This window comes from Pocillopora verrucosa, chromosome 7 (genome assembly GCF_036669915.1).
Source record: "Pocillopora verrucosa isolate sample1 chromosome 7, ASM3666991v2, whole genome shotgun sequence".
Classification (NCBI taxonomy): domain Eukaryota; kingdom Metazoa; phylum Cnidaria; class Anthozoa; order Scleractinia; family Pocilloporidae; genus Pocillopora; species Pocillopora verrucosa.
In genome coordinates, this window is record NC_089318.1 from 7,479,283 (window position 1) to 7,551,371 (window position 72,089).

Here is a 72,089-nt window from a genome sequence, read left to right on the forward strand (position 1 = left end):
TTATTGTGAAGTTTAATTGTATTCAGTGATAAAAAGGTGAAAGTCTTCACCGCGTATCGAGGAGCAAAGCCAAAATTGGAAAAGGCAGAGGAGGCCGGAAAGAGGAGGTAAGTTGAGATAATTCCTATTTGGACAGCCAACTCAACAAGATAAAATCTGTTTTTAATCTTGATAAAAACGTTCACATAACTGTTTGCGTTTAAGCATCCAATGCCAGCCGAATGACCAGTTACGTAGGAAAATTTTCGCAGGACTTCAACAACGGCGGAGTAGAAAGCTTCAGGTCGCCAATTCAAATAAAGTACACTCAAGGTACATTATAAAAGGGATAAATCTTAAGATGAAATAATATCACGGTTTATCTATTAAATTAGTAGAGTGATTTTACAGAAAATTCTCGGTGCAAGCATCATTTTCTTACCCATAATTCTTCTTAAGGAAAACCGTGAGATGCTATGTAAAGTGCGGAAAGAGATTTAAAGCTGAATTTACTCAAGTCACTCCCTAAACACGAAGTGCACTCTAACTCTTAACTATAATTATTATGAATTTTCTGTTGGAAGTTGTAGACTGAAGAAATCATATCAACAAGAAATAGTTTTGGAAAGAAACAGTATCTAATCAATTCATGTTTACATCTAGGTTTAAGTGTGATTCATCAGACATCGTTCACGAAACATATGCCGGCTTGAAAACTTTCTTACATCACATGACTGCCTATCTCAAAAAGCGATATATTTTACGCAACTTTTCGCGACAAAATGGGTGGAAAACATTTGGTCAGAAAACTTTAGTGTTTTTGTTACATGTCATCTATGTGAGAGTTTTCGCGCACATCTGAAGCATCTGGTATTTGCAAAAAGGTTGTGTTTGTTTATCGCATGTTACATACATTATGGCGAAAGATCACAGTGCTCTAAACAGTAGTCCAGTATTGAATGTCTAATGCAATGTCATTAAGTTACTTTTGGTAAGTAGTTTTTATAAATGTTGTCAGCTGTCTTAGGACTCCAACTTTTGTTAAATTTTTTAAGACACATGTTTCCAAAATAGTGTAGTTGTTCTCCGATTCTCTTTTTTTTGCGTAGCCACAAGCCAAAAAATGATTTTTGGCTAGATCAGCGATCGAAAGTGTGAATTTCACAGATTTTGTCTAGGGCACAGCGACTGCAATAATGTGGCTCACGGAATTCCATCTTGCTACAAGTTACAAGATGTATTCAGTTAGTACACTGTGAAAACAGGGTTTTGCCTTCACAAATGAACGGACGGACGGGGACAACTCTTAAAAACTCTTGTGGGTAAAGGCTTTCCTTGGGGGCACTCGCTGGCTGCGGGAAGGTAACCGGAATCTATTACGGCTGCTGACTATCCTTGAGAGAAAGACTAACGACAACAGGGTTGGCTCCAACGTAGATTTATTCTTCAAGCTCTACTACAATTTTGACCAGAACGGACCTGGCCAGGGCTGGTTCAACCCCGTTCTCTTCCTAACTTTCTCACCCAACTCCTAAGCTTTACAGAACAGTCCTATTTAAGCCTAACGTACATGGATAACGTAATGTCATGAATAATCTAAAGGATCATGTAATCTATTACACTATTGGCTAAGTAGGAATTTCGTCTTTTACAACATTAATTACTTTAAAAGAGTTCCGGTGGATAACAGTTACACAAAAGGACATGACAGGTGGCTGTTACAGTTTAACACTAATAACAACTGCTTACGGGTGACTAAAGGAGAACTGGTAGCGTTTACGCTTTGCTGATCTAAGCTTTCTACGTTGAATATATTGTATTTTTTTAAGCGCAAGCATGAAAGAACTCGATAACTAAAAATCCTATCGAAACTTCACCTGAAATATTTTTCATGCCAGCGTGATCAGAGGAGACCCTTCTCTTAGACCTTAATTTGAATATCGACCTTAATTTGAGTATCAAAAACTCACCTATTTGTTCAAAAGAATTCTCAAAATACAGGCGTAAATCGGGCTAAAAAGGCATGTAAATGAATAGCTTATACACCAACGATGTTACCGATTGCCTCAAACCCGCGGTTACATCTCTAATTTTCATCCACCAACATCTTAAAACAACGCAAATCCATGTGTTTAATTTTCTCAATTGCGCTCGTGTCAAAGATTATTTGCATAATTCTGAAAATTTACTAAGATCTCCTTTTGACCGTTCAAACTGCGTTTGTTTATCTTTTACACTAAGGATTTTAGGTTTTCATAACAACTGAATGGAGATTAGATGCCGAGTTGTCCTAAAGCGTTGCGTAAACGTGATCGATCGTGACGCTAAAGCGCTTGCGTGACTTACAAATTAAATAAATGTGATCATAAGGGAACGTTTACGGACCTTTTGTGGAGTATTCCCTACAGAAACCATCGAGGAGCAATTTCGTTTGGGCTCGAATGTTTGCCTAATCTTTTTTTCGAAATTCTGCAAATAAGACGAATACACTCTTAACTGTCTTTCAAAACGTTTACTTACTCAGAAGAAAGTCTCAATATGGTGATAACTCTTACGGCTAACGACTAAAATTTTGGCAGTGTTACTGCTAACGATTATTTTCTTTCCGTTGCAATTTAAAAAAAATGTTATGGTTAATGCTTTAAGGGAAACAATTTCCCAGTTAATTAGAAAAATGCATCCATGCATTTTCCACAAATAAGCAAACAGTTTGATATCATGAAGTTTTATCAATGGAGGTCGCTTTTAAGCAAGAGACCCAAATATCTATTCATTTCGTTCCGGATTACCCCATGCTTGTCAGATGTAATAATCATCTACCCTTTTTTTCCTTCATATTAATAGTGCCATTGCTATGGGCATCGTACAATATCTCCAAGTCATGCTGTTCGTATTCAATTTGACACTCTCCTCTCTGGCAAAGAAAGCGGTAAATTGTCAAAACTTCAAGTTTGCTATCCATGAAGATGTCGTCCATAATCACATTCTTAAGGGTCACGTGTTTCAAAGATTGACAGTCCCCAATGCCATCCAGTGTCACTTGAAGTGCAAAGATGACTGCCTGTGTGTATCCATGAACTATTTCCCTCGCTCCAAAGAAAATAACTGTGAGCTTAACGTTGCTAATAAAGACACGGAGCCAGCGGCGATGAAATGGAGGCAAGGAGGAAATTATTATGATTTGGTGAGAAGCTACACGGTGAAGGTGAGATAACATTGTTCATCTAATTCCTTATTCATTTATTTATCAACTTTCGTAAATAAAATAAATATTCCCACATGATCAAGTTTTGCGGTACTCCTTAAAAAAGAGGTGGGTCATATGTCAGTCCGGACCAAAGACAATTTTGTGCACACTTTTTTGTCTGCGATATGACTGGTCTCGACAAAACAAAAACAAACTGATTTGGCTGAGAAAGGATTGGGTCCATTCTCTTTCTCGCAAACTTTTTTCTAAACGGCCATGTTGTAATGCGAGGGGGACGGCAGAACAGAAGTGACTACGAATTTAACAAAGACATAATTGATTTGACCATTGCTGTATTACTGGATTTCAATTCTAATTTGTGATGGACATTTCATCTCCATTCTGGCACCCCACTACGTGTTGCACTGTTTGTTATCAATTCGATGCGTTTCCGGTGAGATTTGTCGATGGTTGCTAAAAGTATATGCCAACCCAATTCGATGAGCATGCTGAGCTAAAACATTCTTTGAATGTTGCTGTAGGGTGGAGACAGATACGCACCAAAGAAGCACCATTGCACTAACAGATGCTGCCGCACCAATCCTTGTCTCAATAGAGGGGTATGTCGGGAGATTTGTGACACCCACAGCACCAGGTTTAACTGCACCTGTCCTGACACATACTCTGGTCAGCGGTGTGAGAAGAAGATGAAACATCCGAGAAGCTGCAAAGACATAGCTAAGAACAATGCCTCGACATCAGGAAAATACGACATCTACGATTCAAACAGTGATCGGTTTTCTGTTTACTGTGACTTGCAGTCTGAACCTGGCTTTGTATGGACGTTAATACAATCGTTTTCCTTGTCCAAGAGGAATGCCTTCAATTATACAGGGTTTGGAAAAAACTTTGAGATTGATATTGAAGAGGGGGGAGTGAATTGGAATGAGTTCCGACTATCCTTATCACAGATGCAGTATCTTGCTAATCACTCCACGCATCTGAGAGCAACTTGTAACTTTTCTACGGATGGTCTGCAGTATACGGACTACGCACGCGCTAAGCTGGCAGGTCATAACATTTTTGGTACTTGGGAAACCTGCCAGATGTACGAATATGTTAATATCCGGGGAAACTTCTGTTCTAATTGCACTGCCCTGACAAAACAGAAGGAATATGCGTCCTGGCACATAAAGAGTTACAAAAGTATAAAATTCGGATGTGAATTTGATGGAAAACCAGGTGGAACCCCCAGTGAAAAAAACTTCGGACAATTTCACAACCTGTATATAAATCCGGATCACCGCTGCTCGTTTTCTCCTGCTTCTACAACGCAGCATTGGTTTGGAGCTAAATGTGACGTGTAACTTTTTGCGAATTCATTTCCTTTCCCAGGAAAGGAAACACAGCCAACTGAAAGCAAGAAAACATCGGAGCAAGGCTAAGAACTAACAATGACATCAAGTGCCTCCAAGTTTGGTCCAATTAGGAATTGAACTTGAACTAAACGTTTAATATTTCAGATAGTTACATTGACTGTTTATCACAGAGGAATATAGACATGCACAAGAGCGACGTCATAAGCAACCTTAGAGACATAGCATCCATATTTTAATAGTTGAAGGATGTAGGCAGTCTCTCTACAAACACTTTTTACCTGCACTTTCATCTTTTCTTTTAATGTTCAATAGATAATACACTTACATCTTAAAAGTGAAAGGTCGATAAAATATTCGTCTTTGAAAACGCATTCAGAGCTCACTATTAGTTGATTTATGCAAATTATTTTCAAGTAAGTGACTAATCGTAAGTTGAAATGCTTGTGTTTAGATCCAGAGATGTTTAAATAACTCTATACGCTATTAATCCAATTATATTGTTTTGTCGTCGTAAGGCGACATTTTCCTGACTCGGTCAATCAACCATTTTCTCTTAACTGATAATTGAAAATTAGCTTCGGCTTCGTTAGTTTGTGCATTAGTAAAATCAAGCTTTAAGTTTAGGTTTCTTACTTTCGCTTTAAAAAATCTGCACAATGAGGAGAAATGGTATTTACTTAGTGGCAGGGAGATGTTAGTAATTTCTCCTAAGTGATAAATATGTACAGCTTTGCTTGATTTTAATATTAGGGACTCGATACATAACTGTGCCTCTCTTTCATAAGGACTAAGGTACTTAAGTGCTTCGTTAGGATCACTGCTTACTTTATAACATTTCACATTTGTTCATAAAACAATTTTTGAAATGTTCAAAATGTAGGAGATGAAGTAGGTATAGTAGTTGGAGCAGGTGTTTGTCAAAAGAAGCACCAGTGAAGTGTAAAGGTCATTCAGGATTGTTGTACATAATGTAAGACATCATCTTATTATATTGTAAGTGCCCCTATAGCACGAGTTTCTGTTCATTGTTTGATTTGGTGAATAATCTTTAAAGTCACACTAGGTGGCTTGTCACGCGCTCTTAAGTGTAATTCAATATATTTGATAAAAGGCCTTTTGATCAGTTTTTGGTAAGCACTCGTGCTCGTAAGGAAAGGAATTAGTAAAGGAAAGGAAGGAAAGGTTCGATCGATATCAAGTCTCGCCAGATCCGGCAATAATGTAAGTTTGATTTACCTGAAGCATTTCTTAATCTATTTGCGTGTCTCTAATTTCTTAAATCAATCTTTAGTTTCACGGTATAATACAATAATAAAGAAGAAGGCGTTCCCAAAGAAGTTTGGTGCGGTACTTTGTATTGATCAGTGGATTTTGTGCGGTCCAGCTAGCGGTGGACAAGCGCCGCTCTATATATTATCATATTAGTTGTGGACGATCGTCACTCATCGTAATGTTACGAACTTGTGTTCGTCAATTTCAAAGTCGCATTCCAGACTTTTACTTTAAGCTTGTGGATTTACAGCGACTTTACACTGTTGGACACGCAGTTGATACATTATTTAAAAAAAACCAAGTGACCATGAAGCAAAATTTGTTTTTCTTGAGTTGCGAAGTTTACCATTTAAAATCTACGTTTCCGAAGTTTGAAACGTTCGATAATAAAATTGAAAATTTTGGAAGCTTTTAAAGTTATGCCATTTTCCACTCAAAAATGATATTCGAAATGCGCGGCCAAAGCACCATTTAACAAAAAACCAATGACGTCACTTTGGTAACATAAAATCAAATTCAGTATGGCGAATAGTATGAAAGATACGCGGCAACGAGGGCGATATTATGTTGCTGGTAACCCGGCTCTGACCAGCAAAGCTGTTATTATAGATCGTTCCAGCACCGGGCATAGAATGTTTCAGTTCTCGAACGATCCTCATTGTGATATGAAACTGGGTGAAATTTGTCTGCAGACAAAGACACGATCTTAACGATCCAAACTGGCCGTAAACGTCGCATTGTTGGGCAAATTTTGAAGAATTATGCTATGAGCAAAACTTGTTTTTATAAAATAATTAAAATAGTACGCGCGCTCTGATTGGCCATAAAACCATTTTACATGAGCGTATGTAAACACGGTTTTAGTTCCTCTTTCATTAGTTATTTCATAAAAGAAATGTAAAATGTTTTCCGTGTTTACATAGCCTGATGTAAACACGCGGGAGGTTGGGAGAATACGAGATAAGCGTAGGAAACCACAACGCGAAGCGGAGTGGTTTCCAGCTTATCGAGTGTTATATTTCTTCAATATTAAACAGCGTGATGGAGGCCCAAGGGATGAAGATGAAGCGCTTTTTGAGAAACGACATAGTACCAACCAGGGACACTAGTTTTGTGCGTGGTGTTAATTAAATTTGAGTGTTTCTGTACCGTTTCCTTAAATTGTTTTTCTATTTTTTCTCTTTGCATACTAATACTGCTTAAAAAAAGTCGTTCCAAACATTCAGCTTCTTTAATATACAAATAACCTAAAAGAAACTCAGTTGAATATCATCAAAGGTGGCGGATACAGAAGTAAGGAGGTTGAGTGACGTAATTTCCAATTGGTCTGTTTCTCAGTTTTTGAACCTTTGCATTTGTGAACTCCTTTATAGAGAGTTCAGCCAAAAATAAAGAGCTGGAGCCGGATCGACCATCATTCATAATTCGTGTTCAACTGCCTCTTTTAACTGTAACAAAGTCAATTCCTCTATGGAAACGAAGGAAAATTTTCAATAGCGAGAGAATGAGTTTTGTCAGCTAGCTGTAAGTATTTATATTTCTGAATGAAAGACAATTTAAAGATTAAAAGACTATTGGCGATCTCCTTTGTCTGTCTCTGGTCTCTACCGCTTCTTGTTGTGAAATTACTTGTTTTTTTTTTTATCATTATTCTAAAGATAATCAAAAGACACATTGCGACGTATATCCTTCCACGAATTTAAAAAAAGAAACAAAAGAAAAAAAAGGTGAAACTCCTATTACGACACTTCTGAGGAGGACTATACGAAAAAAAGGGCTATTCAACTGAATCACTCAACTCTCCTTGGAAACATACGGAAATACCGTGGTCAATTTTTTCCTTCTAATTGTGGAGACAACAAGCTTTGACATCCAACTGTAAGTGTCGATCTTTCTCGATGATAAACACCTCATGGCCAGCTCTTTTCATTGTTTCTGGTCTTTTCTAGTTTAATTGTTTTGAGTGATAGAAAGGTGGAAGTATTTGCCTCATATTGAAGAGCAAAGCAAAAATTGTCAGAGGAGGCAGCCTGGCAAATAAGGGTTTGTAATAGCACTGAGAGGGGATGTGAATTTGATGGAGGAGCAGGAGGACTCATCGACAAGGAAGACAATTTCGGGGAGTATGGCTGCAACGATAGAAATCAGGATCACCGTTGCTCGTCTTCGCCTGCTTCCACAACCCAGCACAGGTTTTGAGCTAAATATGATTTGTGACTTTTGGTGGATTCATTCAACTCAGCCAACAAAATATCACTCTGAGAAACCATTAGAGCAAGGCTAAGAACAAACAATAGTCTCTCTACTATTCAAGTAATGTTCCATAGATAACACTATTACATTTTAAAAGTCAAAAGCTCGATAAAATCGTCTTCTTTCACATTCGTCGTTGAAAAGTCGTTTACTTTCAATCTTTGAAATTTTTTGTTCAATGAGAAAAAATCTAAGTATGAATGAAATAAAAACTTCATATCATGGAAAGTGCGATGCATCACAAATGCTTATTCATTCGCTGCGCTCACTTGTTCATTTTTTGTGGTTCATCGCAACCCGTGAATAAAAATCGTTCGTACGCACTTTCCATGGAATAATCTCTATGTATTCGAGATAGTTGGGGGTGAACATGCAAAATCATAATCCTATTCTGACTCGTATTGTTCTCTATTGAACAAGAGCTGCCAGATTTCGGTCCAAAAACACGGTAACTCCATACTCTGAATGGCTACATTGTACATGTGTGGGTGGCCGATTAAAATGCCCAGCATTGTCTAGTATCCAGTTCAAACGCACGCAACATTGACGTGTTACTCATCAATAATGGCGAAATAGTGGATGAAAGCCTCTGAATTGGCTGAAAACCTTAATAAATGTAGGGTCCGACAGATTGACGTAAACGGATCCGCAAATAGGGACGACGGCGGATGTCTACGACGGCGAGCGGAAGTTTAAAATATTTGCTCGCGCATTTCCGGTAGCCGGCGCGCGAAGTTTCCCACCGTAGCTGTGTTGTCTGCGACGTCAAATCGAAGTGTTTGTCTTTTGTCCAAAACGTAAGTAAGTTTCTTTTACTTTAAGGTCATTTCAAATGAACTTATCGTATATTTTCAATATATAATGAACTGTCAACATTTTTCCTAACTTGTGACAAGTGTAAATGGTTGTAGAACTCATTTAAAGACGAAAACTGACCGAAGTTTCTTTCTCCTTCTAAACAGCTTCAAAAGTTCGAGACTTAAAAAGGCTTAAATGGAGGCGAGTTCAAATAAGACAGTACTACGAGTGTTCTCAAGGTTCTTTTAAGGTTATTTTTCGCGCCTTACGACGGCGACTTCTCCCCATTCCCCCAAGTTCACGACCTCGCCGTCGTCGGATCTTGAGGCCCTTTTTAAAAACAGCCACGACGGCGACGAAAGCGAGAACGTAGCGAAACAAAAGATCTAATGAGCCAGACAATAGCGAAACCCGTGCGTTTTAAAACTTTGTACATTTCTTAGCCGTCCGTCCCATACTGAACAAAGACGTGAAATCACCAACTAATACGTTCTCTCAACAAGGTTACTTCCACAGCAATTTAGTCACCTTTTTTACTTTGAACTTGTCACCACACTCCCATGTTATGCCGAAGTTAAGATGTCGTACCATCAGAAACGCTTAACGCATCGAGCTATTGGTGAGAAACTTAGAGGAAAATAAATAACGTTTTTTCAGCATCGTTTTACCACACGTTGCCGTTGTGAAATCTTAAACTCCCGAATAGCCTTTCACCATGCAGTCGCATGATTCTGCCACATTTTCCAAGAACATTACTTCTAACGTTGGAATTGGGAAAACAAAACAGAAATAATGAAAGAAGTCGCTTTTTTAATGAATTGTAAGACTCCAATAAATAAAGTCATAGATTTTCCTGTATAATTTTTTTTGTCGTGGTCTTGCCGGTCAAATGATGAAGTACATATTGACGCATGGAGCCTGATGGGGTCGTATGAAAAAATATAATTTGGATGGAAACAAACTCGAAATCGAAGAAAGATTGCTTTGGTTATGGATACCCTGCGAAGAATAAATTTGTAACGGAGAAAAATGATCGCGATTTTAAACAAACACAGTTTAGCTTTTTTCGTTAAGTATGCAAACCAGCTGTGCGATGGTGTGACGGTAGTTTTAGTTTCAGCTATGTCTTTCTGAACTTACGCCATTACTGCCGTCTTAGTTATTTTTGTCGGTATCAGTTAGTGTTCTCGCGGTGTGTTTAAGCTCAGGAGGTCACTGGTAGTTTAAATTGTTTCTATAATGTTGGAGAGTTCTCATTTCTACTTAATTAGGAAACGGTGGACCAGATGGCAACAAACAACCTTTGTTCCACCGACCTTTTTTTCACGGCTAGCTGTAGTGGTCCTGGTCCGTGGTTAATGACTTCGGAAAAATAAACATTGTTAATATGAGCCAAAAGAAAGCTAATGGTGAGAGGGACACTTTGTTAACTGTCCCAGAAAAGTTGAGGACTTTTGACATGAAATGTTAAAAGTTCCCGACATTTAAAAAGGTTAATCAAATTTTGATCACCGCTGTAAATGTGACGGATTTCAGTAATTTAATGCAAATTTTTAGTTGTGAAATACTCTCCGTTGAATTCTGTGTCAACAGTATTGCAACATCTTATCCATTGTTTATTTCGGATGACTTCAAGGTAACGTCTTAAACAGAGCCAATGATCTTAATTGATTCATTATCGTTTTTTCTATTATTTTTCAAGTATAAAGGTGCATCGATATTATCGGATATACATATAGTTTCAACAACATCTGTTCGCCCGCAAATCTTTCTCGAAGGATTTTACTGAAGCCATAAAACAATGGACATGTTAAGGTTAGTGCAGTGAGATGGTACTCAGTTAAAAGCAAAACTTTGTTACTGAACTACTGAAGGGAGGCAACATGCAATTTGTTTCTACTTCGTTGATTGAATAAAATTAAACATGCGGCATGACCTTTTCGATAAGTTTAAAGTTACTTTTTTCTACTATCGACACGGCAAAATATATCTAGCGCGCCATGCACACTGTACCTCAGATTCTCTTTTCAATCTCGGCTAATTTTCAATATTAGTTATTTAATCAGTCACCGAGATATTCGATCCCGTAGAACGATGGTCCCTTTCTCAATAAGCATTACGTAATCACTTCGCGTCAAAAGAAGAGCAAACTGTAAGGCGCTTGTTAAGATCTTGATCATAACCTGAGGTCGAGTCGCGTTTACACCATAGTACGATCACGTACCTATTCACGATTTTTTGCCTACTAACTAAACTTCAAATGCCTCGGTATAATTATGGAATGAAGATATCCATCTCATTTGTACGTTTTTAAGGTCCACCATGAGTGGTCTTCGCTATCTGAATGCGATGTTGTTGGTATCTCAGCTCACTCACACCAAACAGGCGCAGCCAACAGTAAATTGTCAAAACTTCAAGTTTGTTATCGATGAGAATGTCGTCTATAATCACATTCTTGAGGGTCACGTGTTTCAAAAATTGACAATGCACAGAGCCACCCATTGTCACATGAAGTGCAAAGATTACTGCCTGTGTGTATCCATGAATTATTTCCCTCTGTCCAAAGAAAATAACTGCGAGCTCAACGATGCTAACAAAGACATGAAGCCAGCGGCGATGAAATGGAGTGAAGGAGGAAATTACTATGATTTGGTGAGAAGCTACTCGGTGAAGGTGAGAGATAGAATCGTTTGTTGTTGATAGAATTGTCTTAGTTTTTCTTCTCACTTACATTTTTATCACAACATAGCGCGCGTGCAAGGCCTACCTATATCGTAAGGGAAGTACCGTAATAAAAATCCTTGTTATATACCTAGACTTTCACTCAACAAACGAGGATTGTATTTGGCTAATTCTTAGTCACATGCCCCCAATAAAATTCAAATGTATCCCGACCAGGATACAATTGCGCAGTTGTTGCCCGCGCGCCGAATACAACAGCATGTTTTTGCCATATGATTGTCTGAGGGAAAGTCTAAATATATAACAAAATACTTAATTTATATTTAGTGCTCGTCATTGCATCCATAGTGTGCAGTTTCACTTCAGCTAAAAGTCCCGTCTAGTTTAGCCCCGAGAATTCAAAACTATCACTGAAGATTGTTTTTTTGTTTTGTAGCTCAAAAGGAAAACAAAATATGCTGAATAAGACTCGTTTCGAAAAAAACAATGAGCAAGTAGCTCTTCGAGCGACGTAATTAGTTTCGGAGTTGAAAATATTTTATTTACAAACGCGATGAGAATTATGGCTGGAAACAGAACTGAGTTCTGACTTCAACTGAGGCTTTGCGACGCTGGGGACTCATCTTTAGAGCGGAAAATATTATTGTGAAGCAGTGACATGTACCAAAGTTTTGTTCAATAGAATATTTTGTTTTAAAAATCGTACGATTTTCAGAATTTTTAGTTCAAAGCTAAGCAATTTTCGGGTAGTAAACTTTAGTAAACAGCGGCATTTCAAGCAGCGTAAATCTACCACACGTGTCTCGTAAATGCGAGAAATTTATAGGCTTTTGCTTCGTGTTTTGAACGGTTCATATCAGTTTTAAGTGTTGATATATCCTAAAAGTATTGTTAAATAGCAGATTTTAATTTTAAAACCGTACAATTTCAGAATTTTCAAAATCTCTAACAGAAACATGCGCAAATTTCTGGCGTTGAATTCTAGTAAACAACGATTGAAGCATGTTGAATGCAAGAAATTCGTTCGTTTCTGCTTTTGAGCAGAAAATTTACAATTCTTTGAATAAAGATTTGGTCTCAAAATATTTCTTGGTCATTTTTACCTTGTCATTAATTCATAGTTTTCGGGTAGAACACTATTACCTGGTAAATCCGACAAAGTCGTAATGAACTCTTTTTTTTCGAGCACAACTTGCATGCTATGTTATAGCGAAATTTTTTCACGCTTTACCTATACCTCGAGTTTTGGATGCACTTGGGAGTTTGAAGAGCACTCAAGCAACCCTTACGCTTCTCTCGTGCTCTTCAAAACTTAGCTCCCGCGTGCATCCATAATTTGATATACGCAAGCTAAGACCAATTATTTTTTGTACGTCCCCCCTCCCCCCTATAAATTTATTTCCGAATATCTGCACCGCTTGACTTAACCTTAAGCAAGGAATAGTTTAAGGGAAAAAAGGTTCATTTTCAATTAGGGTGGAGGAAGCTACATTCCAGGGATACATCGCTGCGTTAATAGATGCTGCAACCAGAATCCCTGCCTCAACGGGGGGGGGGGGGGGGGTATGTCAGGAGATTTGTGACAATCGCAGCCCCAGGTTAAACTGCACCTGTTCTTACAAATACACTGGTAAGCCTTGTAGTCAGACTACACATCAAAGAAACTGCAAAGATATCGCTGACAACGGAGCCTCACAATCAGGAAAATACGATATTTTTGATTCAGCCAATAAACCGTTTTCTGTTTACTGTGACTTGCAGTCAGAACCTGGCTTTGTATGGGGATCGATACAGTCGTTCTCCATCGCCAATAAGGCCACATATAAGGATAAGGGGTTTGGCACGAATTTTCCTGTGAATGGGTTAGGTTAATGGGTTAATGGGTTAATGAACCGGACTGGAACTCTTACCGCCTTTCCTTATCACAAATGCAGTCTCTCTCAAATCACGTCACACATATGAGAGTAACATGCAACTTACCTGCAGATGGCCTGCAGTATACGGACTACGCACGCGCAGTTCTGGCAGGTCATGACATATTCGGTGACTGGGGTGGAGATTGCAAACTGTTTGAGTATATTAACATCCGTGGAATTAACTGCTCTGATTGCACCGCCTACACGAGAATGGATCTTAATGGTGCTTGGTTCGTGAACAGTTTCAAAAGCAAGGAAAACGAATGCGATTTTGATGGGTCACCAGAGGCAGTTGACAACGAAAATAATTTTGGACGGTATCGTTCCGGAGCGATAAATACGAATCACCGCTGCTCCTCTTTGGATCCTTCTACAACGCAATACTGGTTTGGGGTTAAACATGAATAGGTTATTCTAAGTTCCAATAATCTACTAAAACTAGAATGAGTTGTGAGTATTAGATAAGGGTTTTTTTTTTCTTTAAGGATTCTGTCTTTTATTGGTTGTGGCTGCTTTTTGATTTTTTTTATTTTTATCAACATAGGCCTTTGGTTTCTCGGAAATCTTTTTTTGAAATCGAATTTGATTTTATGACGTTGATAGAACGATTTTTCAACGATTATTGTCAAACCGAAACAGTATAGACAGCTAGTCAGAACAAAATACGATATTACAGGAACCATTAGGAATTCAAAGAGAAACAAGCAAATCGTTGTAATCTGAGATTGTTTTTAGCTGTGCATTGCTTAGGTAGGAGATTAGCCCTAATTCTCTATACCAAAAATGCAAAGCTAATGCAATCGTAGTTCCCTTTTGAAAACAGGAACAAAATTGCTCTGTAGTAGTAGTTAAGTAATGATTCATGGCTTGTATGCGTCAGCTATCATACGAATATGTTCAAATACGCCTTACGAACCTTTATATAAACTTATATCTGTAACATACACATATGCAATTGATATAACATGATCCTAAATTCAACTAAAAAGGCTACAAATTTTAAATATATTATCTTCAGGAGTTAGATCAACCAAGGGTATAGACCAACTGGGGTCTTAGTTGCTATGCAACTAAGCTGCATAGCTTAAGACGAAGACTGAATTGCATAGTTGCGCTAAGTTTGTTTGTAGACAACTTGATAACTATAGGAAGGGGCAGCATCACCTTTCATTTAATCGCCTGAATGCTGTTTCATCAATTTACGTAATCTCAGATACTAGTTTGATATTTGTATTGAGGGCGAAAGAGACATCTGCAGTTAAATGACTCGAAAACTTATCTCTTCTCCAGTCTTGCAAATACATCTCAGGAGTCAGCAGGATGATAGAAGTCCACTTTCATATTTTTGCACAAAGAAATCTTTACATCTTTGGAGTCAAAAACGGCTCACTTTGTATCTGTTGTTAAGAGGACGGGTCCACTATGTACCTGGTCGAAGGATTTGAAAAGAGGTTTAATCATAAAAATGCTCTCTCTTTCTCGCCAACCGGCTTCAGTCAAAATTGTCATTTAAGAAAGCTCCCTTTCGAGACAGATCTTACCACAAACATACATGTCTTATACATCCAAACCGTTGCGATTAGTCAACGGTCCTTGACGAATCGTCACACTGGAAGTCGAATCGTGCCTTAACATACCGGAAGTCGAGGGGCGCGCATGTGAGCAATGAGTGAAAATGAGTGGCATGGTACGAGAACGTGACAACATGAACCTTCCACCTTCTTAAAGCGTGAGACGACCAGAAGTCTATCGTCAGAATATTATAAACTATACAGTGTAGCAAATGTTGACGATTCGACACGATTCAACTCAAATCAAACGACTCCTCACAGCAAATGACAATCTGTCATACCGGATGCAAATGGACATCCTGTATGACGGGTCGTCATTTGTGGTGACGAGTCGTTCGATTCAAGTCGAATCGTGTCGATTTGACAACATCTACAACCCCCCTTCACAGACACTTACGGAATATTTTCTAAGGGTCTTGCAAATCGACATCCGATATGACGGGTCGTTCGATTCGAGTCGATTCGACAACACCTTCAACCCCCTATCGCAGACACTTGCGGAATATTTTCTAAGTCTCTTACAAATCGACTTCCGGTATGCGTTTCCATGTTTTAAGAGATGGTTGCTCAGAACTCCGGTATCACAACACCACTTAGCCGCGAATCGATTTCCGCTTTGACGATTCGCAGCGGTTTGGGTGTATTGGACAACCCTCCTCAGTTATTAAATGATTTAGAAATTTTTATTCTACTATTGTGGATCTGTTCGTTTTGTTTGTGTCAAAGCTTGAAGTTATAGGAAGTTATTTTATTATTTCTTTAATATTTTTTTTAGGATGAATATATCTTATTAGACGTTTTGGTTTGTAGTATCGCTGAGTATTTTTACGAGTTCTGCCGTATTTTGATGCACAAGCAACTTCACGCACGCTCATTTTAAGGCCTAGCTGTGAGTGTTCGTATGGGGTGAATGACTGCAGGAAAAAAAAAAAAACAACTAAACATCAACAATAATGCCTGGAGAAATAGTAAAATTGCTTCGGGTTATGTTCTATTTCGATGTTATTATTATTACTTCTAGTTTTGATGACTAGTAGACTCTCCAAATGTGAAGTCTGACCTAAGTCTCTCCTTCTCTAGTTGACGCTTTTAAACTGTGAATGGATGGCGTGCGGTCTTGGATAATTCATATCATTCGGTTCCTGTTTTAAATAATGACAACTTTACATAATTTAAAGAAGTACCAATGATGACAAGTGTCCCATATTATCATCTTTGTCCCTTATTAGCACATCTTACCATTTTTTCATGCATTTTTCTAAATTTATGAGTGAAACTTTATACATCGTTGGGCGATTGAAACTCTTAGTGAAATATCAATAGCAAACTGGGTTGATTAAAGCAAGTTGGACAAATAATAACCAGACCAATTATTCGTTCTAGTTTGAAAACATGGATAAGTTGAGCGAGTAACGAACGTAAAACTTTCCATCTCTTATCAATTACAACGTGGCGCTGATAAAAGAAAAATAGCCTTCGGTGCCCATTTCCACATGCAAGCTTAGAAGGTTCTGGGCGTTGACTCATCTTCCGAGCAGCAGTTGACTGATGCAATAATCACGCTAATGTAGAACTTAAATAACTGCGACAATCTTGATAAGTCAATTTAACCTTGACTGGAATATATTCGAAACACCTGATTGTAAACAAGTCTCACCTATCGGTGCTACTACGGCCCACAGGCTATCGATTTTCATTCACACCGCAGATATTTGCTTTTGATTTTGTACACAGAATCGTCACAGTGACTTTCAAAACATGGATAAAAATTATTACGGACTGTACAAATGTCTACTTAATACTAGATACAAAAAGAATAAAAAATAAAATTAAAAAAGCCTAAAAAATACTATATGTGTATATTAAAATTCGCATCACACATGATAAAGCCATTAGGAAATAGCCGCGTTGTACATGATAAAACTATTCTTCAGTCTATTTGTTCTGCAAAAAGGTACGTTAAAAGCGCGTTCTCCTTAAGGTTACGGTAGTAAGATAACATGACGGCAAAAGGCCATGTAATTTGTGGCAGGTGTTGTCTTTGATCTCACTGAAAAGGCGCTCTGTCAGCAATTGGCGCCGTTGGTAGTGGGTGGCAATATTGCACTCTTTGAGAGCTTCTTGGTAGCTTAAGACTGGGAAAATTATTGCACGGCGCTGAATATTCTCTAGCTCTTCAGAGAGATACTCAGGTAGACCATTGTGGAAAACTTGGCAAGCATATTAAGACACGGGCCGGATACACGTAGTATAGAAACAAACTAGCTGCACAGGATCTCCTTTTGCACGCTATCTAATAAGATGCTAATAAAACACGTTAAGAGCTTTCATTAACATTCTCCATCCTATACTCCTACGGTAAATAATATAATGCGACCCTCTTCAAATATTAAAGTGTGAATAACACATTCCAAATAATTTTTTGAGTTGATTTTGTAGAGTGCAGAGACTCATAAGTGCGGTTGCTGAAGGAGGATCTCTAACAATTGATGCTGGGTAGAGTTTCTCTTGTTTTGGTTTTGTAACACAAAACTTTCTGAGATCTCCCTTATTTTCAAAACGCTACTTTTGTTAATTAAGGACACAAAGGAAACTCTTGAAAGTTTTACGTTTCAAGTAACACTCCTCAAACTTGATACATGAACGTCAGTTTTTGATAAAGTTCATCGCAGTGGCTGTTTCACTGAGATTTGATATACTTCGACATTTAGCTTTGCGTTCAAGTTACTGTAACCGATATACTTTTAATCAGCAATTACCGATTCGTTTACGTTTTATATCAGTTCCATTTGCCAATATATCTCCCTCCATTGCAACGTGGGCAATGAAGAGAAATCAGCTTTACATTTGAGCTGACAATCAATTATTTGTAAACTGTGTTCAGCTTGGGCTAAACTGCAGGGTTCGTCAGTTACGCCGGGCTCCTTCTGTGGAGCATTCCTCACAGAAACTGTCGAGAAGCAATTTCGTTTGGGCTTGAATGTTTGCCCAATCTTCTTTTCGAAATTCCGCAAATAAGTGATTCTGTAGAGAAGATCGACTTCAAAGCGAGACGAATACACTCCTCACTGTCTTCCAATACGTTTACTGACTCAGAAGGTCTCGACATGGTGATGGCTCTTACGGCCAATGACTAAAATTTGGCAGTTTTTCTCTTTCCGTTGCAATTGAAAAAAAATGTTGCGGTTAATGCTTTAAGGAAAACAACTTCCTTGATAATTTAAAAAAATGCATCAATGTATTTTCCACAAATGAGCAAATGTTCCATCTCAAGAAATTTTATGAATGGAGGTCGCTTTAAGGTAAGAGACCCAAACATCTTCTCATTTCGTTTCAAATTACCTAATGCTTATCTGATGAAATAATCATGTATCTTTTTTTCTTCACATTAATATAGTGCCATTGCTATGGGCATCGTACAATATCTCCAAGTCATGCTGTTTGTATTAAATTTGACCTTCTCCACTGTGCCGCAAAAAGCAGTAAATTCTCAAATCTTCAAGTTTGCTATCGATGACGATGTCGTCCGTAACCACATTCTTGAGGGTCACCTGTTTCAATGATTGACAGCCCACAGCGCCACCCAGTGTCACGTGAAGTGCAGAGATGACTGCCTGTATGTATCCATGGACTGTTTCCCTCACTCCATAGAAAATAGCTGTGAGCTTAACGTCGCTGACGAAGACATGGATCCAGCGGCAATGAAATGGAGGTGAGGATGAAATTATTATGATTTGGTGAGAAGCTACACGGTGAATGTGAGATAACATTGTTCATTTAATTCCTTATTCATTTATTTATGAACTTTCGTAAATGAAGTAAGTATACCAAGCTGTTCAAGTGTTCCAGTACTCCTTCAAAACAGTTTCTAAATATGTTATGTGAGCAACCTGTTATATTCCTGTAGGGTGGAGATAAATTCAGCGCGAAAGAGAATTGCTATGTTAATAGATGCTGCCTCTCTAATCCTTGTCTCAATGGAGGGGTTTATCAGGAGATTTGCGACCCTCAAAACACCAGGTTTAACTGCACCTGTCATGCGTATTTTACTGGTCAGCGGTGTGAGAAGTATCTAGATTCCTTTTGTGTCAAAATAACAACGTAGTGGATTGGGCATCATACAGGCTGCCTTTAACACAGACGCAGTCTCTTGCTGATCACTTCACACACCTGAAAGTAACTTGTAACTTTATCACAGAAGGTCAACAACATATGGATAATGCATGTGCCAAGCTGAAAGGACATTACATTTTTGGCAAATGGTCCAAATGTGCTTTTCTCCCATTATATAGTGTGGCTTTATCTCTATTAAGGCACTCTTGATGCCACCATACCTTAAAAACTTTATGATATGTCACAGTAACCCTTTCGTGTTTCGTTAATTTTATTCAATTTACTTTTCTGATGAAATATATGTTAGTAGTGCGTTCAAATGTTTGATAAATATTTAAAAGTGACCTACATTCTCAAAAACTTTCTAACTTGAAAACCTGGCCACTATCGGATGTAATAAAATCCCAGACCTTTTCTTTCAAACGCATTTAGGTCGTCGCTCCTCTTTACAAATAGAAAAACACGAACTTCTCAAGTTTCTCCACTTATGAACATAAATATTTAATTTTCTCAGACCAGACAATAAAGTTAGTTTGGTTACCATTAACTTCCCCTGAAGACACCACGTTCCATTTGATTTCAAGAGATAGTCTTCTTGATCATATTTGCGTGTTTTTAATATTAACGGATGCTAGAGATAAATATGTAAATTTTTAATTACGAGGCATGTCTACCCATACATGTTTCAAAAGCTGAAATGAAAAGTGTAAATAGCTTATGAAGTTCGGATGATGTTCTAGGTTTTGGCAAATCCACGCCATTTCCATTTATCCGTAAAAATTTAAAAATTGAGAGGAAAAGTTTTGATAAATAACAAGAGAACATTATGGGATGGAGAAGGAGGCACCTTGTCCAGGCCGTGGGAAATGTCAAATTCACTTACAATACAATGAATAGACAGTCTCTCGAACGGAAGTATTATTCCCAAGACGAATACTGCATGGAATGGCTACCTATTAATGAATATATTTTCTCTTATTTAATTTAGGGTGCATTTGCCTTGTATCGATTAAAAGTTATTTACTGCATCATGATTATACCTCAGAAGGCAAAAAGTAGACGCTAAAAACCAGAGAAAAAGAATGAGGCCGTCCAACAGCAAAATTTGAACAATTATTAGCAAGCATTTCTTCGAAAAGGTTTTTAGCCTTGTTTTTCCCCGGTAAGTCTTTCAAAACCTCATTTTCACCTGTGTGTCTCTAGGCAATTGGTGCATCAATCTTGGTTATTTGAAAATTTACCTCAATGTCTTTTAAGTTACGAGGCGCAGTTTGTTTTGATTTCTGTGGGAACACGGCAGCTGGCATTTCAATAATATAGGCACAACAGTACAGTCTGCATTTGAAGAACTTCAAATGCCATAGAAAACAAAACCCATACAAGATGAACATATTTTCATAATATTACGAATATCTAGCTTTGCAGCGACATTACACTGTTGGACGCGCTGTCAATACATTATTAACTACAAATCCAAGTGACCATAAAGTTTTATTCTAGTTATATAGTTTATCATTTGAAATCTACGTTTCCAAAGTTTGAAACATTCAATGATAAAATTGACGATTTTGGAAGCTTTTAAAGTTATGCCATTTTCCCCTCAAAAATGATATTCGAATTGCGCGAAAAAACCGCTGACGTCACTTTGGTAACATAAAATCGAATTCAGTATGGCGAATAGTAAGAAAGATACGCGGCAACGAAGGTGATATTGTTTTGTTGGTGCCCCGGCTCCGACCAGCAAAGCTGTCAGAATGGTTCGTTCCGGCACCGGGCATAGAATGTTTCAGTTCCCGTACGATCCCGACTGTGAGAGGAAAATGGTTGAAATTTGTCCGCAGACAAAGACGCGATCTTAACGATCCAACTTGGCCGTAAACGTCGCTTTGTTGGGCAAATTTTGAAGAATTATGCTATGAGCGAAACTTGTCCATATTAAACACAATGATGAAGGCCCAAGAGATGAAGATGAAGCGCTTTTTGAGAAATGACACAATTGTTTTTCTATTTTTCTCTTTGCATACTAATACTGCTTAAAAAAGTCATTCCAAACATTCAGCTCCTTTGATGTACAAATAACTTAGGAAAAAAAACCTAGTTGAAATATCATCAAAGGTGGCGGATACAGAAGTAAGGAGGGTTGAGTGAGGTAATTTCCAATGAGACTGTTTCTCAGGTTTTGAACCTTTGCTTTTGTGGACCCCTTTGTAAAGAGCTCAGCCAAAAATATAGAGCTGGAGCCGGATCGACTATCATTCATAGTTATGATAATTTTTCAACTGCCTCTTTAAACCGTAGCAAAGTCAATTCCTCTATGGAAACGAAGGAAACTATGGTTTATTTCATTCCTTTAAATAGTGAGACAAAGAGTTTTGACACCCAGCTGTAAGTATCTATTTTGCTGAATGAAAGACAGTTGAAAGATTAAAAGGTATTGGCGATCTCCGTTGTCTGTCGCTGGTCTCTACCGCTACTTTTTGTGAAATTACTTGATTTGTTTGTGATCACTCTTCCAAAGATGATTAAAAGACACATTGCGACGTATATCCTCCCACGAATGTAAAAAAAAAAAAAGAAAAAAAGAAAAAAAAAGTGAAACTCCTTTTTTCAGCCAATTAAGACACTTCTGTGGAGGACTAAAAGAAAAAAAAAGGCTATTCAACTGAATTACCCTCAACTCCTACTTGGAAACGTATGAAAATACCGTGGTCAATTTTTTCCTTCTAATTGTGGAGACAACAAGTTTTGACACCCAGCTGTAAGTATCGATTTTTCTGTATGAAAAACAACTCATGGCGAGCTCTTTTCATTGTTTCTGGTCTCTTCCAGTTTAATTGCTTTGAGTGATATTGAAGAGCAAGGCAAAAATTGGAAAAGTCAGAGGAGGCTTCCTGGCACATTGGAGTTACAATAGCATTGAGAGGGGATTTAGATTTGATAGAGGACCAGGAGGACTCATCGACAAGGAAGACAGTTTCGGAGAGTATAGCTGCAACGATATAAATCAGGATCACGGCTGCTCGTTCTCAACTGCTTCCACAACCCAGCACTGGTTTGGAGCTAAATATGACGTGTAACTTTTTGTGGATTCATTTTCTTCTTGAAAAAGGAAACTCAGCCAACAAAATACGACTCTGAGAAACCATTGGAGCAAGGCTAAGAACAAACATTGACAGCATATGTATGCTTCCAAGTGTGGTCCACCTTAGAATTTTAACTTGAACTAAACGTTACACTGACTCTTAATCAAAGAGGAATGTAGACAAACACGAGAGCTACGTCGTAGGCAACCTTAAACACTCAGCATCCATATTTTAATATTTGAATTTTGCGTTTTTTTAGGCGGTCTTTCCACAAACACTTTTACTTTGACTTTCACCATTCATGTCATGCTCCATAGATAACACACTTACATTTAAAAGTCAAAAGCTCGATAAAATCGTCTTTTTCACATTCGTCTTTTAAAAGTCGTTTTCTTCCAATCTTCAAAGTATGAATGAGATAAAAACTTCATATCATGGAAAATGCGATGCATCAAAAAACTTATTCTGCACTGCGCTCACTCGTTCATTTTTTGTGGTGTACGCAACCCGTGAATAAAAATCGTTCGTACGCACTTTCCAAGGAATAATCTCTATGTATTTGAGATAGTTCTCGTTTTCAAAGCTTAATTCAACGTGCTACTAATCATTGGAACGAAACCTTTTAACTTAGACTCGCATTTCATTTTTGCATTTTAGCGGTGACAATATGATAATAACCATGAATTTCTATAATAATTGCAGTCTTGAAAGTTTGTATTGCTTCGATCAAATCAACTCGGGGACATGTGTTCTCTGGTAGAGCACTTTTAATGAAGACTTTCGTTAGTATGTATTGACTGAAGTTCGTGCAAGTTAAGATTGACGGTCATTGATATTTAACGCCTTTTTTCCGTTATGTAGCCATAAAGACAAAACACTGTGGATCTTGTCACATATCCTTTTTGGGCATTTCTCACTGATCGCCCTCCTGGGCTTTCTTCAAGTGTAATTTGTTCCTGTTTTGTGAGTTCGTAAAAACACCCCGTGATAGAAGAAGGTGTTGTATGACATACACTCCCGGGAAATAAACAAGAGGAGAGACTCGAACTGTCGTCTTAGTTAAATAATGAACAACATGACAACTGCTTGTGTCAAGAAATTTTAGTACTTAAACCCTTTAAGTACAAAAAAGGAAGCATTTCTAAAGGAAAAATCAGGGGAAAAATGCAAACAATAAGAACGGCCTTAAGCTTCCCCGATTCAAGGTCAGTAAGCGTGCTGTTAGACAAAGATACATACTGCTAAGCGAAAATTTAAAACAAAGATGAAAGACGAAGAGAAGGCAAGTGTGAATGTCATTTGAGTGAGTTGGAAAAGGCTCTGGAAGAAATAGCCGAAGCTGCAGCTGAAGACACCGTAGAGAACGATACGAAGAAAACTGACAACGCAAAAGCAGCTGAAATGAGAAACAGAGGCTCTAAAAACCTGAGAAGAACACAGAAAAGGCAAACCAAAAAATGGAGGTGAAACAATTGCATATTTTCGTGAAAAAAATGATCACGTTCAGAAGTGGAAAGAAGGAGAATTGCAGCTGCAAAAGCAACGACTTGAAGTTGAGGGTAAACAAGAAGATCAACCAAGAAAACATCATCAGGATATGATAAAAGTCCTAGTGGAACAAACTAAGCAGCAACTTGAGCAGATGCAAAGTTTTCAGCAGATGTTTATCTTAGAAAAATAAAATTAACTCGGCTTAATTTTGCACAAAGATATTCATAATATCTTTGGTTTTGCTGTGAATACTTGTTTCAACATTTATACCTAAAATCTTACATTGTATAACAAAATGTTAGACTCTTTGTTGTACAACTCTATTTGTGGTGCTATTCCGGCACCTCTGTAAGGGACCTGGAGGTGGACACGCAGGAGATAGGCGGGATAACCATACATGCACGGCCATTGGTTCTCTTGTTGTAGAGAAGCCATACCGCCTCAGATCGTGAGGAACCCTCTTAAAGAGGAAAAAAATAAGTGGTTTAGTTAGCTGAGGTTTGGGTATACAGTTTCAAATCTCAACCTCAAGAAAAAGAAAGAGCAACTAATCAGATTAAATCAATTACATACTGGGCCGTACATGTTGGCCATACCATCAGGTAAGACAACAGAGTGGCACTTGAGACTATGCACTCGTTATGTCTATATAAACCAACCTCTGATTTTCTTCGGGTCGACAAATGGGCTTTATTGTTCCGTCTTAAAAACCAAAACAATTGAGTAATGCACTTTTTTTAAATTTATCGCACAGGCATAGTTTTCAAGAAGTGGAGGGTTCAGCAGTGTATTGTTCCACTGAGTTATTCTGTGATTGTGTTCTTGATAGAATGTATCGATCATTAGGTTGGAAATCATACTCAGCTCCGGAACCGACCGACCAAATCGTGGAATTAAATCGCTGTATCTGCATGGGTAAGCAAATCGTCTCAGTGTTATACAAAGTGCTTCTACCCCATCCCAAATGGTTCCTTGGTGAGACTTGAAAGACTAAGGGAGCTGCAAGGCCACTAAAAGGAGGGGAACCACATTCTGATGAAATAGAAACTCAGCCAAACACTTGCTGTCGTCCATCTCATTTAAGTAGAACGCTCCACAACAATCGTAAGGGAAATCTGGGTTTTTTTTAGATGTTTCTATCGTAAAGAAGAAGAAATTCGTCCTTGGAAATATCATCGTCATCAGCACTTTCGAGGAGAAGTTTAAGTATATCTCTAAAGGATGCCATATTTTCACTGATAAACCAAAAGCCCGTTATTGAACAGACTGCGTCTTCCATGAGTGTTCTTAATGCTATTTTTCGCGCCTTACGACGGCGACCTCTCCCCATTCCCCCCAGTTTACGAGCTCGCTGTCGTCGGATCTTATGGTCCCTTATAAAAAAAACCACGGCGGTGACGAAAACGAGGACGAAGTGTAACATAAGATCTAATGAGCAAAACAATAGCTAAACAGGTGCGTTTTAGAACTTTGTACATTTCTTAGCCGTCCCATACAGAACAAAAGGGACCTTAAGCAGTCAGGACGGCAACGCCAAAGAAGACTTCGATTAAAAAATGAATTTCTGCCTTTAATTAGAATTTCAAAAATGGCTGCATGTGTTAACCGTCTCATACGGCGCCACACCTCAACTTCAGCATAACAGAAACGGTTAACGCATCGAGCTATTGGTGAGAAACCTAGAGGAAAATAAATAAGGTTTTCTTCAGGAACGTTTTACCACACGTCGCTATATTGACATCTTAAACTCCCGAATAGCCTTTCGCCATGCAGTCGCATGATTCTGCCACATTTTCCATTTTAGAACATTACTTCTAATGTTGGACTTAGGAAAACAAAACATAAATAATGAAAGAAGTCGCTTTTTCGATGAATTGTAAGACTCGAATAAATAAAGGAATCAATTTTACTGTAGAATCTTTTTTGATATGGTCCTACCGGTCAAATGACGAAATACGTATTGACTCATTGAGTCTGATGGGGTCGGACGAGAAAAAGTATAATTTGGATGGAAACGAACTCGATATCGAAGAAAGATTGCTTTGGTTATGGATACTCTGCGAAGAATAAATTTGTAACGGAGAAAAATGATCGCGATTATCACACAGTTTAGCTTTTTTCATTAAGCCTGCAAACCAGCTGTGCGATTGTTTGACGGCAGTTTTAGTTTCAGTTATGTCTTTCTGAACTTACGCCACTACTGCCGTCTTAGTTATTGTTGTCGGTATCAATTAGTGTTCTTGCGGTATGTTTAAGCTCAGGAGGTCACTGGTAGTTTAAATTGTTTCTACAATCGAATGTTGGACAGTTCTCATTTCTACTTAATTAGGAAACGGTGCATGGCAACAAACAGCCTTTGTTCCACCGACGTTGTTTTTTATGGCTTGCTGTAGTGGTCCTGGTGCGTGGTTAATGACTTCAGAAAACAAACATTGTTAATATGAGCCGAAAGAAAACTAATGTTGAGAGGGACACTGTGTTGACTTTTCCAGAAAATTTGGGGTCTTTTGACGTAAAAATGTTAAAAGATCCCGACATTTAAAAAGAGTAATCAGATTTTGATCACCTTTGTAAATGTGACGGATTTCAGTTATTTGATGCAAATTTTTAGTTGTGAAGCACTCTGTGTCAACAGTATTGCAATATCTTATCCATTGTTTATTTCGGGTGTCTTCTAGGTAACGTCGTAAACAGAGCCAATGATCTTAATTGATTCATTGTCGCGTTTTTCTCTTATTTTTCAAGTATAAAGGTGCATCGATATTACCGGACATACATATAGTTTCAACAACATCTGTTCGCCCGCAAACCTTTCTCCGCGAAGGATTCTACTGAAGCCATAAAACGAATCGAAGGTAAGTGCAGAGAGATGGTACTCAGTTAAAACCGAAAGTTTGGTACTGAACTACTAAAGGGAAGAGACAACATGTAATTTGTTTCTACTCCGTTGACTAAATAAAATTAAACTCATGCAGCATGACCTATTCGATAAGTTTAAAGTTACTTTTTTCTACTATCGACACAGCAAAATATATCTAGTGCGCCATGCACACTGTACCTCAGATTCTCATTTCAATCTCGGCTAATTTTCAATATTAGTTATTTAATCAGTCACCGAGATGTTTGATCTCGTAAAACGATAGTCCTTTTCTCAATAAGCATTACGTAATCACTTTCGCGTCATAAGAAGAGACAACTTTAAGGCGCTGGCTAAGATCTTGATCATAACCTGAAGTCGAGTCGCGTTCGCACCATAGTACGATCACGTACCTATTCGCGTTTTTTTGCCTTTTTTTCTTAGTAGAATCCGACTGCTACTAACTAAATTTTAAATGCCTCGGTATAATTATGGAATTAAGATATCCATCTCATTTGGACGTTTTTAAGGTCCACCATGAGTGTTCTTCGCTATCTACATGCGATGTTGTTGGTATCTCAGCTCACTTACACCAAAGAGGCGCAGCCAACAGTAAATTGTCAAAACTTCAAGTTTGTTATCGATGAAGATGTCGTCTATAATCACATTCTTGAGGGTCACGTGTTTCAAAGATTGACAGTCTACAATGCCACCCAGTGTCACATGAAGTGCAAAGATGACTGCCTGTGTGTATCCATGAATTATTTCCCTCTGTCTAAAGAAAATAACTGTGAGCTCAACGACGTTAACAAAGACATGGAGTCCGCGGCGATGAAATGGAGTCAAGGAGGAAATTATTATGATTTGGTGAGAAGCTACACTGTGAAGGTGAGAGATAGAATCGTTTGTTGTTGATAGAGTTGTCTTAGTTTTTCTTTTTATTTACATTTTTATCATAACATAGTGCGCTTGCAAGGCCTACCTATATCTTGAGGGAGCTACTACCATAAAAATCCATGTTACATACCTAGACCTCCACTCAACAAAACGAGGACTGTGATTGGTTAATTCTTGGCCACGTGCCCCTGGTCAAATTCAAATGTATCCCGACCGTAATACAGGTTCGCAGTTGTTGCCCACACGCCGAATACAACAGCATGTTTTTGCCATATGATTTTTTAAGGGAAAGTCTAAATATATAACAAAGTACTTAATATATATTTAGTGCACGTCCGTGCATCCATAACATGAAGTGTGCAGTTTCACTTCAGCTAAAAGTCCCGTCTAGTTTAGCCCCGAGAATTCAAAACTATCACTGAAGATTGTCTTTTCGTTCTATCCCTATAAAGACTGACCTTTGTATCTCAAAATGAAAACAAAATATGCTGAAAAAAACTCGTTTCGAAAAAGACAATGAGCATGTAGCTCTTCGAGCGACGTAACTAGTTTCGGAGTTGACAATACTTTATTCACAGACGCGATGAGAATTATGGCTGAAAACAGAACTGAGTTTTCTGACTTCAACTGAGGCTTTGCGACGCTGAGAACTCTTCATTAGAACGGAGAATATTATTTTAAAGCGTTGATATGTACCAAAGTTTTGTTCAGTAGAATATTTTGTTTTGTAATCGAACGATTTCAGAATTGTTAGTTCAAAGCTGAGCAATTTTCGGTTAATAAATTTTAGTAAACAGGGGCATTTCAAGCAGCGTAGATCTACCACACGCGTCTCGTAAATGCGAGAAATTTATAGGCTATTGCTTCCTGTTTTGAACGGTTGATATCAGTTTTAAGTGTTGATATACCTTAAAGTATTGTTAAATAGCATATTTTTATTTTTAAACCGTACAATTTCAGAATTCTCCAAATCTCCAACACAAACATAGGCAATTCTCTGGCCTTGAATTCTAGTAAACAACGATTCAAGCATGTTAAATCTACTACGCGCTCACGTGCATGCAAAAAATTTATTCGTTTTTGCTTCGGAGCAGAAATTTTACAATTCTTTGAATAAAGATTTGGTCTCAAAATATTTCTTGGTCGTTTTTACCTTGTCATTTATTCATAGTTTTGGGGTAGAACATGATTACCTGGTAAATCGGACGAAGTTGTAATAAGCTCTTTTTTTTCGAGCACAACTTCCATGCTATGTTATAACGAAATTTGTTCACGCTTTAGCTGTGCGTGTATCGAGATTTGGATGCACTTGGGAAGTTTGAAGAGCACTCAGGCAACTCTTACGCTTCTCTCGTGCTCTTAAAACTTAGTTCTCGCGTGCATCCATAATTTGATATACGCACGGTACGACCAATTTCTTTTGTACGTCCCTCCCTCCCCCCCCCCCCCCATAAATTTATTTCTGAATATCTACACCGCTGGACTTAACTGTAATCAAGGTATAGTTTAAGGAAATAAAGGTTCATTTTCAATTAGGGTGGAGGAAGCTACATTCCAGGGATGCATCGCTGCGTTAATAGATGCTGCAGCCAGAATCCCTGCCTCAACGGGGGAGTATGTCAGGAGATTTGTGACAATCACAGCCCCAGGTTTAACTGTACCTGTTCTTACAAATACACTGGTAAGCGTTGTGGTCAGACTGCACATCCAAGAAACTGCAAAGACATCGCTAACAACGGAGGCTCAGAATCAGCAAAATACGATATTTTTGATTCAGCTAATAAACCGTTCTCTGTTTACTGTGACTTGCAGTCAGAACCTGGCTTCGTATGGGCATTGATACAGTCGTTATCCTTTGCCAATAAGGCCACATATAAGGATAAGGGGTTTGGCACGGATTTTCCTGTGAATGACAATAACAATGAACCGGACTGGAATTCTTACCGCCTTTCCTTATCACATATGCAGTCTCTCTCAAATCACTCCTCACATCTGAGAGTAACATGCAACTTACCTGCAGATGGCCTGCAGTATACGGACTACGCACGCGCAGTTCTGGCAGGTCATGACATATTCGGTGACTGGGGTGGAGATTGCAAACTGTTTGAGTATATTAACATCCGTGGAATTAACTGCTCTGATTGCACCGCCTACACGAGAATGGCTCTTAATGGTGCTTGGTTCGTGAACAGTTTCAAAAGCAAGGAAAATGAATGCGATTTTGATGGGTCACTAGAAGCGGTTGACAACGAAAATAATTTTGGACGGTATCATTCCGGAGCGATAAATACGAATCACCGCTGCTCCTCTTCGGATCCTTCAACAACGCAATATTGGTTTGGGGTTAAACATGAATAGGTTATTCTAAGTTCCAATAATCTACTAAAACTAGAATGAGTTGTGAGTATTAGATAAGGTTTTTGTTTTTCTTGAAGGATTCTATCTTTTATTGGTTGTGGTTGCTTTTTGTTTTGTTTTGTTTTTTCCAACATAGGCCTTTGGTTTCTCGGAAATGTTTTTTTTTAAATCGAAGAAATTGCTCTTCAATCTCGTTACAGCCGCTTCCCATAAGATGTTTGGTAGTATGAAGTTGAGAGAACGCTTTTTCAACGAGTTTTGTCAAACTGAAAAAATACAGACAGCCAATCAGAACAATATATGATATCACAGGAACTATTAAGAAATCAAAGAGAAACAAGCAAACAGTTGTAATCTGAGATTGTTTTTAGCTGTGCATTGCTTAGGTAGGAGATTAGCCCGAATTTTCTATACCAAAAATGCAAAGCTAATGCAATCTTGGAGCCCTTTTGAAAACAGGAGCAAAATTGCTCTGTAGTAGTAGTTAAGTAATGATTCATGGCTTGTATGCGTAAGCTATCATACGAATTTGTTCAAATACGCCTTACGAACCTTTATATAAACTTATATCGGTAACATACACATGCAACTGATATAACATGATCCTAAATTAAATTAAAAAGCCTAAAAAGTTGAAATATATTATCTGAACAATCAAGGGTAAACACCAACTGTTGCATAACTTAAGACGAAGACTAAATTGCACAGTTGCACTAAGTTTGTTTGAATAGGACTTGATAGCCATAGAAAGGGGCAGTATCACATTTCATTTAATCGCCTGAATGCTGTTTCATCAATTTACATAATCTCAGATACTAGTTTGTTATTTGTATTGAGAGTGAAAGAGACATTTGCAGTTAAATGACTCGAAAACCGATCTCTTCTCCAGCCTTGTAAATACATCTCAGGAGTCAGCAGAATGATAGAAGTCAACTTGCATATTTTTGCGCAAAGAAATATTTACATCTTTGTAGTCGAAAACGGCTCACTTTGTATCTATTGTTAAGAGAACGAGTCCACTATGTACCTGGTCGAAGGATTCGAAAAGTGGTTTCATAATAAAAATGCCCTCTCTTTCTTGCCACCCGGCTTCAGTAAAAATTTTCATTTAGGAAAGCTCCCTTTCGGAACAGATCTTACTACAAAAACTTTGAATTTCTTCTTCTTCTTTGCTAATTACCATCAAGCCTTGCTTGAACGTCCAGTTTTGTGTAACATTAGTGTGCAGGTTTGCTTGTGAGTATTAGTATCTGTATTTATTTTTAATTTTATGACATGTGTAGATTACTTTTCATGAAGTTTTTTAAAACGGATAAGTACTGGTTAGCATCTGTTTGGCGAAAAAAAAAATTTACGGACGATCATCTTAACGCCTAGCTGCCTGTCTTCGTTTGAGGTGAGTGACTACTATGTTCCTTAGGTGCACATATTTCTAGAAAAAGGTTAGAGTTTGAGAACAACTTTGATATTTTACAATTTTTTCATGCAATTTTTTAAATTTACGAGTGAAACTTTACACATCGTTGAGCGATTGAAACTGTGAATGAAATATCAGTGGCAAACTGTGTTGATTAAAACAAGTTGGTCAAAAAACAACCGGTTCAATCATTCGTTCTCGCTTGAAAATATCGATAAGTTGAGTGAGTAACGTAAGTAAAACTTTCCATCACTTATCAATTACAACGTGGCGCTGATTAAGAAAAATTTTCACACGCAGGCTTACGTTCTGAGCGTTGGCTTATCTCAGGTTTTTCCAAGCAGCAGTTAACTGATGCAACAATCATGTCTGTTTAGAACTAAATAATTGATTTGTCTACGTCCTTCTTTTTCGTTCATCTTGGTCGTTCATGTTTTCACATTTTCCCAAGGATCTGCGTTAGTGCTCCAGTCGCTATCAATTTTTTTGTCTGTTCACCTGATGTAAACAAAACATACAATGCATGCATTCAAAACTAAATTATACCTCAAAAAGCAGAAAGTAGCCGCTAAATACAAGAGAACAAGAATGGGGCCGTTCAACAACAAAATTGGAAAAAAAATTATTCGCAAGCATCTCCTCGAAAAGGTTTCAGCTCTGTTTGTCCTCGGTGCCTAAATCAAGCATATTTACGTCACAAGTTAGAAAGTAGCGACGAAAACGAAAAATTTAACCACGTAACATTTGTGAACATTGAAGATTTTTCAATGCAAAATGATTCCATTACACTAATTTTCACAAAAAATTACGGTGTTTGATTTATAATATCCGTGTTTATTCTAAATTTCTGCCATATGTAGATTCTTTTTCATGAAGTTTATTCAAATGGGTAAGTATTGGTTATTATCTGTTGGCAAAAAACAACTTCACGGACGATCATTTTAAGACCTGGCTGTGTGTCTTCGTTTGTGTTGAATGACTACAGAAAAAAAATGAAACAACTTAACGTCAACAACAATGTCTGGAGAAACAGTAAAATTGCTTCGGGTGATATTTTATTTCAGTGTTATTACTATTATTTCCAGTTTTGATCACTAGTAGAATACTCAATGGTGAAGTCTGACCTTAATCTCTCCTTCTCTAGTTGACGCTTTTAAACTGTGAATGGATGGTATACGGTTTTGAATTGTTCGTATCATCCGGCTCCTGTTCAAAATATACATAATGTGAAGGAGTATCAATGATAACAAGTGTCCAGTATTATCATCTATGTTCGTTATTTGCACATCTTTCTAGAGAAGGGTTAGAGTTTGAGAAAGATTTTGTGATATTTTACCATTTCTCATTTTAGGTTTTTCCAAGCAGCAGTTGACTGATGCAACAATCATGTATGTGTACTCACCTCGGGTTATCTCGAACTGGCACCTTAATGACTTCAACAGCCTCCCCTTCATGGTTCAACCCTGATTCATGGCCAATAGATAATTGTGCAGATAATTATGACAATTACAGATAATTAGGGAGCTATGCGCCTTATTTTGCTACCATTCGTTTGTTACATGTGATGTGTGAGGATGCCTGCTTGTATCTATAATCATATTTCCCATATTTTGAATCATATTTTGAAGCCATTAGCGATGAGATTTAGAGAAGGAATAAATTACCATAATCAGGTGAGGAGCTACACTGTGCCAAAGTTGTAAGAAACTTAAGTTGTTTAGTCTATTTTATTCAATTTACTAGGCAGACGAATATCCTGAAGTGATCTACTCCGTAAAAAGTGAAATTCCTATCATGAAAACCAAATAAAACAGTCTAAAGTAAATTCCTTGTAAGGTAACTGTCCAGTAAATTAAAAAGTTTCGGAAAATTACACATTATTATGATAAAGTTCGGATAAAACGCCGGCTGAAATTGGTTAAAAGAGTGTGCTCTAGGAGAGTATAGATCATGGAGCTGAGCTAAAGCTGTCACGTCATCTGCCAAATTGTACTATGTCCGACCTTTCCGGGACTTCTCTCTAGCTTTTTTTCCATAATTGAAAGTGAAATTTCGGAACAAGCGAGACGGCAAGTAGCAACGGAAGAACCAAACCAAAGTTTTTAACCATGCCAGGCGCCATGAATTACTTTGCTGAAACGTGATCAGAGTCGAAAATCCTCAAAGAGAAAACAAAATGGACAGACCGAGTTTGAAAGGGTTTCGCGCTCAGTTAGATTGCAAGCTTATGTGCGGTAACAAAAATCAAACACAGTTCACACTCGTATAGTATACAAAGTTTTGTCTTCAAAAACAAAACAGAACAAAACAGGAATGGTGAAAAATATAACCAAACTGGCCTAACTGTTAAAATTCATACCACTCATGACGGTGTCAGAGCGACTGCGATCATCATGGCGATCTCCGGTCATCGCAATGAAGCAAGCCTCAGAAACTACATCGGCCGCCCTTCGAGTGGAAAAATAAGAGCTTGCTCTGATATCCTTTCTGATGCGTCGAGTGGAGGGCTTCACCAGTCACTGCAGCCTAGTTTTACGGTGTTATCATCCCGAGCGATCTTCATGTTCCTGTGAATTCGGCTGTCGTTCATTCCTAAAACTTCTGCCTTATACACTTTGTTTTCTACTTGTCATGTGAAAAAACTTGCTTGTTTTTATGGGCCACAATTCGGCAGAAGTTCACTGAACATTTCACTTTCAGATTCTGTAGAAGAGACTAAAAATCTTCAGGCAAAAGTTTTAAATTCGACCTGCCGAGCTATTTAAGTTTGTAAACTAACGCAGAATGTGAACTTTGATAGTTTGACATTTTTGACAGCTTTATTCTTGTACAGCCAATCAGATTATTTGAACCATTCTAACGGGGATTCTGATTGGCTTGTTGGTGCGTGCTTTATGAGAGTATAGACCATGCTGACGACACTGATGTCCGCTTTGGAAATAAAGTTTGTTTTTAAAATTGAAACTAATGCTTGGGGAATTTTAACGGATTCTTTCATTATAAAACAAACAGTGAAGCCTTGACTGTGCTCATGCTGTTCTTTTGTAAAGCACTTAGGAAGCGGCTAGAGCTAGAAGTGAGGAGAAACACTCGACTGCATCTCCTGTCTCTCCCTACACTTCTTTCGTGCTCTAGCCGCTTCCTGCGTGCTTCATAACAGAACAGAGCACAGTCCAGGCTTCTCTATTTGTTAAATAGTCACCGCCACAGAAGGGCTCTTATGTTTGACAGTCGAACTTGACGGGGGGTCTTACTGTTTTAAAAAAGATCGCGATTCTTATTTAAAACATTCTATAAAGCTACACTTAACAATTCATTTTAGTTCTTCAAGTTTTTCGGTTTAATGATTGCAGTAAATAAATTTGTCGGTGAAAGTAATAGAGATAATATCCACCACTATTCACCTCAACTCAACTTCAGTAAATAATTACTAACTGGCTCTACAGACAGAACTTATGTGTTTTTCCAATCTACGAGTAGAAAATAAGATCAAAGTTTGTTATCTGACTGGTTTGTAATCCATACTTTTATTAAAGCTGGAAAAGAAACCAGCCATACGGTTGCGAAATTTATAGGTGTAGCGAAACTTGAGATATTTTCATTCGTCGATGGAAAGAAAGCTTGCTTTAAGAGCTTTCATTAATATTCTATATACTATGATCTTATGGTAAATAATAAAATGCAACCCTTTTTAAATATTAAAGTGTGAATAATACATTCTAAATCGTCCTTAGAGTTGAATTTGTAGAGTACAGAGACTCATAAGTGCGTCGCTGAAGGAGGATCTTTTAACAATTGATAGTGGGTAGAGTTTCCCTTTTTTTGGTTTTGTAACACAAAACGTTCTGAGATCTCTCTTATTTTCAAAACGCTTTTTTCTTAAATAACGGACACATAAGAAACTTTTAAAGTTTTACGTTTCAAGAAACACTCCTCGACGATGGGCGAATTGATACATGAAGTTTTTGATAAACTTCTGTGTGGTTGCCATTCGCCTGTCAGTATTTGATAAAGTTCATCGCAGCGGCTGTTTCACTGAGACTTGATATACTTCGACATTTAGCTTTGCATTCAACTAACCGATAAACTTTTGATCAGCAATTACTGGTTCGTTTAATTTTTTATATCAGATCCACTTGCGTCGCAATTAAGTTAAATGTTACAGTTAATGCTTTAAGGAAAACCATTTCCTAGTTAATTTAAAAAACGCATCAATGTAGGTCGCTTTTAAGCAAGAGACCCAAATATCTATTCATTTCGTTCCAGATTATCCCATGCTTGTCAGATGAAATAATCATTATTTGTTTTCCTTCGCATCAATAGCGCCATTGCTATGGGAATAGTTCGTCATCTCCAAGTCATGCTGTTTGAATTCAATTTGACCCTCTCCACTATGGCACAGAAAGCAATAACTTGTCAAAACTTCAAGTTTGCTATCGATGACGATGTCATCCATAACCAAATTCTTGAGGGTCACGTGTTTGAAAGATTGACAGTCCACAGCGCCACCCAGTGTCACGTGAAGTGCAAAGATGACTGCCTGTGTGTATCCATGAATTATTTCCCTCTGTCCAAAGAAAATAACTGTGAGCTCAACAACGCTAACAAAGACATGGAGCCAGCGGCGATGAAATGGAGGCAAGGAGGAAATTATTATGACTTGGTAAGAAGCTACACGGTGAAGGTGAGATAACATTGTTTATTTAATTCCTTATTCTTTTATTTATGAATTTTCGTAAATAAAATAAATATTCCCACTTATTATATACTCAACAAAATATCGCGTTTCTGATTGGTCAATGATGAATGCATAAATAGGTTATAGAGTGCAATAGAGGTTATAGAGTGCAATACGGAGAAGTTGCCATGGAAACACCGGGGAAGCGCCAAATTTGAACACCAAATTATAAAAAAAAAATGGCTGACAGCCGGTTTTCTTTGTCAAACCAAAACATCGTTGAGCAACTTAAAGAAAATGCGAAAAACAAAAACACGTTGAAAGCTACACAGACCTGGTTAAATGTCTAGCAAACATGGGCGACTAAACGAAAAGTAAACCCAAAAATGGAAGTAAGGCGTGCAGAGTAGCGCGATGGAGTAATTTTGTCGAGAATATAATAAATAAAAAATCGTATGAACCTGCTCGTGCATTTCGTGATTTATGGTCACTCGTGCAATTTTGAGAACTTTCAAAACATCACTCGTGCCAATAAATCACGAAATGCACTCGCGTTCATACGATTTCCTATATATAATCAAGTTTTCCGGTACTCCTTAAAAAACAGGTGTTATATGTCAGTCCAGGCCAAAGACAATTTTGGGCATATCGTTTTGTCTGCGATATGATTGGTCTAGACAAAACCCAAACACACTGATTTGGCTGAGAGAGGATTGGGTCCGTTCTTTTTCTCGCAAATTTTTTTTTTTTTTTTCAACGGCCATGTTGTAATACAAAATGGACGGCAGAACAAAAGTGACAACAAATTTCATAAAGACATCGTTGACTGAACCATAGCTGTATTACTGCATTTCAAATCTACTTTGTGGCGGACATTTCATCTCCTTTCTGGCACCCCGCTATGTGTTGCACGCACATATACTTTGCTCGCACTGCTTGTTATCAATTCGATCCGTTTCCAGTGAGATTTGTCGATGGTTGCTATAAAGTACATGCCAACCCAATTCGATGAGCATGGTGAGGTAAAAAGTCCTTTAAATGTTGCCGTAGGGTGGAGACATATACTCACCAGAGAAGCATCATTGCATCAACAGATGCTGTCGCACCAATCCTTGTCTCAATGGAGGGGTATGTCAGGAGATTTATGACACTTACAGCACCAGGTTTAACTGTACCTGTCCTAATACATACTCTGATCAGCGGTGTGAGAAGATAAAACATCCGAGAAGCTGCAAAGACATAGCCAAAAAAGATGCTTCGAAATCAGGAAAATACGACATCTACAATTCAAACAATGAACGGTTTTCTGTTTACTGTGACTGGCAGTCTGAACCTGGCTTTGTTTGGACGTTAATACAATCGTTTTCCTTGGCTAAGAAAAATGCCTTCCAGAAGGCAAGGTTTGGCAAAAACTTTGAGATTGATATTGAAGAGGGGGAAGTGAATTGGAACGAGTTCCGACTATCCTTATCACAGATGCAGTCTCTTGCTATTGACTCCACACATCTGAGAGCAACTTGTAACTTTCTTACGGATGGTCTGTGGTATACGGACTACGCACGCGCTAAGCTGGCAGGTCATGACATTTTTTGTACCTGGGCCACCTGTCAGATGTACGAATATGTTAATATCCGAGGAATTTGTTGTTCTAATTGCACCGCCCTGACAAAACAGGGGGAACATGCGGCCTGGCACGTAAGGAGTTACGGTAGCATAGATGCCGGATGTGAATTTGATGGAAAACCGAGTGGATCCGACTACGAAAACAACTTCGGAAAATTTGGCGACGTCAATATGAATCAGGATCACCGTTGCTCGTTTTCTCCTGCTTCTACAACGCAGCATTGGTTTGGAGCTAAATATGACGAGTAACTTTTTGCGAATTCATTTTCTCTCACAGAAAAGGAAACTCGGCCAACTGAAAGCAAGAAAACATCTGAGTAAGGCTAAGAACTAACACTGACATCATATGTATTTAAGTCTGGTCCACCTTAGGAGTTGAACTTCAACTGAACGTTTAATATTTTAGATAGTTACACTGACTCTTTATCACAGAGGAATGTAGACACGCACAAGAGAGACGTCCTAAGCAACCTTAGATGAACAGCGTCCATATTTTAGTAGTTGAAGTAAGTCAGTAGGTGGTCTCTCTACAAAAACTCTTGACCTGCACTTTCATCTTTTCATGTGATATTCCGTAGATGGCGAACTTAAATCTTAAAAGTGAAAGGTCGATAAAATTGACCTTCTTTCATATTCGCCGTTGAAAACGTATTTAGAACTCATCATGTGTATATTTATGCAAAATGTTTTCAAGCAAGCGACTAATCGTAAGTTGAAATGCTTGTGTTTAGACCCTGAGATATTAAATTAATAGCGTGTGATAATCCGTACAGTGAGGAGAACTCTCTCTCAAAATGGTATTTACTTAGTGGCAGGGAGATGCTAGTAATTTATCCTAAGTGATAACTATGTACAGCTTTGCTTGATTTTAATATTAGGACTCGATACATAACTGTGAGAAGCCCTCAACAGCCTCTCTTTCACAAGGACTAAGGTACTTAAGTGCTTCGTTAGGGTCACTGCTCACTTTATAACATTCCACATTTGTTCATAACATAATTTTTGAAATGTTCAAATTGTAGGAAATGAAGTAGGTGTGGTAGTTGAAGCAGGTGTTTGTAAAGAGAAGCACCAGTGAAGTGTAAACGTCATTCAGGATTGTTGTACATAACGTGAGACATCATCTTATTATATTAACATCATCTTATTATATTAACATATCAGTTGTGAACAGTTGATGCTCATCGTAACGTTACGAACTTGTGTTCGTCTTTTTCAAAGTCGTATTTCAGATTTTTACTTTAAGCTTTTGGATTTACAGGAACATTACACTGTTGGACGCGCTGTCAATATATTATTAAATACAAATCCAAGTGACCATGAAGCAAAATTTTTTTCTCTAGTTATAAAGTTTACCATTTGAAATACAGGTTTCCCAAGTTTGAAACGTTCAGTGTTAAAATTGACGATTGTACAAGTTCTTAAAGTCATGCCATTTTCCCTTCAAAAATGGTATTCGAATTGCGCGGCCAAAGTACCATTTGACAAAAAAAACACTAACGTCACTTGATGACAGAAGATCGAATTCAGTAATAATTGGTAATTCAGAAGATCGAATATAGTATGAAAGATACGTGGAAACGTGGGCGCTAATGTGTTGCTCCTGACCAGCGAAGTTGTCAGTAAACATCGTTCACACCGGGCACAGGATGTTTCAGTTCCTGAACGATACCGACTGTGAGAGGAAAATGGGTGCAGTTTGTCCGCAGACACAGACACGATTTCAAAGATACAACTTGGAGGTATACGTCGCTTTGTTCGGCAAATGTTGAAGAATCATGTTATGAGCGAAACCTATCCTTACTAAACAGCATGGAGGTCCAAGGGATAACGATGAAGTGCTTTTTCAGAAACGACGCTGTGCCAATCAGGGACACTGTTGTTTCGCCAGGTCCGGGAGAGCTCAGTGAGCGAAGAAAGAGACAAGTAAGATTCGAGTCCAACTCAATTGATGGACCTGATTAAAGTTACACGGAGTCATTGTTTGTTTTTGTCCTTGGTACCATGGTTTCTTGAATGGGTTGCCCATTTTACTTTTCTTCTTCTTCTTGTTTTGTTTTTTTTTTTAATCAATGAATCCATGGATATTACGCGTCAAACTCAGCCCCAAAACAGTGCTGCGCTGTAGAAGAATTTGATGAAGTGCAGCTGAGTCGGATTCATATTTTTTCCCTCTACTTTGGGTGTATGGAAAACAAGGAGTGCGGAGTGTGGAGCGTGGAGATGAGCATTGTGCAAAATGAGGATTGCGGAAAACGAAAAGTATGAAAAATGGGAGTATGGAAAAAGAGGAATGTGAAAAAACGCGGAAAGAAGCCTAAGCATAAGAGCAGAAAAGACTTAATTTCTGAGGTCCCCGAAATTGTTTTGCTAGTTGACTCCACCTGGTCTTCCATCAAATTTAAATCCTCTTATTATGCTTTATTTTGAAAACGTCTCTCAACAATTGATGGTTTGACTGCATTGTAATATATCTGCAAAATAATTGTGCGGCAAAAAACGATTCACACAAATCTAAACAATTCTAAAACCTTATGACGAAGTACATAACATGACTACTGAAAGAAATAACATCTTCGTTTAGCCACATTTTTACATTTACGACACTTTAAATAAACGGTCAGAATTATAAAAGCCCAGGAGGGAGCCGGAACTCTAATAAACTTAAAATTAATACCAAGGGGAAAGTTTAAAAACTCGTGAACTTTATCTTCTTAAATCAACCTGTAAAAAATATGAAATAGATTATGTTTTCTCAGAAAGGCAGGATCTTCCCCAGAGTTGTAGCCGTTATGGGAATAAACAGTTATGAGATCGAGGTCCTTTAAAAGCTATAAATAGCTAGTCGCTAGTCATCGACAAACCTTGATAAACACGCACAAGAACATCATAGAATTTAAGAATTTTATGTTATGCATCGTGTAGTCTAGCTTGGAGTTAGGCTTAATGATACTGATACTAAAATAACACATATTTTTGTCACTGCAATGAAAGGAAAGAATTTTGTATTTTTTCAATTTGCATTTTAAAAATTAGGAAAATTTCGCATCACCTGCTACTTATCGACCCACACCATAACTGTAAATACCTATAATTCATAGTTTCGAAGTCGTGATGCTTTAGATTCAAAAATCTTTTAGGTAATTTTCAACCTCATCAGCTATTCGCTTCTTGTAATCAGCTGCCGGAAATGTACCAATATATCCTTTTTTCGATTATTTAGAGTCTGATTTCCTGGGAAGCTTTATATTTGCTTATTTAGAGTTACAACTATATAACAATGAGTGACACGGACTTAACAATCCCCGCGTTTAAATCTAAACATGGAGTATATTAAGACGACTCTCGATACTCTCCGTTAAAATTCTTTATTAATTGGACAACTTGTGAAGGCTACGAAGGAATCACCATCTTGATGGCTATTTGCTTAAGTGGAATCCCACTCAACTTCATTGTGCTCAGTTTTCAATTAATCGCAAAAATTCTGGAAACTTCAATTGAGAAACAAACAGACATAACTGCACGTCATACGGTTTTCTTAAAGATTCTGTTGCTTAATTTTCGTAAAATAGTTGGGAGAACTGCGTCACACTTCATTGTTAGCTTAAAAAAAATGTTTTTTTTTTTCAATTCCACAAAGCCTCGGTATGAGCAAAGCCTCACTTTGCATCTCCTCGCTTAAGTTCGAAATTCTAATGTCAGTCAGCCTTCGAAGCAGTCTTTTGTTTCTTTTGGCCAAACGTTAGAAGAGTGATGGTTATAGGAGCATAAAGATCAGTATTACTTCTTAAAGTTAACGAATTTAAATTAAAATTTTAAAGTTAAGAAATTTTATTTGTGAGCCCGTTTATCAGTGCTCAGCTGGAAATAAAGAGCTGGAGCCGGATCGACCATCATTGATAATTCATGTTAATTTTTCAATTGCCTCATTCAATGCTATTTAACAGTAGCAAAATCAATTCCTCTGTGGAAACGTACAAAACGAATGTTTATTTCATCCCTTTCAATAGCGAGACAACGGGTTTTGACACCCAGCTGTAAATATTTGTTTTTCTGAATTTAAAGATTAGAAGGGTATTAGCGATCTCCTTTGTCTGTCTCTGGTCTCTACCGCTTCTTGTTGTGAAATTAATTGTTTTGTTTGTGATCACTATACGTCAAAAATAATTAAAAGACACATTGCGACGTATATCCCCCCAGGACGGTAAGAAAGAAGGTATAACTCTTTTTCTGGTTTTTTAGCTATTAAGACCCTTTTGTGGAGAGTTAAAAGAAAAGAAAGAAAAACCCCTATTCAACTGAATCGCATTTAAGTACTCTTGGGAAACTTACGAAAATATTGTGGTCAAATTTTTTCCTTATAATTGTGGGACAATAAGTTTTGGCACCCAGCTGTAAGTATCTTTATTTTGGTGATGGCGACCTCCATTCTTTGTTTCTGCCCTCTTCCGTTTCTTATTGTGAAGGTTAATTGTATTCAATGTTCAAAAGGTGAAAGTCGTTACCTCATATCGAGGAGCAAAGCCAAAATTGGAAAAGTCAGAGGAGACCGGAAAGAGGAGGTAAGTTGAGATAATTCCTATTTGGTCAGCCAGCTCAACAAGATAAAATCTACTTTTAATCCAGGTAAAAACGTTAATAAAACTGTTTGCGTTTAAACATCCAATGTCAGCCGAATGACCAATATATGTAGGAATACTTTCGTAAGAATTCAACAAGGGCGGAGTAGAAAGCTTCAGGTCACCAAACCAAATACAAGTACACCCAAGGTATATTATAAAAGGGATAAATTCTAAGATGAAAATAATATCACGGTTTATCTACCAAATTAGTAAAGTGATTTTACAGAAAATGCTAAGCGCGAGGATCATTTTCTTTCATATGAAAGACATCGTTCATGACGCATTTGCCAGCTTGAAAACATTCTTACATCACATGACTTCCTATCTTAAAAAATCGATATATTTTAGGCAACCCTTGCGACAAAATGGCTAGAAAAAAAATTGACAGAAAACTTTCGTGTTTTTTTGCATGTCATCTGTGTTAGAGTTTTCGCACACATTTGAAGCATCTGGTATTTGCGAAAAGTTTCTGTTTGTTTATCGCACGTTTTATATCAATAATATAACCCAATTTTCGTAAGAAGAAAATCTTTGTAAATAAACTGAATAATTTCTCCTGTGATCACCGCTGTGTGACGGATTTCAGTTATTTGATGCAAATTTTTAGTTGTGAAATACTCTCTATTGAATTTCATGTCAACAGTATCGCAATATCATATCAATTGTTTATTTCGGGTGTCTTCTTGGTAACGTCTACCACAGAACCCATGATCTAAATTGATTCACTCTCGTGCTTTTTTTCTATTTTTCAAATATAAAGGTGCATCGATATTGCCGGACATACATATAGTTTCAACTACATCTGTTCGCTCGCAAACCTTTCCCGAAGGATTTTACTGAAGCCATAAAATGAATCGACATTTTAAGGTAAGTGCAGAGAGATGGTACTCATTTAAAACCAAAAGTTTGTTACTGAACTACTAAAGAGAAGAGACAACGTGTGATTTGTTTCTACTCAGTTGATTGACAAACTCATGCGGCATGACTTATTCGATAAGTTTTAAGTTACTTTTTTCCACTATCAACACAGCATAAAATATCTAGTCATGTCTAGTGCGCCATGCACAATGTACCTCAGATTCTCATTTCAATCTCAGCCAATTTTTTATGTCAGCTTCTCAATCTGTCATCGAGATATTCGACCCCAGAAAACAATGGTCCATTTCCCAATAAGCATTACGTAATCACGTCCGCGTCAAAAGAAGAGAAAACTTTAAGGCACTGATTAAGATCTGTATCGTCACCTGAGGCCGGACGTCTCGAACGGCGTTTACACCGCGTTTCACCATAGTATGATCACGTACCTATTCATAATTTTTTTACCTTTCCTCTGCATAGACGTACTCTGATTGCTACTAACTAAATTTTACATGCCTTAGTATAATTATGGAACTAAGATATCCATCTTATTTGAAAGTTTTTAAGGTCCACCATGAGTGTTCTTCGCTATCTACATGCGATGTTGTTGGTATCTCAGCTCACTCACACCAAAGAGGCGCAGCCAACAGTAAATTGTCAAAAATTCAAGTTTGTTATCGACGAGGATGTCGTCTATAATCACATTCTTGTGGGTCACGTGTTTCAAAGATTGACAGTCCACAGCGCCATCCAGTGTCACATGAAGTGCAAAGATGACTGCCTGTGTGTATCCATGAATTATTTCCCTCTAACCAAAGAAAATAACTGTGAGCTCAACGACGCTAACAAAGACATGGAGCCAGCGGCGATGAAATGGAGTCAAGGAGGAAATTATTATGATTTGGTGAGAAGCTACACGGTGAAGGTGAGAGATAGAATCGTGAGTTGTTGATAGAATTGTGCTAGCATTTATTTTTTTAGTTACTTACATTTTATCATAACATAGCGCGCGCGCAAGGCCTACCTATATCCTAAGGGAGCTACCATGATAAAATCCTTATGTAGTGGACACACGTGCATCCATAACATGGCGTGTGCAGTTTCACTTCGGGTAAAAGTCCCGTCGAGTTTAGCCGAGAGTATTCAAAACTATCACTAAATGTTGTTTTTCCGTTCTATCCCGACTGAGATAGACCTTTGTAGCTCAAAATAGAAACAAAATATGCTGAATAAGACTCGTTTCGAAAAACAACGAGCATGTAGATCTTCAAGCGACGAAATTACTTTATTCACAAACGTGATGAGGATTATGGCTTAAAACAGAACTTAGTTTTCTGACTTCAAGTGAGGCTTTGCGACGCTGGGAACTCTTAATCAGAGAGGAAAATCTTATTTTGAAGCTTTGCTATGTACCAAAAGTTTTGGTCACTAGAAGATTCTGTTTTAAAATCGTACAATTTTCAGAATTTAAACTCAAAGCTAAGCAATTTTCTGGTCGTAAATTCTAATAAACAACAATTCAAGCAAATTTTAATTTTAAAACCGTACAATTTCAGAATTTTTGAAAATCCTTAACACAAGTTAAACCTACGCAATTTTCTGGCCTTAAAAACAGCTGACATTTACCTTTTCACTCATCCTTCCTTCATGCAGATTGCTCGTGTTCGTGCGTTAACTAAATTCAATGGGCTTCCATAATAAAAGGCATCGAAAGAACAGTAAGCTAATTAAAGGTTAAATTTAATTGTAGGGTGGACGCAAAGACATCTCAGGGAAGCATCGCTGCATCAACAGATGCTGCAGACCTTATCCTTGTCTCAATGAAGGGGTATGTCAGGAGATATGTGACACTCACGGCGTCCGATTTTCATGTGGCTGTCCTGACAAATATACCGGTCAGCGGTGTGAGAGGACAAAGCCAACGAGTTGTGAGGACATCGCTAAGTACGGTGCCTCGAAATCAGGAGAATACGACATCTTTGATTCAAAAAATGATCCGTTTTCGGTTTACTGTGACTTGCAGTCTGAACCAAGTTTTGTATGGACACTGATACAGTCGTTTTCCTTGGCTAAAAAAGGTACCTTTGAGGGTAAACCATTTGGCGTAAATTTTGAGATTAATAATGACAAAAAAAAAGCGGATTGGAACGGGTACCGACTATCATTATCACAGATGCAGTCTCTTGCTGATCATTCCACACATCTGAGAGCAACTTGTAACTTTCCTACAGATGGTCTGCAGTACACGGACTACGCACGCGCAAAACTGTCAGGTCATAACATTTTTGGTAACTGGATCAGTTGTCAGATGTATGAATATGTTAACATCCGAGGAATCAATTGTTCTAATTGCACCGCCCTGACAAGACAGAAATCAACTACGTCTTGGACCATAAGGAGTTACAGAAGCAAAGAAAAAGGATGTGAGTTTGATGGAACCCCAGGTGGAATCAACAGCGAACACAATTTCGGAGAGTATGGGAGTGACAAAATGAATCCGACTCACCGCTGCACGTCATCAAATACTTCTACAACACAACACTGGTTTGGAGCTAAATATGACGTGTAACTTTCTGTGGATTCATTTTCTTTTTCAGAAAAGGCAAACTGGCCCACGACGTACAAGGACCCATTGAAGCAACGCTAAGAACAAACAATGACATCTTGCAACCGGCTACAAGTCGAGTCCACTTCTAGAGTTGAACTTGAACTAAAAGCCTCTAATAATAATTCAGATATTTGCACTGGCTCTTTATCAGTGAGGAATATAGATATACACGAGAGCAATGTTATCTGCAACCTTAGACATGTTGTGTCCCTGTTATAAACTATGAATTTTTCGTTTTAAGGCGTCTATTAGGACGTACTTTAATCTCCACGAAACTTTCAGTTTTCTCATTTGATATTTCTCTGATAATACATGTAAATTTGAAACGTCGAAAGCTCGATGAAACTTTCCTTTTTCGAATTTATCCGGCTTAGAAAACTCTCTTTGAGCACGCCATCAGTTTATTTATCCAAATTATTTTCGAGCAACCGACTAATGCTAAGTTCAAATAATTTTTTTAGGATCCAACGATAGTTTAAAATAGTGTTCAGGGGGACCAAAGCGATGTGCCATGAATTTTGAAAGTCTCGTAACGTGATCATGAGTATTTCTCTTAAGTGGTAACTATGAATATAAAGCTTTGCCTGATTAAAATTTTAAGTTTCTTGGTATAGGTAACACAACATGATTTCGAGTGCAAGGTGGTGTTAATAAGAACGAGTCAATTTTTAAAAGGCAAGAAAAGCTGAAGCGATGAAAGGAATTTTTAATTTTTTTCAACTTAATCAAGAAAGATGTTCTCGTCGCAAGTATGACTGGGATTATAGGTACCTTCCAAATGAATTTGATGGGGCCCGACCCTTGCTTCAACAGAAGGGTGTGTCAGGGGATTTGTGATACACTCACGATAACGTGAACCTTTCCCGGAAAGTGTACTATTCAGCGTTGTATGACATCTTTAAAACGGCATCCATACCTCGGCAGGGCTTTTCTATTTTTTAATTCGTCCTATTAAACGAATTCTCTTAACTTATGATTGAAAATAAGTGTCAGCTTCGTTATTTTAATTTGAGTTTAGGTTTATTGATTTCACAATAAATAATCAACACAGTACGGAGAACTCCATCGAAATTGAATTTGCTAAGTGCAGTGAGAAACTTAGTCTCTCTCTTAAGAGGTAAATATGTACATAAAAGCTTTGCTATATCAGGGACTCGATGTAAATTGTAAGAAGACCGAGTGTAGTAAAGGCCTAAGTCAAGTTTCTTGTACCTATTGTATAGCATCATCAGAAGGTTTTAAACGTCTCTGAAGGAGCGTATTTTAAATTTAGTCCATGTTTACGAGACAACCATCAAGGTAGTGTTCTGTGGAATCTATGATCAGCAATTAAAACCAAAATCTGTTTCCGGAAAAACTTTTAACGGACAATGCTGCAATAAAAATTGGTTCGTAAACAACAATTTGATTAGACTAAAAAGAGTAACAGGATCAGCCAGAGATGACAAAGTGCGAAAAATTAATTCATATTTGATATTCAAACTTCATCATAGCATGTCCATTCTATCACTCTATGTTTAATCTTCTCACACCTCTGACCAGAGGATGTGTCAAGACAGGTACAGCTAAACCTGGTGCATTGAGTGTTGCAAATCTCCGGACACACCCCTCCACTGAGACAAGGATTAGTGCAGTAGTATCTGTTGTCGCACCGACGCTTCTTCAACTATAGATCTCAAACTTTCTCATTCCTGCATTAATAATGAAAAAGTAACTGTCTAACTAAATATGTAAATACATTTACATATTCCTAGTAGCTTATATAGCCGCATACGAAATTCTCGCTTAAGTTCAAAGCTTATCATTTTTTAATTCCCCACTCACTTACCCTTATCCGTTTGTTTTTTCTTACCTCAGGCAGTCTCGAGTTCGACACTCCCGCTTTCACACTGATAAAGGAAAGGGAAAATGAAGATGATACTATATCAGGACACCCGCTCTATGGTTCGCTCCCCTGATGGGGACACAGACTTCTTCGATATCAGTGATGAATTCCTCCTCGGTGATACGCTAGCCTCATACATATTCCTTATATGTCTTGACTATGTACTGCGTAAAGCTCTAGACAAGAACAATGAACTTGGCTTTACCCTCGCAAAGCGGAAGAGCAAACGCTACCCAGCTATGAAAATAACAGATGCAGACAATGCTGACAACATTCCTACTGCACAGCATTGAAAGAACAGCAAAAAAGATAGGGCTCTACCTCAATGCAGATAAAACAGAGTTCATCTACTTCAATCAAGATGCATCAGAAGGGATGGAGAGTTTCAATGGTGAGAAGATAAAGCAAGTGGAAGCTACATCGCCTCTACCGAACATGATGTTAACATCAGACTAGGAAAGGTGTGGGATGCTCTAAATGAACTGGACAAGATATGGTAATCGAATCTTCCAGACATCCTGAAAAGAAACTTCTTTCGAGCAGCAGTGGAGACCGTCCTTTTTTACGGTTCAGTCTCCTGGGCCTTAACAACACATCTGGAAAAGAAAATAGAAGGAGCATACACTAGAATGCTACGCACTGCCTTAAACAGATCGTGGAAGAACCACCCCACAAATGAAGAGCTCTACCGCCACATCCCGCCAATCAGTAAATCACCACAGCAACAAAGGATGAGATTCCCCGTGCATTGATGGCGCAGTAAAAAAGAACTAGCAGGGGATGTATTACTCTGTAACCAACATAAATTGGCCAATTGATGGATGACACAGGATGCAGACTTGATGAACTACCAATTGCAATGGATTACAGAGAAATGTGGAAGGAGCGTGTCATGGAATACCGAGTCAGCTTGACCTGACGATGATGATAATGATGATGATGAAAGTTCTTCTGCATTCTGGGGGAGAAGATTTTCATCCGTGATAACTGATGGTCGCTCTGTTTCAGTAAAATAGTCTCGCGACACTTGGTGTCGTAAATACACCGATGATTACGAAGTCATTTTCGTATTCTCGAATATCGCGGAAAAGGCAAGAGATCTTTGTCATAAATTATTCCTGTGAAAAAGTATTTTACTTTTATATTCCTTAGAGACCTTTGCTTCGGCCAAAGCCACATAGAAAATTATCGCTTCAGTTCAAATTTTATTGTGACAAATTTGCTTCAGTTCAGCGGTAAAAGTTTGAGTCGCCTGAATGCGCGAAATGCTAAACCAAAGGGAGAAAAAAGCACAACGTTTATGAAGGTTCCGCTCTGTTGAAAGTTCGACATGATTTAGACAAAAAAGGAATCAGTACTGCCGAAGCAAAATGAGTTGAAAGATTTGGGGGCGAAATGGTAGATGTCGGAGCGAACTCGCTTTAACTGCAGGCCAACTTGCGGCGCTAGTTAGGGGCGAACTTGCAATGGAACGAAACTTCCAGTTGCCAAAAAAAATAGCAACATATATTTAAGACAATGAACTGACTACAATGATTAAGCAGCGGTATAAAAACTGAACTGACCTTTGAGGTTAAATCAAACTGCTGCCAGCTTTAACACCGAGTATTCCTGACTTATGGTAAAACAGGTTCAGAAATCATATTGATTGGTTTCATAGAGGCGATATACCTTTCTTCCTAGCATGATCTGAAAGCCTGTACTGGAGGCAGAAATTCTGTTAAAACAAGCACAACAATCGCACCGTGTGATATCAGTGTGATAGTTCTTCGCGATATTTCCAGCTCAAGATGTGAAAGCCTCGGATCTTCTTCTGCAAAACATATTTCACCATTACATTTCTATTGCTATTTAACAAATAGAGAGGCCTTGACTCAACTCTCTTCTGTTGTAAAGCACGGAGGAAGCGGCTAGAGCACGAAAGAAGAGTAAGGAGAAACACGAGACGTGGTCGAGTGTTTTTCCCCACTTCTTGAGCACTCTAGCTGCTTAAAAAATGCTTTACAACAGAACAAAGCACAGTCAAGACGGTTTTTTTGTTTTGTAATGAAGAATCCGTTAAATTGCTCACGCATAACTTTCAATTGTCAAAAAAAACTTTATTTTCAAAGCGGACAACAGTGTGGTCAGCATTCTTTGTACTCTTATTAAGCACGCTACAATAAGCCAATCAGAATCCTTTTTAAAATGGTTCAAATAATCTGATTGGTTAAACAAGACTGAAGCTGTCAAAAATGTCAAACCATCAAAATTCATAAATCAACAAGGTTCAACGAGTTTTTTCACAGGACAATTCGAAAACAAACTGCTCAAGGCGTATGTTTTATGAATGAACGACAGCCGAATTCACAGGAACATGAAGATTGCTTGGGATGACAGCACCGTAGAACTCGCCTGTTTTGACTAGTGTGGCCTTCCACTCAACGCCTTGGAAATAATATCAGAGCAAACTCTTAGACTCGAAGGGCGGCCGATGAAATTTCTGAGGCTTTCTTCTCTGCGATGACCGGAGATCGCAATGATGAGCTAGCCGCAATGGACCCCATGCAACATGATCGCAGTCGCTCTAACACCGTCATGATTAGTTTGAATTGTAACAGCTAGGCCAGTTTGGCTATATTTTTCATCATTCCTGTTCTGTTCTGTTTTGTATTATATATATAATATATAGAATCGATGAATCGATGCGTCCTCTTTAATTCTCTAACTTATCTCCTCCCACAACTTATTAAAATGAAATTGAGAGCATTTTCCTTAGCTATTAAAACACGGCTTTGCTCAGAAAAAGGAAACAGACCACAGAAGTAACAAGAGGTAAGCTGATATTATTCCCACTTGAACAACCATAAAACTATAGGTAAACACATGTAGATTTACTATCAATCTGAAAGCAAAGATTCTAAAGTTGATGTAACCGTCTGCACGAAAGTTTTCAAAACAAGCTTAGGCCAAAAGTATCTTTCTCTTTGATTGATATAAAGCTTCGGGTCTCCAAGCGAAATACAAGATCACTCTCCTTGCATATTGTATATAGGGAATAAATCCTACGATGAGAGTTCACCTCGCTGTATGTCTTAAAAGTTATTTTATAAAACGCAAAGCGCGATCCTTATTTTTCCCCCTCCGTTCTTCTCTAAGAAAACCGCCTGACGCTATGTAAATTACTGAGTAGGGTTTGAAGCTGAATGAACTTCTCTCACTCCTAAATTAAAATGCACGACGTTTCACAAAATTCTAGCAATTTTCCACCAGTAATTTTTGCAAGAAATCATCTGCTTTGTAAATTGGTTGGCAAATATGCAGGTTATCACCAATTTGCTTAACATCAAGGTTTGATTGTGATAACAACAGACATCGCTCCTAACGCGTTTGTCGGCTTGGAAATGTTTCTAACAGGTGAATTGGAAGACAATTTGCAGAGCACAAGGGCTTGAGGCTTTTGGGCGGGCACATAGCTATTCATTGTCTTTATTTAGCTTTTCCTAGAATGATCCAGATCAGAGGAAGATTAGACTTGTTAAAAAAGAAAGTTACTTTCGGAGGTAAGGTTTACCAGGTAGATTGCGCGAAGCACAAGTGAATTGGACAAAGAGCTAAAGATAAACCAAATAGCAGCTCGTGTTTATCCTCCACCTGATTCTTTCCGAGCTATTTAACTGTAACAAACTCAATTCCTCTTTGAAAACGTACGCAACCGTGGTCAATTTTATTCCTTTTCATCAAGAGAAAACGAGTTTTGACACCGAGCTACAAGGAGATACTCTTCTAAATGGAATTAAAGACAACTTCAAAAGCTCAGCAGGGTAGATCTGTTCGCTCTTACGTGTCTGATTACAACTGTTTATAACTGGCCAGTTGAAACTGGACAATTTGGACCGAAACAGGCACTAATTAAGCCACAAATAAGGGCTGATAACAATCACCCATACTCGAGCATTTTGTTACTTCAATTCACTTTTATTTTTATTTTCAAACATATTTACAAGATATCTCTTTGACCCGCGCAGATAGCAAATGCTATTCGAGGCGGGTCAATATTTTTTTCCTAACCAACTTAATTTAATTACACCGGAAATGAAACGGAAATGAAGAAATATAACATTAAAATACAAAAAGATACACAAGAAAAAATAAAGGAAAATGACAGATGTTTAATTGTAAAGGAGAGAAAGTCCTTGAGTTTCTAAGTGTACAAAACATATTGTAAAACTGGATCAATTTGGCTCAATTTTGCTGTGTTTGAATTTTAGCATTATCTCGTCAGGCTCCATGTGAGAATATTCAGTTCCTAGGATACTGAGAAGAGCTCTTTTTGTTGTTTTTTTTTTTTTGAAGGATTTCGTTGAAAAATTTTTATATTCATTACTGATATAATTATGTTATAAAGAGAGACAATTGAAAGACATATTACAGCATATCTCCCGCCACGACTTATGAAAAGAAGGTGAAAGTCATTACCCTAAAGTGCAAATAGACCGCTTGTAAGTGTATCGGAGAATCAAAAATAACTAATGAAGTTTCTGTTGTTCTGATTCCGATGGAACTGAAAAGTACCCACGCCTCAGTAAACCAAAGAATCGCCATTTAATAGAGTTGCACTGAATTACTAAAGCAGTAAGACGGAAACGCTGAGAAAAGTTGGGATTAAAAGCGGTGATTGATTCATATTTCCGTAAGAGGTCGCGAGTAAACAGTGTTATGTTAAGGACGCCGGACCTCAGCTTCAGCTAGTTTGACTTATTTGAGCAGTATTGAATTCCAAATAGAGATGTTAATATTCGTCGTTGGGGCTTCTGTTACCGGATGGCAAATTGGGGATTTCACGATATCGTTTTTCAGAGGACGGCTAGCAGATAAAATATCTCAGTTTGTGCTTGCTGAGCTATTTTCCTGCTCATTAAATCTTTTCAAGTTCGCCACGTTCTCGTAGCCTTCGCCGTAGGGGGTTCCTGTTCCCAGACCAGAAAAATTTTGGTGATTTCACGATATCGTCCTTTGCAAAACTTTTAAATACACTGATTTGAATAAGAAGATCACGAAGGCGACCGCGAGCGGGAGACCGATTTTTTTTATCACGAGTATGATTACAGACCGAACTGGACGACACGAAGTCTTATTCCCAATTAATCATAAAAATTACAATTACAATTTATGAATGGTAATTGAAACCAAGGTTGTGATTAGTTGACTTAAACTACAGCTTTGAAGGTGATTGCTTGATTTAAACTACAACTTTGAAAACAAACTGTTCGATAACAAAAATTTTCGAAAGCAAGTTGGCAAGTCAATTAATGGAAAATAGGAGTTTTTGAAACCGATCACAATGACAAAGATTATATTCCTATATCAAGTTTTTCAAGCTGTAAAATAAACTAGTAATAATTTGGCAAAACTTGAAAAACTTCATTCATCGATGGATAGAAAATTTAAAAGCTTAGGGTAGTCGCTTTCATCAATATTGTAATCCTATAGTCCTATGGTAAAGAAAAATCGCGACTCCCTCAAATAAGGATTAATTATTAAAGTATGAAAATACATTCCAAATCAACCCTAGAGTTGATTTCGTCCAGGATAGAAACTCATCAAGTACATCGCTGAAAGGGGATCTTTTACCAATCAATGATGGGTAGGGTTTGTGACACAAAACGGCTCGGAGATCTCTCTTTACTTTCAAACCGTGATTTTTACACTACACCTATAACTGCGTGAGGAGTTGAGGACGAACAGGAAAGCCTTGAAAGATTTGCGTTTTAAGAAACACTCTCGAAGATACGTAATAGATGAAGGTCGGAAAGAAAATGCCATGATGAAACACTTTTTGATAAAAATGATCCCTATCTCACTGAGATTTGAAAAACTACGACGTCTAGCTTTCAACTGTCCTTCAATCTACCGTGGTCGATATACTTGTAATCAGCAATTACTGCTGTAGATATATTGAAAGTGATTCGTTAATTTTTCCATTTTGCCACTAAAAAAACAATTGGAAATAAACAAGAACTGACCAGAATATCTATCTGGCATTACAACTTGGAGAACGAAAAGAGAGCAGTTTATTATTTGAGCAACAATCAACTCCTTGTAAACTGAGTTTCACATGCTCTTCATACGTACAAAGATATCTTTTCAACTCTTTGAATTGGCGTCAGCTTCTGTAAAGTGCTATGAATATTCAAAGATTATTTTGTAGAGCACTCATGTTTGAAACCGCTAAGGGGCAATTTGGTTTGAGCTCGAATGTCCTAGTCTTGTTTTCGAAACTCCGCAATTGAGTGATTCTGCGCCCAAGCCTGGTTTCATATAGTCTTTCAAAACGGTTACTTAAGCATTTTAAGAGCTAATTTCAGCATGCATCAAACAAACAGCGGCAAGTCACCCAAATTTGTTTTCATTCCTACTTTCATATTTTGTAGCCCAATATGTTCTTATAATTGTGGTGTAGTTTCTTTGTAAAAATTTATTTTAGTTTTCGAGAAATATTTTTTTTCGTTCGACCGCTCAAATATGCAAATTTTCATCGTGAATATTACCCGAGTTGTGTGACCTCGTGTAACGAATGTACTAGACCTACGGTATTTCTGTGAACATAGTCCTTTGTTTTATCATCTAAACTTAATCCCCTGTCATTATTGAAGCTGGAAAAGAAATATTTATTTTTTGGTGAATATTTTTATCCGACATACTTTTCTATGTCGAAAAGTAGCATCGAAACAAAGACAGTTTTAACAATGACCGATATGACAAAATCTACTGAGTTTCAAGCTTTTATAAGACAAAAAGATGGTTATAAAGTTACTCTGAAAATTTCCTTGTGTATTTGTGTTGTTCTATCCTGAGACGAACTCAAAGTCCGGCAAAATTTACTTGATAGCGACTATGAAATATACATGGTGCGCCTACTTGTCGCCATCGTTAACTGGCATAAATCACTACAATTTGCAAAAAAATCTAATATAACACTCTTACCTTGTTTATTTATGATTTTGTTAGTTTTTTCGATGATCACGTTAATTATGCTCTACCACATTCTAGCCAGATTAGAGTTCCAGTTTACATATCTTCTCTATCTTATTATATCAGTTGCGTGACAAGCGTGACACAGAAATTCAAAGATGAATCAACCTCCGAAATACCAAGAGATGGGTTTTTTCTCCTCTTTGCATGACATCTAGAAAAACCTTTCAGGAATTACTGCATTCAGAAAACTAAAATGTCCAGATCCATCAATGACTCCTTTATCGGCTGAAGTCAAAGTATGGTTACAATAGTCAATTTGACTGACAAGCTACTGATTTAGCTAACTGATCTGTTTTATAAGCGTCTCATCTTACACGCTAAGACATGGAGATTTGCTGTTTAGTTAGATCGTCCGCTGGTGGAACTTGTGAGTTTAGTTATCGAGAAGACCAAGTCGTTCCCTTGCGTGATTGTTAAAAAGACATTTCAAGTCACTTGCGGAGTTGCAAGTTTTCAGATCCAGAAAATGAAGTTGATTGTTGATCTTGTTTTGTCGCATGCCGGCATCTTCGAGACGTCAAAAGATATCGATGATTTTACAAATTGCCCCACTCACAGATCAAATCTCGGTGTTGGGTGGAATCGTGGTTCCAATAGCAGATGTAGGGTGCCAAAAGAAATGTCCGGCCACGCTAAAGGTAGGGTTAAGTCGATCCAAAAGCTGATAGGGGAATTGGCAAGCGTGTATAACAGATAGTACTCAAGATGTTTGGAAATTTCGCACAATCTGGCTTCGGTAAGTAGGCTACTTACCACCGTGAGCAAAGTTACGCGTGACGTCAGATTTAAGTTTCGATTGGAAATTGGCCAATAGGTTACCAAAAATTCAGAAAGAGGCGGAGTTTTCTGAACTAATGTCCGAGGACTTTGTTGGCTTTCCGTCGTCTGAGGGGACGGCGGTGGTAAAGGGCCCTTCCGCACTAGCGACTAGACGCTGTCAAAACTTGTTTCTCTTCGCCAAAAATCACATCAGAATTTGTCCCTGCTAGATGTCAAGTGTGTTGCACGTATCAGCACCCCCGGGGGACTCCTTTACATAAGAGAGGGCGGAGGTGCGCGCCTGAAATTTCTAAAACGACCGCTATAAAATTATAAAAGTACTTAAGTCTTATCCGTGTGGGAGTGGCAACAATTAGCCTGTTAAAAACAAGTGTTTATGTCCTTTTCTGTCTTTTTCAATGCTTCCCTCGCTCCTACAGAGGATTCATACAAATATGAGAGCCGCGCAGCGTTTACATTGCACAGGTAGAAAAGGTCGTCCAGAATGAGTGTTTCGTTCTGTAATGAAAACCCCAATAAACTCACTCAGAAATGAATCGTTTCAAATAAATTTTACGCTGGTTATTATGTGGCAACCGGTATGAACTCGTTCTTGTACAAAACTCATTCGGATATCATGTAAAAGGTCCCTAAAAGTTTTTATTCCCAGAGCATCACGCTTTGCTCGCCTGTCTGAAAACTAAAAATTTCAGTAGCGTTGAAGCAACAACCCGCTTTTAACTGCTTCGCTGCCACTGAAATAACGATTAGTGAAGAAAGCACATATTTTAATATTTTCAATTCAACGTGAACAAAAATCTTTACACATGGTAAATATTCACTTGTGTCGGTATCAATTATTGCGTGACTAGCTTATGATATAAATGAGGGAGGGGAAAACACAACGCAAGACCTGGGTTCCTGTCAAAAAGTAATACCCAGGCGTAATATAATAATCGAAACGATAAGTAAGAGCAATTACCATATTGACACCTTCCACTGAGTCACTAAACGTTTTGGAGGGCAGGAAAGAGCGTATTCGTCTCGCAGTGGAGTCGATCTTCACAACAGAATCAGTTTACTTTTTGGCTCTTTTACTCTTTTTTTTTACATTCAAGCCCAAACGAAATTGCTCCTCGGCGGTTTCTGTTAGAAATGCTCTACAAAAGGAGCCGTAAACGTTCCCTAAAGTTTTGCCTAAGCTGAAAACAGTTTACAAATAATTGATTGTTACTCAAATGCTGCGCTGATTTCTGTTCATTGCCCAGGTTGCAACGGAGGGAGATATATCGGCAAATGAAAGAAGCTAACAAATTTATTTATTGCAGTCAAGAAACCGAAAAACCAGAAGAACTAAAAGGAATTATTTACGTTCATAAGTGCAGCGTCAAGTTGGACTGTCGAACATAGCAGCCCTTCTGTCGCGGTGACTATTAATGTTTAATGTTGCGCAACTGTTTGATTTTTGGAATTAATAACAAAAGGGTGTCGATCTCAGCCATATTTTGCTGAAAAAAAAGTCGATATTTTGAGCCCGATGTGGACAGTTAGGTGTGTATTCTTCTGTTTGTTACAAGTTGCGAAGAAAAGCTACCTACATAAAAGAGCTCGAAAGCAAGGGGCAGGCATATACTTTAGCCTGTTTAATATGGTTTTCATGATAGGAATTTACTTTTGACAGAGTAGATTACTTCAGCAAATTCGTCTGTCTTGTAAATTGAATGATATAGACTAAACAACTTTTAAAGTTTACTGTAACAAAACATGGTGTTCTTCGAAGCCATATCTCCGTGCACGCCACCTTTATAAAGACGAGGGAAAAATTAAAATGAATGCAAAGCTAGATATTCATATGATGATGCGCAGTTCTTCAAATGCCAAATGGACCGTTGGTGTTTATATCACTGAATTATCGGATGCCGTGTTGCCACAGAAATCAAATAAGCAGCGCCACGTAACTCACCAGACAATGTATTACTTTTAACAAGATTATTTTCATGCATAAATTGTCTAAAGACGCAGAGATGAACATGAGTTTCTTAAAGTCACCGAGCACAAACAGGCCTAAAACCTTTTTGAGGAAATGCTTGTGAATAATTTTTCCAATTTTGCTTTGGAGTTAGTTATCTTGCATTTAGCGGCTACTCTCTACCTACTAATGTATAATTCAATAGTTAAATGGCGATCGCTGTAAGAGCGGTCCAGGGCATTTCGCATCGGAAAAACGTTTGCCTTAAACTTTGCCCATTAACCTATTTTTGGTATTAAGTAAATAAAACCACATTGGTTTCTGTAAATATGTCAAAAAGAAAGAAAAAAGGAAACCTCATAAATCAAAGATGCAAAAGGCCCTTTTTTTGACCTCTTGCGACATTGAAAATTTCAAACGTTAGCAAGCTCGCAACGCACTGCATGCAGCAAGAAATCGTTTCTGTGATACCCAAGGGGTCGGGAAAGCATTTCAATTTGAATATGCGTTTATTCAGAGGTTCGCCATGATTTATTTAAAAACACCGTCGAAAACTCCGGCTGATTTCTTCTTACAAGATGTTCGAAAGCATAGAAATATAAAACATCTTGCACTTATTAATTTCCTTCGCCGTAATGATTTGAATTTTTTGGTGAATTTGCTAGCGTGACAGCAGATTATGCAAATTAGAACATTTTAAACGGCAAAAATCTGGCAAATGATTTTGTCTCGTGACGAAAAAAGGGAAAAAAAACGTATCGAATGTCACATTGACTGACGTTCGGTCCACGTTCAAAAATAAAATCTTTTTAAAAACTGGTTTCTGTTCTTTCATATTTACTTTAAAGAGCTTAGGCTAGTTCAAACTTGCGTCAACATTTCATAACCAAACTGCAGAATTTTATTTAGCTTAACCGGTGACAACAGCACTAGCCTTCGAGCAGGCCTTCCTTTTCGGCGAGGTCCGTGGCGCGTGTCGAAAACATGTAAGTGAAGAAAAAATTGATACTAGTGCCTCATTCCAAGAGTTCCTAGCGCCGCGCTTACATCTTTTTCTCTTTTTTTGAAACCAATTTTTTTTTCTTTTATAACTCGCGCGACGGACTTCGTTCAAATGGAGGGAAAGCATGCAATCTGTAACAGCACATACTGAAATTTACCGTGACCAGTGACTCAGTCACGTTATTCATTTGTGTACTTTTCCCAAAACGTGCTCTTTTGCTCGTAATTCTAGTCCAGTTCTTCCAGGCTATCAGCCCTGTTTGCGGTATGCTGGGAGCAGAGAAATACAGGACTTCAGATCAGCGAGAGGAAATGTCCAAGATGTACTGCAAGTTTTCAATGCGCGCATTGTATATTTAACTTCTATCTGGTGAATGGACAAAAAAATGATAGCGACTCGAATACTAAAGCAGATCCAGGCGAAAATGTGAAAACTTGGACGATCATTTTAGCACAGTAGAGCTCCTCATTATGTTATATAAATTTCTTCCTTCTTTAAATTTCATCGCTAATGGCTTCATATCTTGTTTGGCATCGATGAGCTCTCAGTTCCTTCCTTTGGACTTAGGGAAATATGATTATATATGTAAGCAGGTATCCTTACATATCCCATGTAACAAATGAATGGCAGCTAAATAAGGCACTGAACTCCCTAATTATCTGTAATTGTCATAATTATCTACACAATTATCATTTAGCCATGAATCAGAGTTGAGCCATGACGGGAAGGCTGTTGAAGTCATTATCATGCCAGTTCGAGGTGAATCGGCTACTCTACGTTTCATCGCAGAGAAATGCAATTTTCATCCATCTTGTTAAAGTCACTGTCATGATTCTGAGTACAAATTCAAAATCAAAATCAAATATCTCCGGTGTGAATGAAAAACGATAGCCTGTTAGCCGTAGTGGCACAGATAGATCAAACTTCCTCACAATCAGGTGTTTCGATTATATCCCAACCAAGGGTAATGTTGATTTATCAAGATTGTCGCAGTTATTAAGTTCTACTCATACATGATTATTGCATCAGTCAACTGTTGCTTAGAAAAACCTAAAATGAGTCAACGCCCACAACGTAAGCTTGCATGTGGAAATGGGCCTCCGAGGCTATTTTTCTTTCAACAGCGCCACGTTGTAATTGATAAGTGATGGCCCACTTCGTTACTCACTCAACTTATTGAAGGTTTCAAACAAGAACGAATGATTGGTCCGGTTATTATTTGTCCAACTTGTTTGAATCAACCCAGTTTGCTACTGATATTTCATTCAGAGTTTCAATCCCTCAACGATGTGTAAAGTTTCACTCATAAATTTTAAAAAAATGCAGAAAAAAAAGGTTAAATACCACAAAGTCGTTCTCAAACTCTAATCCTTTTCTAGAAAGATGTGCAAATAAGGAACATAGATGATAACACTTGTTATCATGAATATTCCTTGAAAGTATGTAAAAGTTGTCATGATTTAAAACAGGAACCGAATACTATGAATTATCCAAGTCCGCATGCCATCCATTCACAGTTTAAAAGCGTCAACTAGAGCAGGAGAAACGTAGGTCCGATTTCACCGCTGGAGAGTCTACAAGCGATCAAAACTGGAAATGATAACAATAACATTGAAATAGATTATAACCCGACACAATTCTATTATTTCTACAGGCATTATTGTTAATGTTAAGCTGCTGTCTTTTTTTTCTATAGTCATTCACTCCACACGAAGACACAGAGCCAGCCTTGAAATGATAGTCCATGAAGTTGTTTGTGCCAAACAGACAATAGCAACTTATTTTATTATCCAACTGCAAAAAGTAGAGTACAAATAACGCGCGAATAGAGTACAACTATCCTGCGATATTGTACGGTTATTTAGACAGTTGGTTCTTTTGAACTGTAAACCCAGTTTAACCAGTAGGCTGCGCGCGCTACGTTTCTCTGTCTGCTTTTCTTTTCCCGCCTCATGAGAAATGAACCAACAAAGAATAAGCAGAAAAAAAAGTAGTTGGATAATAAATAACCTATTAGACGATGTGATGTGTAGTTTCCTTGTTTTCAAACTGCACAACTCGTAAAAATAATCAGCGATACTACACGCCAAAACGTCTAATAAGATATATTTATCCTAAAAAGGCTAAAGAAATCAAAATAACTTCCCATAACTTCAAGCTATGAAAGAAACAAAACAAGCAACCTCAAAATAACAGAGTAAAAATTTCGAAATCATCTTATAACTGAGTGCTCCTTTACAGTTTCGTTGTATGAAGCTTCCTTTATTTTCATAATATTCACAAGCAAACCTGTACACTTATGTTACACAAAACTGGACGTTCAAGCCAGGCTTGATAGTAATTAGCAAAGAAGAAGGAGAAATTTAAAGTTTTTCTGTGATAAGATCTGTCTCGAAAGGGGGCTTTCCTGAATGGCTATTTTGACTGAAGCCGGTTGGCGAGAAAGAGAGGGTATTTTTATTATTAAACCACTTTTCAAATCCTTCGACCAGGTACATAGTGGACTCGTCCTCTTAGCAATAGATACAAAGTGAGTCGTTTTCGACTCCAAAGATGTAAAGATTTCTTTGTGCAAAAATATGTAAGTGGACTTCTATAATCCTGCTGACTCTTGAGATGTATTTACAAGGATGGAGAAGAGATCGGTTTATGAGTCATTTAACTGCAAATGTCTCTTTCACTCTCGATACAAATATCAAACTAGTATCTGAGAGTACGTAGATTGATGAAACAGCATTCGGGCGATTAAATGAAATGTGATGCTGCCCCTTCCTATAGCTATCAAGTCCAGTACAAACAAACTTAATGCAACTATGCTATTCAGTCTTCATCCTAAGCTATGAAACAGTTGGTGTATACCCTTGATTGTTCTAACTCCTGAAGATAATATATTTCAATATTTAAGGCTTTTTAATTTAATTTAGGATCATGTTGTATCAACTGCATGTGTATATTACAGATTTAAGGTTATTTAAAGGTTCGTAAGGCGTATTTGAACATATTCGTATGGTAGCTTACGCATACAAGCCATGAGTCATTACTTAACTACTACTACAGCGCAATTTTGCCCCTGTTTTCAAAAGGTAGCCAGGATTGGTATAGAAAACTCGGGCTAATCTCCTACCTAAGCAATGCATAGCTAAAAACAATCACAGATTACAACAGTCTCCTTGTTTCTCTTTGAATTCTTAATGGTTACTGTGATATCGTATTTTGTTCTTATTGGCTGTCTATATTGTTTCGGTTTGACATGCAATCTATTCACGTTTAATCCCAAACCAGTATTGTGTCGTAGAAGGATCCAAGAGGAGCAGCGGTGATTCGAATTTAATGCTCCGGAATGATACCGTCCAAAATTATTTTCGTTGTCAACTGCTCCTAGTGATCCATCAAAGCCGCATTCTCTCTCCTGGCTTTTAAAACTGTTCACGAACCAAGCACCATTAGGATCCATTCTTGTTTAATGGAATGAACGAATGTTAATATACTCAAACAGTTTGCAATCTCCACCCCAGTCACCGAATATGTCATGACCTGCCAGAACTGCGCGTGCGTAGTCCGTATATTACAGGCCATCTGCAGGTATGTTACATGTTACTCTCAGATGTGAGGAGTGATTTGAGAGAGACTGCATATGTTATAAGGAAAGGCGGTAAGAGTTCCATTCCGGTTCATTATTATTGTCATTCACAGGAAAATCCGTGCCAAACCCCTTATCCTTATACGTGGCCTTATTGGCAAAGGATAACGATTGTATCAATGCCCATACAAAGCCAGGTTCTGACTGCAAGTCACAATAAACAGAAAACGGTTTCTTGGCGGAATCAAAATACCGTATTTTCCTGATTCTGAGGCTCCGTTGTTAGCGATATCTTTGCAGTTTCTTGGATGTGTAATCTGACCACAACCCTTACCAGTATATTTGTAAGAACAGGTGCAGCTAAACCTGGGGCTGTGACTGTCACAAATCTCCTGACATACTCCCCCATTGAGGCAGTAACTCTGGCTGCAGCATCTATTAACGCAGCGATGTTTCCCTGGAATGTAGCTTCCTCCACCCTAATTGAAAATGAAGTTTTTTTCTTAAGCTATTCCTTGATTAAAGTAAATTCTACTAGTGCAGATATTCAGAAATGAATTTGGGGGGGGGGGGGGAGCGTACACTAAAGAGTTGGTCCATGCCTAGCGTGCGTATATCAAGTTAGGGATGTACGCGGGAACTAAGAGCACGAGAGAAGCGTAAGGGTTGCTTGAGTTCTCTTCAAACTTCCCAAGCGCGTTCATAACGCGATACACGCATAGCTAAAGTATGAACTGAAAAAATTTCGTTACAACATAGCATGCAGACACAAGTTGTGTTCTATAGAAAAGAGTTCATTACAACTTTGTCGGATTTACCAGGTATTCTACCCGAAAACTATGAATAAATGACAAGGTAAAAACGACTAAGAAATATTTCGAGATCAAATCTTTATTTAAATCATTGAAAATTTCTGTTAAGAAGCAAAAAACGAACAAATTTCTTGCATATACGCGTGTAGTAGATTCAATATGCTTGAATCGTTGTTTCCTTGATTTGAAGGCCAGAAATTGCGTGTTTCTGTTGAAGATTTTGAAAATTCCGAACGTGTACGGTTTTGAAATTAAAATCCGCTATTCGGATACACATGAACACTTAAAACTGATATCAACTGTTCAAAAAACGGCGCTTTGTTGACAAGAAAAGCCGACTTCATTAATGAATGAAAATAAATTGAAGAATCGACAATCCTACAGTGCGTTGGTGCTCAAGATGGAAAAAATGCGTTGAATCATGATTACAAAAACAACAATAGGCGGAATTTTAAATTTACAGAATTCTCCATTATTGACTTTTTTCTTACCGTAAAAGAAGTCTCAGTTAAAAAGCCAAAATCGGCCTATGGAAAATCTTCCAGTTGTCGATTTTCGTTCTCAGCCACGAGAAAGGCCATTACCAAAGTCACTGAATACGTAACTTTAGGTTTTTCTTTTCGTATATTGGTTTTCCCTTCTAGGAAAGTTTGAACGTCACTGCCTGTAAGCGGGACGGATTTTTCAATGTTTTAGCCGCCATAATCCGAGAAATTTCCGACTCATACCTTGTATTGAGAATCTTGAAGGCTTTGCCGTTCATTTATCAACCTGGCCGAGTAGCGCGAAAGGCGAGTGACGTCTCAGCAGCTGATTGGCGTTATCAAAAAACACGTTTGTTGCGGCTTTTGTCAGGGCTACAAATCCTTGCATAACACCGTAGTTTATATGATAAATAAGGATTTTTATCACGGTAGCTCCCTTAGGATATAGGTGGCCTTGCGTGCGCTCTATGTTATGATGAAAACGTAAGTAAAAAAAAAAAAAAACTAAGACAACTCTATCAACAACAAACGATTCTCTCACCTTCACCTTGCAGCTTCTCACCAAGTCATAATTGCGGCTTGTTCCGCGTCTTTGTTAGCGTCGCTGAGCTCACAGTTATTACCTTTGGACAGAGGGAAATGATTCACCATAGATACACACAGACAGTCATCTTTGCACTTCACGTGGACAGAAACCTAGTTGCTCCTCTTGTTCAATAGGGAACAATACGAGTCAGAAAGGGATTTTGCATGTTCACCCCTAAGATAATTAGTCTTTTGGTTACATCAACGGTAAGCTAGTATATGACTGCAGATGTTATCATAGAATTTACAAAATTACAAAAGATTTCATCATGCAGGGGTTGTGTAAAATTTCGACATTGGTTTAATCAAGACGACAATTTGAGTCTCTCCTCTTGTCTATTTCACGGGAGTGTATGTCATACAACACCTTATTCTTTCACGGGGTATTTTTACGAACACACAAAACAGGAACAAATTACTCGTGAAGAAAGCCCAGCAGGACGATCAGTTAGCAATGTTTTAAAAGGATATGTGACAAGCTCCGCAATGTGTTATCTTTATAACGACATAACGAAAAAAATGGCGTGAGATATCAAGGACCATCAATCTTAACCTGCACTAACTTCAGTCAGTACATATCAATCAAATCTCTTCATTAAAAGTACTCTTCCAGCGACCACATGTCCCCGACTTGATTTTATCGAAGCAATATTAATATGAACGATTGGTTGTCTCAGTTGCTTTCAAGACTACAATAGAAATTGATAGTTGTTATACAATACAATACAATACAATATTTATTTGCCATATACGACATTTACACATGGAAAAAAAAAATGAAGAAAATTGATGACAGAAAATAAATGGCGAGAAAACCTGAAAGAAACCACGAGGCTTATAACAAGTCAGGCTTTCTCACTTAAAATAACTAATCTTATATTAGAATTACAATATGGACTTATGGTAATTAACTTTGACCGCGCACACGTACACACACACACACGCACACACATATTAAGTAAGTTAGTTAAGAATTACTGCCTTACAGAAGCTAATACTTAGAGAGAAGAAATTCCTTAAGCTTTCTTTTAAAAGAAGCGGAGGAGGGAGAACTAGTTATGTCAGAATTTAACGAATTATAAAAGTTTGGACCTTGAAAGTAAATTGAAAACTTCCTGGTGTTCGTTCTGGATTTGACTATTCAGTAAAAAAAAGTTATTGAATTTGGAAGGGAGTGTAGAGTTCTCGAATGAAAACATAAAAGTACCTAATTGAAACGAATGGATATCATGAAATTTTAAGAGTTTAAGTTCCTTTAAAATAGGGCCAGTATGGGCAATGTATGTAGAATTGCTTACTATTCGTAACGCACGTTTCTGTAAGGTTACAATTCTTTGAAGGTTTGACTTATAGGTACCAGCCCAAGCTAAATTGCAATAATACAAATATGGAAGGATCATAGAATTGTATAAAGTACGAAGGGAGTGAGTAGAGAGAAAAAACCTAGATTTATGAATAATACCTATAGATTTGGATAATTTATTTGCTGTTAAGGATATATGCGATTTCCAGGTCAAATTGTCATCTAATAAAACACCCAAAAACATGGTCTCAGAAACACGAAGAATAGGCTGCTCATTTATGAAAACTTGAAATTCAAAGGATTGCTTCTTTTGCCAAGGCTTGAATACCATAAAATTAGTCTTGGCTAAATTCAAGGAGAGCCGGTTTGCTGCAAACCAGGTTGACAATTTGTTTAATTCTCTATTTAATGTGTTAATTAGGTAAACAGGGTCATTATGGGAGATAAATAAGTTTGTATCATCAGCAAACAAGATTGCATCAAGCAGGGAAGCATTGTTCAAATCATTAACATACAGGATAAAAAATAAGGGACCAAGAATAGAACCTTGAGGCACCCCACAGGGAATCCCCTGTGGGGCAGATCTAACGTTATTAAATTCGACAAATTGTGTCCTCTCAGAAAGATAACTTTTGACCCATTCTAGTGCCAGACCACGGATCCCATAATGATTGAGTTTGTCAAAAAGAATGTCATGATTTACCGTATCGAATGCTTTCGAAAGATCTAGGAATACTCCAATGGCATGTTCTTTTCTATCAAATGCAGAAGAAATTTTGTCACACAAATCGATAAGCGCAAGGCTAGGAGAGCGATTTTTTCTAAAGCCATATTGATTATCACATAAGACATCGGAGTCATTGAGATAATTTATAATACGGTTGTAAATTATTCGTTCCAAAAACTTTGAAAAGCACGGTAGAACAGAAATAGGTCTGTAGTTGCTGAAGAGAGCTTTGTCACCTGATTTAAAAATAGGTATGACACGAGCAATTTTCAAATCATCCGGAACGATACCATGAGTAATGGAGAGATTTACAATGTGTGTTAATGGAGAGGAAACGCTGCATATAGATCGCTTTATTGCCCCCGCAGGGTTTTTGGCCCCAGAGGGCCAAAATCCCGAGGAGGCACCTTAGGACTCCCCGCGTAATATAGAGGAAGACTGGAGAAGAGAGAATGTGGGTATTTTCGGTAGATCATAACCAGAAAAAAACTCGATTTGATCGCTTGCACGGCCGCAAGGTATCAACGTTTTTCCCGCAAATGGTCATGGGCGGCCAGCAAAAACGCGCGCGAGTACTATTGGGATCGGCGTCTTTGATACAAGCTTTGTCCTTGTCGAGATTTCGAGTTAAGCGTCCCTGAAAAGCGTCGAGAAGCGTTTCCAAGTCCAACGGTAAGTGTGTATAGCATCTTTCTAACAATTAAAGGTAGTTTTGAGTTTAAAAGGTGATCAAAATCCGTCCAAAGAGAAACAGTTGTGTGAAGTCTCGATCGAAGGCGGCGGAGGGTCCGCAGCTCAGTCAGCTAACGTGAGAACTTAAAGCAAAGAACTTGCAGCATAATTAAAGTATAACCAGATATCAAATACATGAATGTTGGATTATTCTCAGAGTTATAGAGTTTCATTTGTGTTATACAGAAGTTAATACAGAAATAATTTCACCGATGCTCAGAAGACGGTGTAAGTTTAGCATTTTGACCGAAAGACTCGGTTAACTCCGATTTGTCAGCCGCAAATCAAGCTTATTGCACAAAGCCGAAAGACTCGGCAATTTCTGGATTTGTCAGAGGCAAGTCTGCCACCTATAACATTCCAATGTCAAAACTCACCCAAGTCCCTACATTCTGCTTCTCCTTGATCGTGAAGAACAAACAAATCCTAAGTTAAACCACACAGCAAAAAAAAACATCCCAAGCACTTCCCAAAACTACATTTTTTACGCTTGTAGTATTTTGAGATCCAAAATTACTAAAACCAAAGTACTGAGCCGCAATTCCGTAACAACATAACAGAAAAATTACACAACTGTAAACGACAAGCCCAACTCAAAAAAAAAAAAACAATAGAAAATGGTACTGTAGGGCGGGGGCAGCTCTAGTGAGAACTATAACTAGTGATAGACATAGGGATATTGTCATACCCAGCCGATTTTCCCGCCGGAAACGTAGATGCGATATCTATAATCTCCTCCTGAGTTGCTAAATTTAGGAACATTGACTGAGGGAAATGACCAGGAAGAAAATTCTTATACGAGGTCGTAGATTGAATTCGTTTAGCGAGGTTTGGTCCAATATTGCTGAAGTAATGACAAAATCGATTAGCAATCTCCATTGGGTCAGAAATATCTTGATCATCAACCTTAAACACAGAGTTGGGTTTAGGTCTCAATTTCTTGCTGTTTAGTACCTCATTAAGCAGACGCCAAGTGGCTCTTATATTGGATTTTGACTCGCTTAGCCTCTTATCATAATATAAACGTTTCGCGATTCGTAGGGAGTGATTCAGTTTGTTCTTATATGTTTTATATTTCGCTTCGTTCCAGAGAGAGGGGTTTGAAATATACTGCTTGTATAGTTTGTTTTTCTGCTTGACAGATTTAAGTAAGCCCTGGGATATCCACGGTTTCCTAAAGTGAAGGCGACGCTTCAGTTTCTTCAAAGGAAAATGTGTTTCGTAAGCTTTAGTGTATCGCTCAAGAAATTTGCTGTAGCAGATTTTAGGATCATTATACCCGTCTATATTGAGCCAATCAATACAATCTAATTCCTCTAGGAAGTTGGAAATGTTTAGCTCGCTTTTGTCACGGACAAATATGTTCTCTTGGTGTTCGCGGGTACACTTATGATCGAAGCAAATGGAAAAGATAGGCAGATGGTCCGAAATATCCGTTATTAATAGTCCAGACTTCAAATAACTGTGCTCGACATGGTTAGAAAAAATGTTGTCAATCAGAGTTGCAGTGTGAGAAGTAATTCGGGAAGGTAACGTGATTAACGGAAAAAACAGGTGAGAATACAGGCCATCTAGGAATTCCCCGGTGGCGTTGTGGTTTTGATTTTTTAGCAGATTCAAATTAAAATCTCCCATTATATAGCATATCTTGTTGTCCCGAGATATTTTCCCTAATATTTCGTTCATTCTGGTCACGAAATCATTTACATTTTGATTTGGAGGGCGATAAATTATACCAACAATGATATTTTTCTCATGGGGTCGAATGATCTCAATGAACAATGCTTCCATCACCTCAGCTTCATCAGCATAAATATCGGTGCGAATTCTAAAATCAAGATTGTCTGATACATAGAAGCCAACACCTCCACCCGATTTAACAGGGCGATTTTTGTAAACAAAGTTCTAACCATCAATTTCGACTCCAACTGGTGAATCCATTAACCAGGTTTCAGTTGTTATTTCAGAAGAGATATAACAACTAATAGAGGTAATTCCATGGAAATTGCGTACCAGCGATTTTTATTCACGATTTGCGGTACAGCACAAAAAATGAACGAGTGAGCGCAACGAACGAGTAAGTTTAATTAACGAGTAAGTGAATGAAAATATAAGTGTGTTATCTATGGAACATCACATGAATAATGAAAGTCAAGGTAAAAAGCGCTTCTAGAGAGACCGCCTGAAAACGCAAAATTCAAACATTAAAATATAGATGCTGAGTATTTAGGGTTGCCTACGACGTAGCTCTCGTGTTTTTCTACATTCCTCTTTGATAGATCAAGTTCAACTCCTAAGGTGGACCACTTTTGAAAGCATACATATGATGTCATTGTATGTTCTAAGCCTAGCTCTAATGGTTTCTCAGTCGTATTTTGATAGCTGAGTTTCCTTTTCTGAGGACGAAAATGAATCCACAGAAAGTTACACGTCATATTTAGCTCCAAACCAGTGCTGGGTTATAGAAGGAGGCAAAGACGAGTGGCGGTGATCCTGATTTATATCGTCACAGCTATACTCTCCGAAATTGTTTTTCTTGTCGATGAGTCCTTATGCCTTTCCATTAATTTTAAATTCCCTCTCAATGCTATTGTAACTCCATATGTGCCAGGATGCCTCTACTTGCTGTCTTGTTAGGGTGGTGCAATAAGAACAATTGTTTCCACGGATGTTAACATATTCATACATCTGACAGCTGACCCAGTCGCCAAAAATGTCATGACCTGCTAGCTTGGCACGTGAGTAGTCCTTATACTGCAGACCATCTGTAGAAAAGTTACAGGTTGCTCTCAGACGTGACGAGTGATTTGCAAGAGACGCATCTGTGATAAGGATAGTCGGTACACGTTCCAAACCACTTTTTTGTCATTATTAATCTCAAAATTCAAGCCAAACCTTTCATTTGTGAAGGCTTCGTGAATAACCTAATTCTTCATTCGAAGATTAGGTTATATTATCGATTTATAACATGCGATAAACAAACAAAACCCTTTCGCAAATACTCAGATGCTTCAGATATGCGCAAAAACTCTCACACAGTTGACATGCAACAAAAACACTAAAGTTTTCTGTCAATTTTTTTTCCACCCATTTTGTCGCGAGAAGTTGCTTAAAATATATCTTTATTTAAGATAGGAAGTCATGTGACGCAAGAAAGTTTTCAAGCTGACAAATGTGTCATGAATGATGTCTGATGTATCACATCTAGATGTAAACACGAATTGGTTAGATACTGCTTCTTTCCAAAACAATTTATTGTTGATATGATTTCTTCAGTCCAGTAACTGCCAACGGAAAATTTATAATAATTGTAGCAAAGAGTTAGTGTGCCCTCCGTGTGTCGGCATGACTTGAGTCAATTCAGTTTCAAATCCCTTTTGGCACTTAACATCGCGTCTCACGCTTTTCCTCGAGAAGAATCATAGGGATGAAAATGAGGCTTGCACTTAGCGTTTCCTATAACATCACTCTGCTAATTTAATAGACAAAACGATACATTAATTTCATCCTAGGATTTCTACCTTTTACAATGTACCTTGAGCGTACTTGTATTTGGTCCGGTGACCTGAAGCTTTCTTCTCGTCGTTGAAGTCCTTAGGAATTTTCCTATATATACTGGTCATTCGGCTGGCATGGATGCTTAAACGCAAACAGTTATAGTAACGTTTGTATCTAGATTTAAAACCAGCTTTAACCATTTTGAGTTAGCCGTTCAAATAGGAATTATCTCAACTTACCTCCTCTTTTTTCCTCTGACTTACCAATTTTTGCTTTGCCCCTCAATATGAGATAAAGACTTCCACCTTTTTATCACTCAGAACAATTAAAATTCACAATGAGAAACAAAAGAGACTAGAAACAAAGAATGGAGGTCGCCATCAAGAAAAATCGATACTTACAGCTGGGTGCCAAAACTTGTTGTTCCACAATTAAAAGTAAAAAAAAATTGACCACGGTATTTTCGTACGTTTCCAAGGAGGAGTTCAGTTTGATTCAGATGAATAGCCTTTTTTTTTTTGCTTTTAACCCTCTACAGAACTCTCTAGCTTAAAAAACAAGAGTTTTACCGTTTTTTTCAGTCGTGAGAGGATATATGCGCAATGTGTATCCTAATTGTCTTTGGAGTAGTGATCACAAACAAAAAAAATAATTTCACAACAAGAAGCGATAGAGACCAGAGACAAATAAAAGAGATCGCCGATACCCTTTTAATATTTAACTTGTCTTTCATGCAGGAAAAAAAACCTTACATCTGGGTGTCAAAACACGTTGTCTCACCATTGAAAGGAATGAAGTAAACCATAGTTTCGTTCGTTTCCAGAGAGGAATTGATTTTTCTACTGTTAAATAGCCTTGAGAGAAGCAGGTGAAAAACTAACATGAACTATGAATGATGGTCGTCCAGCTCCAGCTCTATATTTTTGGCTGAGCTCTTTGTCAAGGGACCCACAAAAACAAAGGTTCAAAACGAGAAAAAGTCCAATTTGAAATTACCTCACCCAACCCTCCTTACTTTTGTATCCGTCACCTTTGATGATATTTGAAGTAGGTTTCTATTTAAACATTACAGGAGATGAACGTTCGGAATTATGTAATTAAGCAGTATTAGTGTCCAGAGAGAAAAAATTGAAAAAAAATTGAAGAAACGACTACAGAAATACTAAAATTTCATTTACACTACGCACAAAACTAGTGTCCCTGGTTGGCACAGTGTCGTTTCTCAAAAAACGGTTCATCTTTATCCCTTTGACCTCCATGCTGTTCAGTCTGGATAAGTTTTGCTCATTGCATGATTCTTCAAAATTTGCCGAACAAAGCGACGTATACTGCCAAGTTGGATCGTAAAAATCGTGTCTATGTCTGCGAGCAAATTTCACCCATTTTCCTTTAACAGTCGGGATCGTTCGGGAACTGAAACATTCTATGTGTGAACGATGTATTCTGAGAACTTTGCCGGTCAGGGGCACCAACAACACAATATCGCCCCCTCGTTGCCGCGTGTCTTTCTATTCGCCATACAGAATCGATCCTCTGTTACCAAGTGACGTCATTGGTTTTTGGCCAAATGGTACTTTGGCCGCGCAATTCGAATACCATTTTTGAAGGGAAAATGGCATAGCTTTAAGACCTTCTAAAATCGTCAATTTTGTCACTGAACGTTTCAAACTTCGTAAACGTGTATTTTAAATGCTGAACTCTATAACTAGAGAAAAACAACTTCTATTTCACGAAAACTCCGATTTTTATTTGATAATGTATCGACAGTGTGTCCAACAATGTAATGTCGCTGCAAATCCACAAGCTTAAAGTAAAAGTCTGGAGTACGACTTTGAGAAAAACGAACAAAAGTTCGTGATGTTACGATGAGCATCAACTGTTCACAAGTAATATGATAATGTAATAAGATGATGTCTCACATTATGTACAACAAGTGTTATGTACACTGGTGCTTCTCTTCAAAAACCCCTGCTGTAACTACTATACCTACTTTATCTCCTACATTTTGAACATTTCAGAAATGTTTCAAGAACAAATGCAATGTTGTAAAGTAAGCGGTGATCTTAACGAAGCACTTAAGTACCTTAGTCCC

The 72,089-nt window shown here is 37.9% G+C and overlaps 4 protein-coding genes and 1 pseudogene across 4 annotated transcripts; all 5 read left to right on the top strand.

The window, feature by feature from the left end:
• The first annotated feature begins 242 nt into the window (after positions 1-242).
• On the top strand, positions 243-4,708 carry LOC136282421 (uncharacterized). Its single transcript, XM_066170070.1, has 3 exons — positions 243-312; positions 2,824-3,184; positions 3,709-4,708. Exons 2-3 carry the CDS (start codon positions 2,834-2,836, stop codon positions 4,531-4,533), a joined length of 1,176 nt encoding a protein of 391 aa, XP_066026167.1. The 5' UTR covers positions 243-312; positions 2,824-2,833; the 3' UTR covers positions 4,534-4,708.
• A 6,482-nt stretch (positions 4,709-11,190) lies between these two features.
• Positions 11,191-13,874, top strand: LOC136282452 (uncharacterized; annotated as a pseudogene).
• Positions 13,875-27,408: 13,534 nt separating this feature from the next.
• Positions 27,409-29,836, top strand: LOC136282077 (uncharacterized). Its single transcript, XM_066169305.1, has 2 exons — positions 27,409-27,469; positions 29,015-29,836. Exons 1-2 carry the CDS (start codon positions 27,413-27,415, stop codon positions 29,834-29,836), a joined length of 879 nt encoding a protein of 292 aa, XP_066025402.1. The 5' UTR covers positions 27,409-27,412.
• A 5,750-nt stretch (positions 29,837-35,586) lies between these two features.
• LOC131796143 (uncharacterized) lies at positions 35,587-37,803 on the top strand. Its single transcript, XM_066170106.1, has 2 exons — positions 35,587-35,937; positions 36,982-37,803. The coding sequence occupies exons 1-2, from the start codon at positions 35,587-35,589 to the stop codon at positions 37,801-37,803; spliced, it is 1,173 nt and encodes a 390-aa protein (XP_066026203.1).
• A 5,805-nt stretch (positions 37,804-43,608) lies between these two features.
• Positions 43,609-45,603, top strand: LOC131796144 (uncharacterized). The gene is made up of 2 exons (XM_066170107.1): positions 43,609-43,959; positions 44,785-45,603. Exons 1-2 carry the CDS (start codon positions 43,609-43,611, stop codon positions 45,601-45,603), a joined length of 1,170 nt encoding a protein of 389 aa, XP_066026204.1.
• Positions 45,604-72,089: the final 26,486 nt, after the last annotated feature.

Coding starts and splice junctions, on each gene's coding strand:
- LOC136282421 (XM_066170070.1), top strand. CDS start 2,834: ATGGGCATCGTACAATATCTCCAAGTCATGCTGTTCGTATTCAATTTG. Junction 3,185..3,708: donor TGAGAAGCTACACGGTGAAG/GTGAGATAACAT, acceptor ATGTTGCTGTAG/GGTGGAGACAGATACGCACC.
- LOC136282077 (XM_066169305.1), top strand. CDS start 27,413: ATGAAATGGAGTCAAGGAGGAAATTATTATGATTTGGTGAGAAGCTAC. Junction 27,470..29,014: donor TGAGAAGCTACACTGTGAAG/GTGAGAGATAGA, acceptor ATTTTCAATTAG/GGTGGAGGAAGCTACATTCC.
- LOC131796143 (XM_066170106.1), top strand. CDS start 35,587: ATGGGAATAGTTCGTCATCTCCAAGTCATGCTGTTTGAATTCAATTTG. Junction 35,938..36,981: donor TAAGAAGCTACACGGTGAAG/GTGAGATAACAT, acceptor ATGTTGCCGTAG/GGTGGAGACATATACTCACC.
- LOC131796144 (XM_066170107.1), top strand. CDS start 43,609: ATGAGTGTTCTTCGCTATCTACATGCGATGTTGTTGGTATCTCAGCTC. Junction 43,960..44,784: donor TGAGAAGCTACACGGTGAAG/GTGAGAGATAGA, acceptor ATTTAATTGTAG/GGTGGACGCAAAGACATCTC.